The 72,089-nt window shown below is 35.7% G+C and overlaps 1 protein-coding gene across 6 annotated transcripts; it reads left to right on the plus strand.

Annotated features, from left to right (window-relative positions):
* Positions 1–15,669: 15,669 nt before the first annotated feature.
* Positions 15,670–51,172, plus strand: LOC136025367 (protein phosphatase 1 regulatory subunit 3B-like). Of its 6 annotated transcripts, XM_065701323.1 has the most exons (5): positions 27,362–27,480; positions 33,324–33,399; positions 40,811–41,029; positions 44,427–44,597; positions 48,949–51,172. In XM_065701323.1, the coding sequence occupies exons 2-5, from the start codon at positions 33,364–33,366 to the stop codon at positions 49,534–49,536; spliced, it is 1,014 nt and encodes a 337-aa protein (XP_065557395.1). In that variant the 5' UTR covers positions 27,362–27,480; positions 33,324–33,363; the 3' UTR covers positions 49,537–51,172. The 6 variants fall into 6 exon arrangements, with proteins under 6 accessions (XP_065557397.1, XP_065557398.1, XP_065557395.1 ...); XM_065701325.1 differs by lacking the exons at positions 27,362–27,480; positions 33,324–33,399 and adding an exon at positions 15,670–15,690; XM_065701326.1 differs by lacking the exon at positions 33,324–33,399 and having other exon boundaries at positions 27,325–27,480.
* The last annotated feature ends 20,917 nt before the right edge of the window (positions 51,173–72,089 follow it).

A 72,089-nucleotide genomic window follows, 5' to 3' on the forward strand; every position in this document is an offset into this window, starting at 1 on the left:
TCCGAGGAAGCAATTTTGAATGGTTGATTGTCTTATTAAATCCCTTCTAAAAGAAATGTATTAAAAGGTACTTAAATAGTCTATGAACTTGAACTTCAACGTTGTTTATTTATATTGTCGGCTCCATAGATTCAATGCCAAGAAACATTAGTTTAAATTAAACATAAAACATTAAACTGCCATAAAATTTTTATGTTAAAAGCTAAAATACGAAGCTGTAATATCTTTTTTGTATGCTATGGCATTCTTGTTGTACAGTTAAACATTGTATATTATTAATATTCATATCAGAATGCCAGGTATTTACAAAGCGGTAAAAATCCATAAGTTGCAATATTATATCTCGTAATATCGTAGTTTTCACGCTATCTCATAATCCCCTTTATTATGTGTTAAGATTTTTGTGTCATTCACCTTTTATCTGATGCTTTACGAATTTGGACAATAACCGAAATCACAGCGAATTTGCCTAGTGATATTTGGTTCGAATTGGGTTGAAGGTTCGACAGAGAAGGTCTTAGGAGAGGGACAGAGATACACTTACCCAGTACCCCAGGAATTTTAGGGTCGCAAAATTTAAATAAATGATCTAATGTTTATAATCATTTCGTAATTTATGAAATTTTATTTTATTAAAATAAAGTAGTGAGCGCGGTTAATAAATAAAAATAATTAATGCATTATTAACTAATTGATAAAATAAAAATAAGTTGAAAAATAAAAAAATGAAGAAATAGTAATAAATAAAATAATCACATTTAAATAATTAGAGATAACCAAACAAATAAAAATGAAACAAAAAATAAAAATATTAAAATAAATTATGAATTAATTAATTGGAAATAATTTCGGCGGTAAATCAAAATTTTTAGTACCTGGTATGTGTGTTACATAAGATTGATTATTTAATTGCTGTTAATTTTGGGTTTCATTTATTCTTTAATAGCAATATCTGGTCGTTTTGAAATTGAATTATATCAGTAATTTATATCTGCCGGTCTTAAGTTTTATTTCAATCTTTACTTTTATTTAAAAAAATTCAGTTTTCGAAAATTTTTAATTTTTTTTTTAAAGAGGAATTGGCGAAAGTTTAAAAATCTTTAGTTTTTTCCACGAAGAGTAATTTTTTCTCGACTATTAAAAGAGTTTTTTCCCTATATTTTTGCAATCCAAAAGTAATCTCTTTTAAAGTTTTGCTCCCAAATAAATTCCCCTCCCTCGTAGCTGTTTTTAATGCTTCAGCCCAAAATTGGATTCTTAAATAACAATCCTGAAAATTTTACGTTTTTACTACAATACAATAAAAAAAAAAACATGTTTACAACTGAAAGTAAGGTGCAAATATAAAACTTAGTACGAACAGAAATTATTCCGTATAAGAGGGGAGCTTCCCCCTCCTCGATACCTCGCTCTTTATGCAAAAATTTTACTTTTTGTCCCAATCCTTTCAACAGGACTCCTGAAACACAAGGGTCGTTTAACGAGAATAAGAAGCTTTTTTAAAGTGCTAAAAAACAGTACTGGTGAAAAACAAAGAACTAATAATTAGTAAAGAAAAATATAAAGTACTAATGAAAAATCAGAATCTTAATTCTTACAGTATTTCGTGGACTGACCCGTTGTTTCTTCTTATTTCAAGTTTGAGAGATCGAAAATGACATCAAAATTGAAAAATTTCATGATTAAATACCCCATTTTGACCCTAAAATGAGGTCAGAGATAGTCCGTTTTCTTACTATTGGCCTGCTTTTGGTTTTAACGGTGCCTAATTGCAATTCCACGTCCGTAAGCTCAAATATACACTACTATTAGATTTCTCTATTAGTCTCTATTTGATTTCAAAGGTCGGGAGGGGGGGGGGAATAATTTTACTTACTACGAATTTTTTTCCTGATTTTTTTTTTCAGGGCTAAAGAGCGCAAATCTGAATAAAAGATTTTCTTTAAATTTGAAAAAAAGTCTTTTTTTACTCTCTCACTCTTAATGGCAGAAAAAAAGTGTGAAATAAAAGTTGAGAGTCAAGGAAAATTTTAAATAAGTAGTATCGACATAATTATTTTAAACGCAGCCCTACCCTTGGCTTTAAACACTGCTCTATCTCACCATTCCCGTGACATCCAAATCTCGTCGTTCCATGACAGCCAGCTAGTGTATGTTCCGTAATGGGTTTTGTTTACTTTTAGTTGTTACGTCATTGGGAGTGTTTTCTAGGAGATGGAGGTGCATGTTAGGTCATTGGGAATGTTTTCTAAGTGGTGCAGGTGTCTTTTACGTATTTGGAGTTGAGGGTAAAGCAATCTTGTGTGACATTGCTTTAGTATTGAAAAAGAGTTCAGTGTGACAACATCAAAGATATTATTCTTTAGTAATGGATGTTTTTATACTACTGGATATTGAAGGCACTAACAATGGCGAAATGAAACACAGAGTGCCTATTGCTATAGTGGAAATTGTAAGGGACTGCCTGCTAACCCTAGAATGGGACGAGATGCTTGCGCGATATGTTATATCATTAAGCAAGTTCAAGTCGGAAGAACAGTCATGCTTTGCAGTAAAATTGAATATAATACATATAAAAGATTACAAGACGAGTTAAATGCATTAGTGAAATATATTGAAGAAAAAAATATGAATCAATCTGTAAAATGAGTAGATTTGTTATTAACAAGACCTATCGTTAGTATCTAATCGATAGTGAGAGTGTCAGGATTAAAATGAGTAGATTTGACGAACAAAAAAAAAACATGTGGAATCTAGTTAATTTGGAAAAACGTTTGATTCTAGATCATTATTTTCTAGAGCTATCTCTTCAAAGGAAAATATTTTCTAAAAAATGTTTAACGACATAATGAGAATTGAGTCTCAATCATTGAACTAGTGCATGAAACGTTTACGTCTTGGCCCAGATACATTTAGTCAATTTATTGATATATTAATTGAAATAAAAAAACTATATTGTGATTTTGCTTTTAACCACTATCTAGACGGCCATTTTGCTAGACAACAAGAAATAACTCGAAAAATCCTGTCTAAACATACTTTGTGACGTGCTCCTCCTAGAAGACTTTTAATTTCCCAAGTTAGTTCCTTTTCGGAAGTGAGACAGTCGGCATCGAAAAATATTTCAAATATTCCCATTATATTTTTATACATTGGGTAGTTGGTCATCCTGTGAGAATTGCACTTTTGTTGATGACTATAATGAAAATATAAATTTTATAAAGGATACACAGCATAAATTAAAGACAGTAATTACTGTCTTGAAGAGATTTGTGACTCTCATAATAGAGGTTTTCTATGCTCTAATTATCACTATGATAGATGTGATCATAGAAAACACCTACCCTGGCATGAATGCAAAAAAAAACCCTAAGCATCATTTCAGTTTATTTCTAGACACTGTGTATTGTAGGGGTTTTAAATTGTTTTGAGAAGAAAAACCTGGTCAACGCTTCAATTGCTGGAATAATAAGAGATTCTAATATTTAAAACATCGGTGTGAAGATACAGGCTGCTATGAATATAAACCTACAGACTTATATTTGGCTGTTACAACAAATGATTCTTGAAATGTTAATTTTGTGTTGAGACACTGCTTGAAATAAGCCCATTGAACATGTGAACACGTAAATTTCATAATATGATTCAGAATAGTATTATTGACTTAACAAAGAGTTATAATAAAAATAGAGTTACATTATCTTATAAAAATGAGACCCTGACTTTGCCTGCCAAGATAAATACAAGTTGAATCCTGGCGATCTGCTGCCACCTATCATTAACGATTATTACCTATACGTGAAAGAAGAAAACTAAATTCCACAGTGTTTTATACATACACGTTATATTAATAAACAAATTTGCAAAAAAATTAAGGCTTTTCATTCCTAGTGCACTAGGAAAGAGTAATTTCAACTAAAAAGTTGTTCAATCGACGACTGTCACCATAAACGCTAAGAAATTCACTTCAAGTATTTTCACAATATCGAAAAATAAAATATAATAGCGCATGAAAACCACAGATTTTGGTTGATAAATCTTGTACTTGCTTTCAATTTTGAGTAATAGATTTCCCACTTTGTTCAAGAAAGTTTTTAATGTGAGGAGCGTGGAAAGGATACAATAGGCAAAAAAATGAAAAAAAATCTATATTCTTCGCTATTTGAAAGATGCATAGCCAGTTGATGGCCTACTATTAACAATGCTAAGTATATTGTTAAGACTTTGAATATGATTGAGAGAATCCAAAGGTATGCAAGGGAATTTGTATTTGGAAATATAAGGATACAAATTAAATACTTTGATTATTTGATTTGTGTTCATAGAGCCAAGCCAGATAGAACACTGCCGTCAGGGGTGATTTCCCAATAGGTTTCTAATTAATTTAACGAGATTAATGTAATACTCTCCTCCAATGGTTCGGTAAAGGTATACTGTAAACGTGTTCCCAGGCGGACAATAGTCATATCTTGAGTACCGGAGAAATCCAATACACAGATACCATAAGCTTTTGCAAACATTTCTGCGGTTATACAATTTTCATATAAGTGTGAATCTCGATCTAGGGATTGTATTTTCAATTCATATAAGGTCCTGTAGGATTTATCGAAGGATAAATTGTAGAAAGGATTCTTATTTACTGGCACTTTTTATAGCACTTGATGTTAGCTAAGTGACATATAGCGATCGCAAATTCTGTCGGTCTATCGGTCTGTCTGTCTGTCCCGGTTTTGCTACTTCAGGTACTTCCAGGCAAGCTAGGACGGTGAAACATGGCGGGCGCATCAGGGACCAGACCAGATTAAATTAGAAATAATTTTCCCAATTTGCCGTCCGGGAGGTGTGGGGGGGGGTGCGGTTAATTCGGCAAAAATAGAAAAAATGAAGTATTTTTAACTTACGAACAGGTGATGGGATCTTAATGAAATTTGAAGTTTGGAAGGATATAGTGTCTCAGAGTTCTTATTTTGAATCCCGACTGGATGTGGTGACATTGGGGGGAATTGAGGCGTGAACCTAAAATCTTGGAAAACGCTTATAGTGGATGGATCGGGATGAAACTTGTTGGGAAAAATAAGCACAAGTCTTAGATACGTGATTGACATAATCGGAACGGATCCGCTCTCTCTGGGGGAGTTGGGGGGGCGTTAATTCTGAACAAATTAAAAAAACGAGGTATTTTTAAATTACGAAGGAGTGATCGGATCTTAATGAAATTTGAAGTTTGGAAGGATATCGTGTCTTAGTGATCTTATTTTAAATTCCGACTGGATCTGGGGACATTGGGGGGAATTGAGGGAGGAACCTAAAATCTTGGAAAACGCTTAGATTGGAGGGATCGGGATGAAACTTGGTGGAAAAATGAGCACAAGTCCTAGATACCTGATTGCTATAAACAAGATGGATCCGCTCTCTTTGGGGAGTGGGGTGTCAATTCTGAAAAATTAGAAAAATGAGGTATCTTTAACTCACGAAGGAGTGATCGGAGTGATCGGATCCATTTGATGTTTGGAAGGATATCATGTGTCACAGCTCATACATTAAACTTAAACCTTATCCGATGAAGGGATGTTGGGGGGATATTGGAAAATTGTTAGAGTGGAGGGATCAGGATGTATTTTGGTGAAAAATAAGCACAAGTCCTAGATACGGTATTGACATAACCGAAATGGATCTGCTCTCTTTTGGGGAGTTGAGGGGAAGGTTAATTCTAAAAAATTAGAAAAATCAGGTATTTTTAACTTGCGAAAGAGTGATCGAACCATTGAAAAGGTTCCTATAATGTACTAAAATTAATCCATTACTATCTAAAGATGGGGGTAGCATTAATATTCTTAATAGTTTCCATAAATTTTACTTTTTAGCGAAAAACTCTTTAAAGATAGGATTAGTTTTAGATCCAACAGGCTCCTACTTATTTCCTTCATGCTGTAAAAAGTTAAGTTTTTACCGCTAATAAATAAGCTTTACGAGAAATATCAACAAATTTACTTACGTTATGATCGACAGCTTGCATATTGGGCTTAGAAGATAGCTTGCATATTGGGCTTAGATAGGGTTTCAGAGCCGAAGGGCTTGCATTCTCCTCTTACATACAGGGGATAAAGCGCCCTGCATCATGACCGAAGTCTTTAGGGGGCAGCATTCTCCCCGCTTTGCGTAATCACAGTCCTCTTTTTGGGAGCAAAGTCAGAATTTTCCTTAAAATGCCTAGACGAGGGCAGCTGCATTTGGTCGGACTATGTTTGGTACCTGTCCTAAAGTAAGTATTTGCGATCTTTCTGAAGGGTCCTTTAATTTATCAAAGAACGGGATGCGTCACATCCTATTTAAAAGCAGCTGTCGGGCAGAACTTAGGCCTTTACATCACTAAGGGCTTAACACAGCTTGTGCCCTTTTTACCAGCTTGCTTGAAAGCAATTTTAATGAATTTGTGAGAAAAAAAGGTTGTTCTATCATTGTGAAAATTATGCAATAGCAGTAGAGATGGGTTTTTAGATGTCTGTCTAATATAGGGAATTATAGTAGCTCAAATTTAGGTATGCACACCCTATTGTTGAAGGAGGGGTGTAGAAAGAGGCTTACCTGTTGGTATCTTTGAGACATGTCCATTTTTTCAAACTTCAGTTGTGTCACTTTCAGAATCATATGCAAGATTTAAAAAAATCCGTTCTAATAGCCTTTTTTATTGTCCCCAGGGACAATGGAATTACTCAGTTTCCCGTTAGAATAGTAGCGGATGATATTTCTCTTTTCCTGGAAAAAAAACGGGAATCCTTTGTTCGATAAAATCAATAGTCTCTATAACGGTTCTCCATATAGAAAATGGCAGCAAGCTTGATGACACAAAATGGCGGATAAGCATAAATATATTAGGTTGATTTAAGGACTATGCCCTTACTTGAGGGGTAGCCCCCTGAAGTTTTTTTAAAGGAATGCTGATTTAGTGGACCTTGAAGGTTTTTAATCATAACAATCTTAGAAATCCTGAAGTGAAGAGGCAATTAAAGTTTATTTTTAAAAAGACTATATATTATGTATCAGCCAAAGAAATCTTGGGGTAAAGAAGTCCTGAAGGTTTTTTAAAAGACTCTCTATTATGCATCACCCAAAGAAATTCTTGGGTAAAGAAGTCCTGAAGGTTTTTTTTAAAGACTCTATTGTGTAACAACCTGGGGTAAAGAAGTCCCTGAAAGTTTTTTTTTAAGGAATTAAATAGACTATTATGTATCCTGCAAAGAAATCCTGATTTAGTTGGGGGCCCTGAAGGCTTTTTAAAGGACAACAACGATAATCCTGAAGTAAGGAAGCCCTGGCCCTCGTAGGTTTTTTTTTAAGGAAAATTATACGTAACAGGCACCTGCATTTCATAGAAAACATTCATTATGACGTAACAACCATAAGTAAAAAAACCCATTATAAGCATGCATCTGTCTGTGTAATCGTCCAGGGGTACTGGCCGCTTGTATAGACGGCCAGATGGGGACACTCGTTGGCCCGGAAAAAAAAACTTTCAGCAAAAAAAATGTCGTTGTATGCAAAATTACCTCCTCCCCCAACCTTTGAAGTCGAATTGAGATGACGCTTGAATTCAACTGAACTGTGCTTCATTTGAACTGAGCACGTTAAAACTTTTGCTAAAAGCAAAAAAGGCCGCTTTCACCCCTTCTGTCCTTGTGTAGGGTAATAATGGAGTACTAAATGATGGAATTTTTCAATTCTGATGTTATATTTGGTTATCCAGACTTGAATTAACAGAAAACGACCTAGTTTTAACGCTATTTTTCTAAATCAATGTGTACCTTACAGTATCTGAATAGATATGTTTACATATGATCTGGTCTGGAAATAATCCTTTCTAGGAGGTTTTTAACCTTACCTAACCTTGTCTTAATCTAAAATTACGTCTTCACTCACACGCTCAGTAGGGGGGGGGGGTACAGAAGTTGAGAAAATGGGTGTACAATATAGAAAACAAAGAAATTGTGTAACTAAATATTTAAATTAATATAATTCAGGGGAAAGGATTCAAAGGTCCCCACACTCTGTGGCGTGCATGTATCTTCATTTGAATTTCGCTGACAACAAAGACGAATTTATGTCAAAACCAAAGACCTGTTAAAGTGTCATCTGTGCTTTAATCAACCCCTCCCTCGGTATATACAGGGGCAGCAATTCATAAAAAATGTCCAAAGAACAATGCTGTCTTTCGATTTTTTACACAAAAAGGTATTTTTCAAAACCTAAGGGGGAGAGGGGGGGCAAACATAGGATGAAGAAATATTAAATCCCTTAATTGGTGCTCCTGTATAAATTTACATCGACTGGTTACACAGTTCAATGTTATTTGAACAGATTAACTTGGAAAAGAAACATTAAGAGGGTAAAAAAAAACTAATGCGCAGTATTAAGATGTCAACAAAGGTTCATATTTCAACCGTATTGGTATAGTATGGATTGTGTCAAAACATAGCCAAGGCTAGAAAGGCATCTGATCGTAATCTAGAAATTAAAGCCGTTCGAAGAATAATCGAGGGTTTAGTCGAAATGTATCCGGTTCTCTGTTCTCATTTATTAACAATATTTGTGAACTTGGATAAAAGTAAATATGAAATCTGGTAAGTAAAAATAAAAAATAAATGTATTTTTTTGTAATGATTGGGCAATCCTAATTGTATTTGTCACTTAGGCAATTGACTTTTAATAAATTGAATAAAAAACAAACGTTTTTAACTGAATTTAAGGAGCGACATTAAAACTTAAAACGAACAGAAATTACTCCGCATATGAAAGGGGATGTTCCCTCTTCAACACCACGCTCTTTACGCTAAAGTTTGACTCTTTCTCTCAGCTCTACTTTTTAAAACAGTAAAAAACTTTAGCGTAAAGAGCGGGGCGTTGAGAAGAGAACAGCCACTCCCTCATTGAATTCCCTTATTGGAAGGTATATTTGTAAAATTTTACCTGTAATATTTTTCTTCTGAATGACAAATATTTCAAAACTATTAGTTAATACATAACGATTGAAAATATTTAACTATTAAGTGATGACGGTGACGAAAGGGGTGTAAATAGGAATTATCCACACGGCAATACTGAATCGGATTTTGTTCAATTATGTTCCAACTTCATTTGTTGATATTATCACTGTTACACCAGAAGGACGTAATTGAATTTTTACACAACTACAATAGTTACCGAACAACAAGTTCGTTAAGCTGTCCTCAAAGAAGGGCCATGTAAGGGGAGGGTCTCAAAGGAGACAATGTAAATGAATAGGACCAAAGTATCCAGCAGACCATTGTGTCTTTACACTCAACATGGAAGCTGTGCAAGGTGGAGGGTAAACTTAACCCTAAAGAAACACTGACATGCAGATTATACGGCTCACCCTGATAATAGTGTCATTCCGATTATAGAATTATATATTTCTTGAAAAACTAAATTTGACCTAGGCGCACTAAAAAATTTAACCAGTATTTTTGAATAAAGAGCATTCTGACCCTACGTCTTTCTTGAGAAACTAAAATAAGACTTATATACATTATTATTTTTTTAAAAACAAATAATTCATTAGCTTTTGAATCCAAGAATTCAAAAGTTGCTATTTATGTCACATTTTATTTGTATCTGTAAACAAGGGTAAAACATTAATGATGAGGGTAGTTCTCTCCCCTTCAACTCTGTGCTCTTTTAACAAATATTGTATTAAAAAAAAAAAAATCAGTGCGTAGATTCTTTGTCACAACCTTATGAATGTTGTTTTTTTTTTAATCGAAAAAAATTAAAACAAGATTTTCAATGGAAATGAAAGAGACACATTAACATTGAGACGAGCAAAAAGTAATGTTTTGTAATAAATTCAAACTTAAAACAACCATAAAATAACAAATTACTAATAAAGAATAAATGAAACCCAAAAGCACTGATATAGATCAATGAATTTTTACTAAAGGAGTAAAAAATAAATTGAACACTCGATTTCAGCTTAAAACGAGAAAAAATTACTGCAAAAAGAATTTTGAATATTGTCCTGCCCCTTTCTCTAACCATCGAAGTTCTACAGCCAATTACGTCCTTTGCCTTTTATTAAAAGCTTTAATATGTGTTCTGAACACTATGCTTTAATTTTCAAAATATTGATGAAAACTTAAAACTAAATCACTATAATAATCAAGATGACTGAATAGAACCAGTGGAAATAAACTGAATATTTAATATATAACGGTATTGATTCCTAAGGGTCTCAGCAACACAAGACTTCATTTAATCGTAATTTTTCTTAATCATTGATGTTATAAATAAAAATGAAAAATTTTCTCTTAAATTAAAAATGAAAAATAAAAATTTTCTCTTAAATTTTCTTTTAATTAAAAATGAAAAAAATATACTTTGTTTTCAGTAAAGCTTTCTTATTAGGTGCATTGCTCACTGGCTTATGACCGATAAGCTGATTCATAGGGAATAGGGGTTAAGAGGGTGATTGCGACCCAATATTTGGTTCGCCTAATAGGATTTTTTATCAAAGCCACTGACCTTTGAAACTAAAGGTCATTGACTTACTTACTTAGACTTAGGTCCTCCCACGCCTGAGGGCGCATAAGGCAGCAACAGTGGTTCGCCACGACGACCTGTCCTGAGCCTTCGACCAAAGCTCCTCCATCGAAGACCTCACCAGCTTCGCCTCCTTCTCTAACATCCTGCCAACTGTCATTTTGGGTCTCCCTGACTTGCAGAGGCCGGGGGGTATCCAACACCATATGTCATGAGGTAGCCTTCCATCACCCATTCGCACCATGTGCCCCCAATACATCCATCGTCGCTTTCTAATGGTATCAAGGATGGGGGTATGATTTGTTATGGTATAAATCTCATCATTTCTTATTCTCTCAGCCCAATGACTGAGAATGATCAAAGGTCATTGACCTACATTTTAACCACGGCAACAGCTTTGCTGCACAATAGAATGCACACACATACACACACACACACACACGCACACGCAACAGACACACACACACACAGACGCACACGCAACCGAGACACACACGCACACGCAACAGACACACACACACAAAGAGCCTCCCATATATTTATTTATTTATTTTTCTGCCATGCCAGCTTATGTGGAAAAGTGGGTGTATAAACTCGGTAGGGAGCTCAGTCAATTTAAGAGCCGAAGTAAAAGGAGGGCTTTTCTTTCTTGGTACGTGTTCTCTTTCTTGGTACCATGTCCTCTCATATCCCCCCCTCCATGACATTGGACACGAAATTTTGAGATCGCTATTAGTTTTCAAAATTACCAAAAGGTTCAATAGCATGTTTTTGAGGATATGCCCCCCCCCCAGCTCCTGGAGCAATGGCTGTAAATTATGGGCATTTACAATAGATTAGTTTATGTTTCATTGTTGACAAAGGGGCGGATGTTTGATCTTGAGTTTCCAATTGGCTCAGTACTTTCAGGGATTGTTTCCTGGGCCATTATAAACCCATATTTTGTCGGGGAGGGTGTTAAAGGGTCAGAAACGGGAGAAATACCTTTTAATGCCTGATCATTTCAAATTTACAGCCGTAAATCATTAGGCCAAAAGAAATGTAATGCCCAGACAAAATTGTTTGGAGTACAGGATCCCCAAAATTCGGACTTAAAAGGGAATCAGTTTTCTTTTACTCATAGGTTTGTTTCATTTTGTCCTTGGGATAAGGAGACGCAAATGAGGAAATAAAATAAAAGAAAAATATTTGTTTTCCCAAAAACGAGGCCTGAAAAGGGACCAAAAAAGGACTAGCAGGTCTTGACTTTTCTGAACGGTTTGTAACGTAAACTCAAAAGTCCCTGTGATAAGATGACCTAATCTAAAAAATATTTTGGTGTATTGTACCCCACAATTGGGTGCCGTTACACAATACTTCAATCTACAAGAATTTGACAAAATTTAATTCTCCTGAAAATGGAACCACAAAAAGGACCAATAAGTAGTTTTAGTACCAAAGTATTAGGAAGGCTACAGGCCCCGTAAATATAGTGTCCAAAAATAATATAGAAACCCTTTTCCAACTAGGTTTGAAACTTTAAATATTTTTTACCTTAGCTAAGGTGAGCAAAAAAATTTTGGGAGAGAAGTGTTAGGGGGTCCAGGAATGGGCCAAAAAACTCGTATTTTCTTATCAGTTGCTGTGATTCCATGAGCCAAGGGAACTTGATCATGACAATTTAATTTAGGGCTACGTTACCCACATAAATAGGGCCCAAAAAGGTTCACAGACTTTTTTCTCGTAGGTTCAATGCTTGCATTCTTCGGTCTTTGGGTCAAGAGGTCCCCTGCGTATAGGAAAAGATAAACAAAGATCGCTTCCCCGAAAACCACCAAGTAACATTTTTCGCAGGGCTTCCACATTTTGGTTCCAATTTTCCCTATTTTTTTTATCAATTTTCCCTGAAATTTCTCGTCTTTAGATCTAATTTCTCCCTATTTTTCTCCCTAGAAAAAAGATATTTGGTCTTAGATTTCCATACAATCTACACGAAAAACATAACGTAGAATCAAAGTGTTATTTTTTACTTCAGATACTGATATACGTAAAATCTTTTACACTCTCGAGAACCCATATAAAAGTTCAAGCAAGTGTCATCTCCAGAACTCCATCGCACGTAGCGTTGGGAACAACAGCTTTCGGTATGCTGACAGTATTTGCTGAAGTTTTATCTTGATTTTTTAACCAGTAACTGACTCGAATAAGTAAGCCTAGTATGACGTTCTCGGAACTATTTCAAATATCTGTTCCGATTAATTTTAGGAGACTAAACAAACGCTCAGCTGGTATACTGCTAAAGGGTAACAATAACATCAGTAATATGCACTTCTGCAATTCTGGTTACTTGATTTAACTACTGCAAGTCTTCAGGCTAAGTATCTTCATCCAGTACTGCTCAACTAACAGTTCTTCACCTTAGACATCTTCCAAATGAAACTTAGTGACATCGGTTATTGCCTGAGATCTCCATTCTACGTCCGTTTTTTGGACACAACGCTTTTCTGTTAGAACAGTAAATCTCGCAAATAGTGGCCTTAGAGATTTTGGCTTCAAATTTCTTCATTCCTTGGTTCAACCAGTTCCAAAATGTCATAAATTTCGTCTTCAAACTTGAAACGGTCTTGAATCTGCTTGATTAGGACTATATAATAGTTTTGACAAGACTGGTAAAAGAGATCAATATTATCACTTGGCTCTTGAGCATCTACGAGTTCTTGCATTGAATCGGTTGCAGCTATTCCCACATGTGTCTGGTTTAAAGCAGGTACTCACATGAAAGGTAAGGATTCAGTTCGGTAAACAAACCAACACTGCGAATGTAGTCTTGTTCCATGAAGTTAGACACAACATCATTCACAAGTTTTCTGACACTTGCCGTTAGGGAATGAAGAAGTGGAAGCTCAGATTGAAAAACTGTGTCGAATTCATTAGAGAGGCCAAGAGAGTAGTCCATAGATTTAAGATATGGCTTTGTCAACTTGCTTTGTAATGTTGATAAGATAAGGTCATTGGTTGTAGTTGGGTCGTAAAACGTGGTTTCTATGAAATAATGAATAAGAGAAGCCCGGTGCTCAATAAGCCTCTTTATGCATGCCTGAAGGGACAACCAACGGGTCTGTCCTGGTGCAAGAATTGAGAGTGCTTTGTATTCAAAGAACTTCTGAAATTCGGCATACTTATCTCGCCTGGAAGCACTCCTGGAAAAGTGGGCATATATATTTCGTGACAAGTCTTCCAATGTCTTGGGAAATGACAAGCAGGCATAGGATGAACATAAGAGAATAAGACGGCACGAGCTTTTCGCATTCAAGATATTAGGCACCATGGCTTTCATTAGCTTTTAAGCAGATCTATTGGCTCCGAACATGACGTTAGTAGTATCTGCACAAAACCCAACAATATTTTGCCAGGGAATCGAGCTTTTTTCAATGACTTGTTTGATGCAGTTAGTCAGACCCTCAGCTGATCCATCACTACACTTAAACATGTCCAATGCTTCAACATGAAGTTTTAGATCTTTCTCACTAAAAAATATTACAATGTTGAACGCTTCAGGTTCTTGTTTGAAAAAATAAAACTTACACTGACAATCCTTACATTTATGCAAGATTGTCCTTTGTCCTTATATTTAAAATAATTGTCCCTAAATGAAGTGATTTCTCCCTAAAATAGGGTAATCTCCCTAAAAGTGGAAGCCCTGATTTTTCGTCAAGTGGCTTCTTGTCTGCGACTAATCCAGCGTTGTTTGTTGCCCCGACAATTTTATCTCTCCCCGCCCCCTTAAGACAAATTGATCCACTCCCGCAAATTAAATTCCTGGGTGCCAAATCCTAAACATTAAAAACCCGTTTTTTATTGGCAATTTCACTGAATTTACAAGGAAAGAGCGGGGAATTTAGTAATGATAATTTTGGCAACAAGAGTAAATATACTGAGCGAGGGACTAAGCACTAGAATTCACACTGTACATCTGGTGCATCCTTGCATCCAGGGCTACGCAGCCATAGAGACAGTCGTGCATTCACAAGTTGTTTTTAGGGGGGAGAGCATACCCCTGGATGCAGGGTCTAAACTCAGAAATCATAGAAACAGGCGAATAATATGGAAGTTAAAAGACACTAAGGAAATCGTGAGAAGGTTATGTACGTACCTGCACCGAATAAATTGCACTAACAGATTATTAAGAACATGATGATTTATTCTATATGATGAAAGCTACTTAGAAAAAGTAATCCTCTAAGCAAATGACCATACTGACCTCTCGTCTTCGGGACGTACCTAGGATTGCGTTCTGGTCCAAGGATTGATTTGTAGAGCTAACCTAAAATTTCGTATGACTTTAATATTACTTTTTTATTTGCTTTTTACATAATTGACATCCTACCTCCTGTATATGTTCTTATTTGACATTTTTTGGAAATTTTCAAAAAAATTTCATCTTCCTTTAATATTAAAGTGGTTGCAATGCTCTTAAATTGCTAAAAATGGCACGAATTCACAAAAATGAAGAGGGAGCAAGGATTATTTCAATTTTCCAATGCAGATAGAACAATCTATAGTTCAGAATCTAGGGGAACAGTTGACCTTCTACACCTCTCTGCCTCCTCCCCTTTTATTCGGTACTTCCGAGTGCTAATAAGCCGCCCGTTGTTTCTATTAAATACAGCTTAGATTCCAATATTGGTATCTAAGCTGTGCTATGAAACGAATGAATAATTTGAAGTCGCAGAGATTCTATTTGATTATATTGGATTCTAAACGTTTTGCCTAAAAAATTTTGAAATTCCAAATGGTCAGATCAAATGGTTCGGGAAGCCAGCTTGGCCTAAATACCCTAAAGACCACTTAATGCCCATGGACCGGTTCACTTGACATAATATAAAGTGCCGTTAAGCTACAGACCTTAATCATACAATGATCTTTTCATTATTGCACAATAAAAATACATATGCCAAGAATCTAGAATTCTTGCTTTGTGTTTATTTAACTTTTCTTGGAAAATATAAAAAAGTGGCTTCGTTTTATTTGTCTAACCGTACCAATCTTTAGAAACACTTCCATTGCAATCTGTAACAGGGTTGGTCCAGGAGTGCTTCTGTTATAACGAATGATATCGATAATAAAGACAATTATAATAAAATCCTGAATATGAAAGTAAGTTATTATTTGAAATTTAATGAAGTAACTTTTCAAGAGGGGAGTGGGTACTTTACACACAAGAGCAGTGAAGATTTTTCAGAAGTGGAGCGAGGAGCAAGTAAAAATACTTTACACAGGGGTAAAGCTGCAGATCGCAGATTACATTATGTACACCAGAGGTATGAAGCGAAAATTGATTATGGGCTCCAAGTATTAGCCGCGTGTGCATAAAGTTATTATTTTTGAAGGTGGAGGGAATTGAACTACCCTGAATATTAAAAATCAGGGTAAGGATATGAAAGATATAGGACATATTCTGGGAGATATTAAAGCTTAAAGCCACATACATCCACCATAGATGTTGCTTAGCCCCCTACTGTTCAAAAGTGATGCGGTCTAAAATAATAGAGTTCTGTAGCCAGTCACTTGAAATAGTAAATAAACCTTGGAGTGGTCTTCTCTTTTTAAGATTCAGATGACGAAGCCTATTTTGTGAGCATTTGGCAATTTTGTTATAGAATATGATGTGGCAACTGGACGAGATCAGAGGAAATTTTACTTATGAGACTCGGAAGAGGCATTAAAATGGAAAATTAATTCCCCAGAAAATGCAAAGAATCCTTGTAGAAGGTTGGGATGGGAGATATTTCTTAATGGAACGTGTCAATCTCAGATCGTTGCATTTAGCTTACCATCGTTCCCAAGATTCTGATGAAATAGTTAAATCAAACATACTAATGCTTGCAAGGACGTTTGCTAGAGTAGTGTCTCTGCACCCCAACCTTCTTAAAATTTTAAAACTTTCCGGATTTATTTCCACTTCTTATTCAAATTATCAAATAAAATTAGTTTTTTTTATTGTTGTGTCCTCCCCCGAAAATTCCTTCTTACATGCCTGATCGTGTGAGCACCACCGTATTATTAGGCAGGGATCTGCCTATTTATCTAGTCTATGGGGTGGAAGTTTAAGAAAGTGTTTTTAAAGCCCAATTCCCCATACAAAGCCTAGGTCAACCCATCGCCTAGGTCAACCCATAGCCTACCAGCCTATAGTCAACTCATAGCCTTGGTCAGACAACTACAGAGAAATTTATATTTTTCATTGGGAGGGGAGAGGTGATTGACATTCTGGAGGTGGCCTCTAATTAAATGATACTAAAAAAGAAGAATTATTTTAAAGATATAAGAAAAAAAGATTGAAATATTTAAGTGAGGATGTATTTGAGTCACTTCAAATACTTTAGTCAATGACTAAGACTAAAGTGACTAAAGGCACTTCTAGGGCTAAAGAGAAAGCAGACCGTCCGTGGTTGGGGTGGGAAGATGTCGCAAAGAAAGATTTAAGGGGAATTAGAACTTTCTCAGAGAGTATAAAGGGAGAGGCTTTGAATAGATTGGAATGGAGGAGGAGCGGGCTTAACTTTGTTGGCCTCAGGCCGCTTGGTGCTGCGGTGAATTGTTAGCAGTTAGCAGTATATAAATACGATTTAAGGCAGAAATTTTGAAAATATAAAGGTCAAAGCTTCGAGCAGCTTTTTATTCCTATTTGTAACAAGAATCTGGCAGGATATTTAAATACATAGTGTTAGTAAAGAATAATTAATCAGGAAAAAAAGATGGTATTTACACAAATTTTCAAATCGATTTCTTACTGACGTCATTTATGAATATTGGATTTATTATCTACAGGTGTGCCTTTGATGCGACTCAAGCAGTCAACTCATTGACTTTAACTTACAAAGTCCTGGAACGGATTATCGGGAAAGCCCACGGATTATCTAATTAAGGGGGTGACGATTCTCAGACAAGAATATATGTAATAAATACCCACACCGAAAATTTAAAAATGATTGATCAGGCGTTGGAATACATTAAAGGATATTTCTGGACGAGTTTCTATCGAATTTTTACCGATTTCAGTTTTTGAGGGATAGTCGTAATTAAATTTTCGTGTTAATTTAAGACACCTCTTAAGGTAAGTACACATGTTTGTTTCAGGGGGAGGGGCAAGTATTAAGAAATTGAAAGCATAAATTATGTGAAAATTGAAAGAAATTACAAAAATAATTTTTAGAGTTTGGGGGAGGTGTATGAGTTCAAAACCCTCTCCACTTCTTTGTATATCTATCCTTCTTATACACTAAAAATTGAAAGAAATTACAGAAAAAATTTTTAAAGTTTATACACTAAGTTAGTTTAAAAAAATAGCTCTTTCCATAAAAGAAGTTTCTCAAAGAAAATTAAAGAGCTACATAAAACCGAACAGCGAGCAGAAATAAATTTAAATAATAATTTTAAGCGAAAAGAAGCATAAATCACTATTAGTAAATAAATGAAAACCAAAACAAATAGAAATTGCTATAAATAGCCAGGTCAAACTTGAAACAAATAGAAATTGCAACAAAGAGGGGAAGGGCTAATAGCCCCTACGGCTTCTAAAGACTAGAACGTCATCTGCACTTCACTTAAAATCGTTTTTACTTCCAGCTATGTGTTTTAATTTCACATAAAACGATAAGAATACCATACTGATAAACAAAATTACTGAAAAGAACAAATGAATTTATATTGAAAGTTTAATATACTAATATTCATTCCTGACAGTCTCGATGATTTGGATTTGTTAACGTTCAAAAAGTTAAAATGTATTTTATTTTCAGTAAAGTGCATCTTGGTTTTTGGAAGGCGAAGGGGACGTTAGCCCTACCCCTGATTGGGGTAATACCTGTTCATTTAAGCTTGTCTTGGTTATTTATTGTAATCTTTATTGTTTTATGTTTCATTCTTATTCGTTTTATGATGTAGAACTGTCTTTTGATTTTGTCCTACATCCCACTCAACATGTCCTGAAAGTTTTAACCTAGTAACCTTAGCCGATATTGAATTATCGAAGACACGCTTTTTCAATAAACTTGGATGCATATAATGACTTGGCTTAGTTCAACACCCCCAATAGATTTTTCCTGGGAAATTAACAGACTCCCTTTTAACGACCTGGATACGCATTGTGTCTTTTGGTTTAGTTTTGCGTCTCCCAAATTTACCTTTAAGTTTCAGCTTAATACCCTTTTTTGTTTCTCATATATTAAACCTAAGCCATTTCAAAAACCTGGATGCACTTAAACTCTTTTGATTTAGTTCAAAAGTAGTAGTAGCAGTAGTAGTCCTAAGAGTTTCAACTTAATACCCTTAGCCGTTCCTGGGATATTTATGATTTACTTTTCACAGCCTGCATGTATACAGTTCCTTTTGGTTTAGTGGTACCCCATCAATTCCCTGAAAGCTGCAATTTAATACTGTATTCCATTCCTGAGAAATTCCGTCTAAGCCATTTTGACTACTTCAGTACAACTAAACTCTTTTTATTTAGTTCAATAGTAGTACTAGAAGTAGTAGCCTTGAGAGTTTCAACTTAATACCCCCAGCCGTTCTTCGGGTATTGGTGATACACCATTTTGACAACGGGTATTTACGTAGTGCCTTTTGGTTTAGCTATACACCCCCCCAACTTTCCCTGAAAGTTCCTACTTAATCTTCTGTTCCATTCCTGAGACATTGTGTCTGTGCGCTTTCGAGAACTTGCTAGCACTTAAACCATTTAAATCAGTTCATTTGTAGCAGTAGCGGTAGTAGCAGCAATAGTGGTATTAATAGTTGTAGTAGCAGTAGTCGTAACTCCGAGAGTTTCTGCTGATATGGCCTTTTCCAAACCTGTATGCTCATGCTGTATCTTGATCTGGTTGGACATTCCCTTCAAAATTCCCAATAATTTATTTACCTCCCATTTCAATTAAAAGTATACCTAGCATGAGACTTACCTCATATTTTAATTAAAAAGCCGTGTATGCAAACAATGGGCAGTTGCATAACTTCCAATACTTGGCGCAAGGGCTGTTGGGTGCGGGTGTCATCCCCGGAAGAATAGCTATTGGACCTTTTAACTATTTAGGACAAAATGGCTACCTCAAATTTTGATTGGATTTCTCCTGGGACAGGGGAAGCGGTCAGGTTTCTCTCCAATCACTTTTAACTCTTAACAAGAGCTAAGAGCTCATATGGCACTTGTCACGAGGTCGGAAGAGCCAAGAGCTCATATGGTATGAGCTCTAGCAAAATTCTAAGAATAATAGATTGCTTTAAAAGAAAAATCAGAGGCTTAATACCGGTTGGGATTTAAAATAAGAGCTCTGAGTCACGAGGTCCTTCTAAATATTAGAATTCATTAAGGTTCGATTACCCACTCGTAAGTTAAAAATACCTCGATTTTTTTTATTTTTCCTCTCCCTTCATCCCCCCAGATGGCCGAATCGGGGAAAACGACTTTATCAAGTCAATTTGTGCAGCTCCCTCACATGCCTACCAATTTTCATCGTCCTAGCACGTCCAGAAGCACCAAACTCGCCAAAGCACTAAACCACACCACCTAACTCCGCCAAAAAGAGCGGATCCAGTCCGGTTGCGTCAATCACGTATCTACGACATTTATAAGCGTTTCCCAAGATTTCCGGTTTTCCCCTTCCGACTCCCCGCAATGTCAAAAGATCTGGTCGGGATTTGAAATAAGAGCTCTGAGACATGAGTTCTTTCTAAATATCAAATTTTATTAAGATCCGGTTACCCGTTCTTAAGTTAAAAATACCTCAGTTATTCTGATTTTTCCAAATTAACAGCCCCCAGCTCCCTCAAAGAGAACGGATCCGTACCAATTATGTCAGTCTCGTATCTATAACTTGTGCTTATTCTTCCCATCACGTTTCATCCCGATCTCTCCACTCTAGGGTTCTCCAAGATTTTCGGTTTCCAAGATTTCTGTTTCCCCCCTCCAACCTTCTATGTCTCTGGATCCAATTCTGTTTAATTACCTTATTTTTATAATTTTTCCGAATTCCTCCGTAGAGGGAAAGGTCCTTTAGAAGGACCTTTCGGGGTCCTTCTAAATATGAAACTTCATTTAGATACAATTACTTTTTCGCAAGTCAAAAATACCTCGTTTTTTCTAATTTTTTGAATTAACCCTCCCCCCAACTCCCCCAAGGAGAGCAGATCCGTTCCAGTCATGTCATTCCCGTACCTAGGACTTGTGCTTATTTTTCCCGCCAAGTTTCATTCCGATCCCTCCACTCTAAGCGTTTTCCAAGATTTTAGGTTCCCCCCCCAACTTCCCCTTCACCGGATCTGGTCGGGATTTAAGATAAGAGCTCTGAGACACGATATCCTTCTAAACATCAAATTTCATTAAGATCCCTTTACTTCTTCGTAAGTTAAAGTACCTCATTTTTTTCTATTTTTCACAATTAACCCACCTCTCCCAACTCCCCCAAAGAGAGCGGATCCGTTCCGGTTATTTCAATTACGCATCTAGAACTTATGATTATTTTTACCACCAAGATTTTCCCGATCCCTCCACTCTAAGTGTTTTCCAGGATTTTAGGTCCCCCCGGACTCTCTCAGTGTCATCGGTTTCGGTCGGGATTTAAAATAAGAGCTCTGAGACACGATATCCTTCCAAAAGTCAAATTTCATTAAGATCCGATCACTCCTTCGTAAGTTAAAAATACCTAATTTTTCTAGTTTTTCAGAATTAACCCTAGCCCCCCCAACTCCCCCAAAGAGAGCGGATCCGTTCGGTTATGTCAATCACATATATATGACTTGAGCTTATTTTTCCTACCAAATTTAATCCCGATCCCTCCACTCTAAGTGTTTTCCAAGATTTTAGATCCCCCTTCAACCCCCTCCAATGTCACCGGACCCGGTCGGGATTTGAAAAAAAGAGCTCTGAGACCCGGTATCCTTCCAAACTTCATATTTCGTTAAGATCTGATGACTCCTTCGTAAGTTAAAAATACCTCATTTTTTCTAATTTTTCAGAATTAACCCTCCCCCCTCCAACCCCCAAACAGAGCAGATCTGTTCCGGTTATGTCAATCACATATCTAGGACTTCTGCTTATTTTTCCCACTAAGTTTCATCCCGATCCCTCCACTCTGAGCGTTCTCCAAGATTTTAGGTCCCTCCAACTCCCCCCAATGTCACCATATTTGGTCGGGGATTTAAAATAAGAGCTCTGAGACACGATATCATTCCAAACATCAAATTTCATTAAGATCCCATCACCCGTTCGTAAGTTAAAAATACTTCATTTGTTCTATTTTTTCCAAATTAACCGGCCCCCCACTCTCCCCCAGTTGGTCAAATCGGGAAAACGACTATTTGTAATTTAATCTGGTCCGGTCCCTGATATGTCTGCCAAATTTCATCGTCCTAGCTTACCTGGAAGTGCCTAACGTAGCAAAACCGGGACAGACAGACCGGCAGACCGACAGAAGTTGCGATCGCTATATGTCACTTGGTTAATACCAATTGCCATAAAAAGGGCACTAAAATTTTCAATTTCCCCTCTTAAGTCTCAATGACCATCGGTCCAATTTGACCCCCCTAGGGAAAAAAGAAACAAAAATAGTTAATACCAAGAGCCCACTTCAGTCTTTACTTAGGCTTTACACTTTACTTTTTTTTGCGCTACCTAAGTAAGCAATAGGCAGCGCTTGTGCTGCCTACGATTCGGTAACAAAAGTCAAACAGAAATTGGCGGCTTGATCTGCTCGTTTCGTAAATGCTCTAAATAACATCTTGGGTACCACACACAGAGTATCAGACAATCATATTAAATCGTGTGCCTTATTAGGAGGTATACAATGGCAGAATAATACCTTCTGGAAGATTACCAAAATTTTTTGATACACATTGACTAAGCGGTCATCCAAAATCAAGACACATTCCAGCTAAAAGAGCTTTGAATTAGGCGAACATATAGACCAATCAGTCCTAATTGCATCCATCGTCGGTTTCTTCAAGACTGCTACATATAACCATTATTTGTTTCACTTCTTTATTCTTACTAAATAAAATAATAATTTTATTTAACTGCAAGTAAGGAGCGACATTAAAACTTAAAACAAACAGAAATTATTTCGTATATGAAAGGGGTTGTCCACCCCTCAACGCCCCGCTCTTTACTCTAAAGTTTGACTCTTTGTCACAATTCTACTTTTTGCAAAAGCCAATTAGACTCCATTATATTATTTTAGCTATTTATTTGTTTTTAGTTACTAGCAGTGGCGTGAATTCACTATAATTAAAGTGGGGGGGGGGTAGTGTGTAAATTTGATCTTCATCAATTTTTTTAGTGAAAGTACTAATGTATTCTTCAATGAAAATACTGGTATTTTTTTTAAATCAAGAAGGCATGAGCCTCTCCCCCCTAAATAAGGTATTGGTTGCTAGATGTTGCTAAAACAATTCAAATAAAAATGTACATGTAGTTGTGTTTGTTTTTCTTTTTTTGACAAGGCCACTATCACCAAAGTTTTTGTTTTGTTTTTACTATTGTTTTTTAACCTTTAGTTCAATTGGTATTTAGATATAGGAGGTCCCAGCATAAAGAAGTGAAATTGCACCGATTGCGAAATTCAATACAGCAAACTTTTTATCAGGGGACAACGTTCTGGCAGTAGTTTCGTTTTTGATTTTGGCATTGTTTTGGTTTCTTTTTGGCTGAAATTCTTGATAGATATTTGCTTTCGTGGTATTTCATAAGGATTATCAAATAAAAAAACTTTTTAAAATCAAATGAATCTGCAGCAGTAGTATTCGAACCAAAGTAAAATTTTAGGCCCCCTTCTGTGCCCCGTTAAAAAATTTTGTGTAATACAACAACAGGATAGTTTAGCTAATCGTTTAATCGTTAAGTTATCCAAGTTATTTATTTTATTACTCAAATTCATTTATCTCTTTTGTGGCTTCAATCGGGAGCTCTCCTAGATTATTTGTCTCCCCTCAAGATTTCAAGAAATGCTTTTTTCGGTATTTTAATGAAAAAATATTCTTTTTGGATTTTATTTATTGAAAAAATACCCCTTCTCCCTAAATTCTTATAAATATCTTCTCCCAATATTTTAATGAATTGGTGCTACTGTACTCCTTTTATTGCTCTAACAGAAAAATGCAAAAACTTGGTAATTCAATAAACCAAAAGTGTGATTTTTTTCGAGCTTTTTATTGGGGTAGTCTGTATTCAGCTCATTCTTTGGTTTGAACTTATTTTGTATTTTTCAATTTATTCTTGTAGAACTCACCCTATAAATTTGATTTTATTCATGTTTGCACTATATTATTATTCATTTTTCCCTTTTTTAAACTTCATTTGTTGAATTTGTTTAAAAGCGGCTAAGAAAATTATCAACATAATAATTTTAATTAGATTAATTAGCAACGTCGAAACTTAAAATTAAAAAGAAATTATCCTATATATTATAGGGATAACGTTAGAATATGATCAGTTGTTTCCTGAAAGCATTTAGAATGCAACAAATGTTCAAAGATAATTAAGATTGTTTTGTTCAAAAACTGCCTTCCGTAACATTTGAATAGACTTTAAGGATTTGAAAGAAAAATGTTAATAAATGAGCCATTTTACTACCAAAACTTCATGAAAAACATTTTTCAACTTTTTATTACATTGTTCTGGGATTAGAGCATTGATTCTCAAGGATTGAAGTTTTTGATAAGTAACTTAAAATCTAATCTTTTACATATTTGAAATCCCCTTTCGAATGCCAAATCTTTTCATATTGTTATAAACAAAAAAACAAACAAGTTTTTTAAATGAAAGTAAGGAGCGACATTAAAACTTAAAACGAACAGAAATTACTCCGTATATGAAAGGGGCTTTTCCTCCAATGTGCCCCGCTCTTTACGCCAAAGTTTGACTCTTTCTCTTAACTCTATTTTTAAAACAGTAAAAAACTTTAGCGTAAAGAGAGGGCCGCATTGGAGGAAAAGCCCCTTTCATATACGGAGTAATTTCTGTTCGTTTTAAGTTTTAATGTCGCTCCTTACTTTCATTTAAAAAAATGTGTTTTTTTTAATTCCTGGACGTTTTTGAATTATTGCATGTTTTGATCTCGGCTCTCCATAAATAATATAAACGAAATAATTAAATATATATATATATAATTAATAATTAAAACGAAAATTGCATATTAATATTTTTGAGCTAAATGGCTTTTTCATAGTTTTAATCGGAAGACTTTTAGAAAAAAGGAGCGAGGGAGGATGCCTAGTTGCCCTCCGATTTTTTGATTACTTAAAAAGGCAACTATAACTTATGATTTTTTACGAACGTTTTCATAAGTAAAAATTATCCGTAACTTACGAATTAAATTACGTAGCGAACTTCTATATTCGTATGTTTTTATTGCGTATATGAGGGGGCTCACCCCTCGTCGATACCTTGCTCTTTACATTAAAGCTTAAATTTTGTCCAAATTCCTTAAGAATGACCCCTGAATCAGAAAGGCCGTAGAATATATAGTTGAGATTACTAAAGAGACTTTAGCGTAAAGAGCCAGGTATTACGAGGAGGTAAACCCCTCATATGCGTAATAGTTTCTGTTCGTTTTAATTTTTGATGCTGCTTCTCACTTTCAGTAGAAAAAACTTCTCATATTTATTTTTTCATTGTTTTTTAAATAATGCTAGAAAATCCTGCGCCCCTCCATTGAAAGTTTCTTCCCCCATGAAATGCTCCTCCATGGAAAGATCCTCCCACGTAACCCCTCCCCCTCAACTCTCCACCCCAAACCAAAAAAAATCCCCCTGTGACTTTCGCTAAGATCGTATGACTTTTAGGGGGTGTTTCCCCTATTTTCTGAAATGAGGCAAATTTTCTCAGGCTCGTAACTTTTGATGGGTAAGACTAATCTTGATGAAACTTATATATTTAAAATCAGCATTAAAATGCGATTCTTTTGATGTAACCATTGGTAGAAAATTCCATTTTTAGTGTTTCGGTTACTATTGAGCCGGGTCGCTCCTTACTACAGTTCCTTACCACGAACTGTTTGATCTCATTTACTTTTATAACGCTTCGTTTACCATTAGCACGTATTGCTATCTGCATTTGGTTTATTGTTACTATGAACTGTTGGATTGTAGAATATTTTTAGGGTTGCCATCATGTATTCTATTTTGAATCTAACATTATATGAAGAGAAAGAAAAGTTATTTGTCCCCATCCTCCCACCACCAAAAAATCTACTTCTTACGAAAATAACAGGCCAAGGAACAAACTCAATTCCCATGTCCTAATCTATCCTTGATTCTGACTATCATGATTTTGGGAGGTTTTACTGCAGCATTTTTACTTTTTTTTTTAATCCCCACTGATTACGTTGCACCTAAACTAAACATGTAGCCTATGTATATTGTTTTTTAAGGGGGAGGGGGTTCGATAAAACATAAAATTGAGCGAGCAGTGTCATGAGACTGTAGAACAAATCGTCGAAGAAAATTTTATTAATAAATAGAGGGTGCAGTTAATAAAGGAAAATAAACAAAAAATTAAAAGATTTTAAAAAAATGAATAATAATTATTAAATTAAAATAATTTATAATAATTGAATAATTTAAATAGTAAATTGAAAATTATTTTTAAAAAAATATTAATTAACAAATCAAAAATAGAATTGTTAATTAATGAAAATTTTGTTAAAATTTGGCCTGCAAATTTTGTGGGAGACATGGGGCTGTGGGGGCTGATCAATATTTTGCCCTGGGGGCAAGGGAGGTCAGAACTCCCACGAGGGGCGTTTTTTATCTCTAAACATCGATGAAAGAAAATGATAATTCAGATAGGGAATTTTTCCAAGTAAAAAATGATGCTTATAAAATGGTCTCAATGAAGCTCTGTACACAAGAGCTCGAGTTTATTTTTAAGCATAACTCCTTCCTCTTTTTTCCAAGGATTGATTGCTTTTTTGTGCAGTATGTGCACATATTTTCGCGGTATTTTCTGTTCCTATTTGTTTCAAATTTGGATAGAAGCCTATAGTTACAGTTAGGGGTATTGAGAGGGAAACATATTACGGAAACAAGTCTTATTTAGTCATGTGCAGAAAAACAGTAGTTAACAAATTTTGAAAGCGGTACTTTACCCCCAATCCCCCTAATGTGCAAACATATGTTCAAATTATAGCCTACATTTCCCAAGCATTTTGCCAAGCGTCACTCTTGTTTCAACCCATTTACCCGTAAATTCAACCAGCGTTGACAACATCAAGAAACGGAACGGGAAATGAACAATTTAGGCAACATATTTGCAAAGTCGGGGGTGGGGTGTAAAGTATATTGGAATAGCGTTCAAACTTTGTTAACATCAATTTTTCTGCATATTCTGAAGTAAAAATAACTTTATTAACATGTTTCCTTCTCAATAGCCCCGATTCTAGGCTTATGCTCATTTTTGTTACCCCTTGATTTATGAGGCAAAATATATAAAGGTTTTTAGCGCAAGCCACCGTAATTTTCATGCAATTGAAACTTAGACTATTTCCCACCGAGTACTTACGAAGGATGTTTTAGATGAATCTCAGATGAAGGGACCCCTCCCCCCGTTCAACCCAAATACGGATATTTCCATGAATATTTGCAATCACTATTAACCAGCTTATGAAAATTTCATATGCATCTGTAAAAAATTGAACTGCTTACATTTGATTGCCCCCTATTAAAAATGTTTCTTTTCAAGGTCATTCTCCCTCTCCTCCCTGCTCCTTGACTAAATGCTGCAATGCTATTGGTTGTTTGCACAAACAACAGGCCGGTGAATTGTGAAATATGCTCCTGCTTGGTGAATTTTAAAACAGTTCCTTTGCACAAATCACACTATCAACTTGTGTGCTCTAAAGAAAAAATCAGGTGACAGACTAGACTATTGGATACGAAGGCATTTTTCTTCAAAAGGTACATTTATTTTACTATAAAGACAAGGGTATATGTATCACAGTTCATATAATTGACTTACCAATAAAGTGAACATACCGCTCGATGCCTTTTTTATGCTCTTTACAAATAGGCCTATAATAACCGCTTTTATCGCAAATTTAAGTACTTTATTAGCTCTTAAAAATGACAAATTTTCAATCAAAGTATGAGTTATTGGTCGTTTTCGACAAAATAATACTACATTTTCTCAGTGCCAAAATTATTTATAGTTATGTTAGGTCAAAAAGTGCTTAAGTTTGAATTTGTGATATAAGTGATTATTAAATTCGTAAACAGCATATACAAGGCATCGAGTGGTACGTTCACTTTATTGGTAAGTCAATTATATGAACTGTGATATATTTACCAAGACAAGGATGTAATTTTAAAATACCTTCTTAGGCCTTATGGGGGATTTTAGATCCATCCATGAAAGTTTTGACTGCTACTTTAAGGACAAAAATCAGATAGGGTAAATAGCCTACCATTAGATTATTCATAGTAAAATTCTAATTTAGCTACATTTTGCTATCTTCGATAGCAAAGGAGGTTAAGAAAATGAAACGGTAAAATTCTAGTTAATTGACTTCTTGCTATCTCAGAAAGGGCTTAGGTTAGGAAAATGAAACTTTCAGGGATTCTGGTTAATTGGCTATACCTATTACAGTAAAATTCTAGTTAATTGACTTCTTGCTATCTTGGAAAGGGTTTAGGTTAGGAAAATGAAACTTTCAGGGATGGGTCTACAGGCTAAAGTATGTCCCGGGAAGGTATTTTAAAGTACCCACCTCCACTCCTTCTCCCTCTAGAGGGCCCTGAAATTTGCCAACATGACAGGTTTATACCTATTGAAATTTTACAAAACAACATTATAGCTTAAATTTCAGTTACTAGTTGCTTTTTCTCTGCCTTTAGTTCTGAAAATGCAATTAATGTTATTTGAGTAGAATTCAGAGCCATATCAATGTCTTTTTTTCAAAATTTAGAAAATGTATTTGCATATCTTTAAAACCTTACAAAATGGAATTGAGCAAAGTTATGAAGCTGAAAACAATTTTGTTTTACTTCAATTAAGCAGAAGATCTATGCAAGGTTTCACTTTTATAACACACTTTTAAAGGTCATCAAAGGTCAGGGCCCTCTAGAGGGAGAAGGAGTGGAGGTAGTTGCTTCAAAATACCTTCCCGGGACATACTTTAGTCTGTAGATTCATCCCTGAAAGTTTCGTTTCTCTAACCTAAACCCTTTATGTGATAGCAAGAAGTCAATTAACTAGAATTTTACTGCAAATCCTATTAGCAAATTAATAAAAATCTATGATAGAGTTAATCTATCAATAAAAATTGATAGATTAATTCGGAATTTTAGGTATTTTCAGCAGATACCGGAGAGGGGTCACTCCTTCTTGAGGAAGAAGGAATGGAGGTTGGTAGGCCTACTTCAAAATACATTCCCATGAAATAGCCTGGTCTAATATGTGTAGGCCCTCAATTTTTAAAATATTGTTTGCAATGAAATAATAAGTTTGGAACTAACGTAGGCTAATGTCACTTGACTGAAATGTATTTTTGAAACTGATATACATACTTAAATTTGGAACCAGTGTGAGTGCCAGTGGAGGAGAAGAGAGGGGCAATTGTTCCCCCTAGGTTTAAAAAACTAGTATTATATTTAAAAAAAAAATATGATAAGAACACCCCAGTTAAATCGAAAAAAAGCAAAAATTACCTTCCCCAGATTTAGGTTTTTTAAATCCCTAACTATAAAAGGTTGAGATGGCTAGGACAAGTTGTGCGGCTGAAGGATGAAAGATTGCAGAAGATTGTCCTTTTCGGCCAACGATCTAGGGCTGAACGGAAAGCGGGTCGTCCTCGTCTGGGGTGGGAGGACGTCATAGACCTAAAGAAAGATAAATAAAATGGGAACTTCCCGGGAGGGTGTATGAAGAGAAACTTAGAATATATTGGGATGAAGGAAGAGCGTGTGTAGCAGTGTTGGCCTCAGGCGGCTTGGTGCTGTAATTTTCTTTTCAAATTAAAATATGCCATCTGTTTCTATTTGCGATGATGAAATGCTAGAGGTTTCCGACTTACTGTTTCTTATCTGTGACTTTTCTTCCTCGAATGTAACCTTATTTAAATCGGAATGCTGATTAAAGAAAGAACACGCAAAATCTTCCTGAACTTTTGAACCCTGAAATTATTGTGCAACAAATTTTATCTAGGTCATATTTTATTTTTAAAAACAAAATACCGGTTACTTTTCAAGATATTAAAAATGAATAAAATTTTAGTCTAGTGGCTTCTTACTTTCTCGAAAAGTAGTTGCTAGCTGAGTAAAACTCAGGAATGAATACCTCTTTACGCTAAAGTTTGACTCTTAGCCACAATTCTACTTTTTAAAACAATTAAAAGCTTTAGCGTAAAGAGCGAGGGATTGCGGAGGGGAAAACCCATTTCATATACGGAGTAATTTCTGTTCGTTTTAAGTTTTAATATCGCTCCTTACTTTCAGTTAAAAAACTAGTATTTTATTTAATTTCTGAACGTTTTTGAATTAATGCATGTTTGATTTTGGCTCTCCGTACATAAATTATTCAAATGAAATTGACATGCTAATTCTTTTTTGGCTAAATGGCTTTCTCTTAATTTTGATCAGACGATTTTGAGAAATAAGGGGTGGGGAAGGAGGCGTAGTTGTCCTCCAATTTTTCGGTTACTTAAAAAGGTAACTAGAACTTTTAATTTTTAACGAACGTTTTTATTAGTAAAAAATATACGTAACTTAAGAATTAACTTACCTAACAAACTTTTATATTCTTATATTTTTATTATGTATATGAGAGGGTTTGTCCCCTTGTTAACACCTCGCTCTTTATATTAAATCTTAAGTTTTGTCCCAATTCTTTAAGAATGACCCCCGAATCAGAAAGGCCATAGAATAAGTAGTTGAAATTACTAAAAATACTTTAGCATAAAGAGCGATGTATTTATCTCCTCCTAAAATACTTCGCTCTTTATGCTAAAGTATTTTTAGAACCCCTCATATGCTTAATAATCTCTGTTCGTTCTAAGTTTTAATGCTACTCCTTACTTTCAATTGAAAAAACTTTTTCATTTTTTTTTATAGTAATGCTAGAAAATCCTGCGCCTTTTTCATTGAGTTTCTCTTCCCCATGACATATTCCTCCAAGGAAAGATCCTCCGACATAGCCCCCTCCCCTCAACCAAACCCCCCAAACCAAAAGAATCCCCCTGAAAACGTTTGTACACTTCCCAATAACCATTTCTGTATGTAAACACTGGTCAAAGTTTGTAACTTGCAGCCCCTCCCCCAGGGTCTGTGGGGGAGTAAGTCATCCCCAAAGACATAGTTATTATGGTTTTTGACTATGCGGAACAAAATGGCTATCTCAAAATTTTTATCCGTTGACTTTGGGAAAAAAATGAGCGTGGGAGGGGGCCTAGGTGCCCTCCAGTTTTTTTTGGTCACTTAAAAAGGGCACTAGAACCTTTCATTTCTATTAGAATGAGCCCTCTTACGACATTCTAGGACCACTTGGTCGATACGATGACCCCTGAGAAAAAACAAACAGATAAACACGCACCCGTGATCTGTCTTGTGGCAATAAATACGAAATTCCACATTTTCGTAGATAGAAGCTTGAAATTTTTGCTATAAGGTTCTCAATACGCTGAATGCGATGGTGTAATTTTCGTTAAGATTCTATGACTTTTAGGGGGTGTTTCCTCCTATTTTCCGAAATAAGGTAAATTTTCTCAGGCTCGTAACTTTTGATGACAAAGACTAAATTTGATGAAACTTATATGTTTAAAATCAGCATAAAAATCTGATTCTTTTGATGTATCTTTTATCATCAAAATTTCGATTTTTAGAGTTTCGTTTACTATTGAGCCGGGTCGCTCCTTACTACAGTTCGTTACCACGAAATGTTTGATCAAGGATTTTATCCTAAAGTAGGAAATAGATTTATTCGTATTTTAAATTAAGATTCAGTGAAGGTATGAGGAGGCTCAAACACTTTTCTTGTCTCATTTGAGCAGAGCTTTCGATTAAGGTTTCACAAGGTTATAACACAAATATTATTAAAGGTTTTCAAAGTATTCAAAATAGCTTCCCAGGGGATCACCAAGACTATGGATATATTCCTGAGATTCATTTAACTCAACTGATTTGTAAGATAGTAGAACTCTCGTAAACTAGAATTTTACCACGGAAACTAGCTACTATCATACCAAAAATAAAAGGATCAAAAATTGCTTCATTGAAGAAATAAATCATGAAACTGAATACACAAGAAGTGGCCCTTCAAAAATCCTAGAGATTAAATAGATTGCTTGAATTGTAAGTTTTTTAGCCAGCTGTTTTTGCAATGTATTCGACAGGAACAGATTTAAAAAGAAGAAAATAGTTACAAATAATAAAAAGATGTATTTTCTCAAGTCGGCTGTGATTATTAAAAGGGCGACATACGACACTTCTGTAATTTTCCAGGACGGCCGAAAAACGGGAAAAAGTTACTCGGTTATAGTTACTCTGTAGGATGGGGGCTAATTGAGATAAAGGCAACATAGGTAAAATTCTAGTTAATTCACTTCTTGCTATCTCGGAAAGGGTTTAGGTTAGGAAAATGAAACTTTCAGGGATGGGTCTACAGGCTAAAGTGTGTCCCGGGAAGGTATTTTAAAGTACCCACCTCCACTCCTTCTCCCTCTAGAGGGCCCTGAATCAAAGGTCAGGTCCCTCTAGAGGGAGAAGTAGTGGAGGTAGCTGCTTCAAAATACCTTCCCGGGACATACTTTAGTCGGTAAATTAATCCCTGAAAGTTTAATTTTCCTAACCTAAACCCTTTCTGAGATAGCAAGAAGTCAATTAACTAGAATTTTACCGTAACATATTATAACCAAGTGTTTATGCTCTTATCAATTGTATAAATTAAATTCAAGTATTCCGGATAAATTCAAAATTATTCCATTTTATGGCGTATGTCTCCAGGACATGGAGTCTCCTGATTTCCATAGAGACCAGGAGACAAATCACCGGTCTCCATGTTAAACCTCCAGGAGAGTCATTCTAAATTGCAACAAAACCTGCTAAAAAAGATTCGGATGTCACCTAGCGGCGCATGTCTTCGTGACTGTATAGGATCGAACAATTTTGATTGTTTCAGAGGGGGGGGGACGTTGTCCCCCCTCCCCTCTCCAACTAGTCAAATGGACTTTTCGCCTTGCTGAAAAATAAATGCACAGTTCAAATTGGGCAGTTGATTTTCTGTGAATAAAAAAAAAAAGAATTGAAGTGTAGGCTACTGACGAAATTGCAAGACACATTAATATAATGAACTATACCGATTGTTATGAATATACCTTAAAAACTCCTGGAATTTCGACAGTAGAATATTTGATATTTTAACATTATAGTGAGCAAAGAAAAAGGTAAAAACGTTTTGTTTTCGATAAAAGGCCGATTAAGCTCGACCATTTTCGCGTTGAGAGGTAGTGACACGACATAATCTTACTCCATACATCTGAAAATACTCTTTCTGATATACTCTTCAATAACCTTTGGTTATATAAATATTTCTCGGACTTTTTTCTCGCTTTGCTTTTTGTTCGTTTTGAGCTACATTTCATTCGCGATAATTTCCGACTGTTACTGATTTGAGATCTAACATAAGCCAAATTCTGCTTGGTTTGGAAAATTAACCAAGTGACTCCTCGTATTTAGGCGGAGGGATCTAAGCCCCTTGATCCCTTCTGAATCTGTTCCTACTGTTATGGTAAATCCTATTTTGATTTCAGGAGTCCCATCGTCGTAGTGTGATCCCAACGCTGAAATTCCATGGCCGTTTTTGTAGGGACAGATACCGTGTTACCAGTATGTGCTAACTTACCATTAAATTTAACTAAGTATAGAATAACCTAAACCCAATTTACAGGGAGAAATATGCTAAGATGACTATGCTCTAAGCTCCCAGCTCTATCTGGTACTATTTTCGGTATTTATATAAACGTGCTACCTTGTTAAAATGAATTAAGGTCACACCTTACCACATAATTGATATGCCCTAATCACTTACTCTTAATAATCTACCGGAACAATTTGTTTTAGCCTATATTTCCTTTTTTTATATTCCTAAGAAGTTTGATTGTTAACCTTAGATCTCGGTATTTTTATACGTTCTAGCTTAAGCCTACTTGTTTTAATGCTTTCAACATGGCTCACCTTGTCTAATCTCAGTAATGTGTTTCTTTATCCCCTCCCAAGGTCGTTTGCAGGGGGGCTAAGGGGTCGGAACCCTTATCCCCGAAATTTTTGTCCAACTCAAAAAACGTGGTAAAAATGAATATAAACAAATTTTGATGTTTTTTGTACAACCCTTCCCCAAAAAAATACTGGATACGGCTCTGCCCCCTTCCCATTAAAAGCATAAAATCAGGGGGTTTCAATTTAGTGGAGCCAATCTGTATTTTTAAAATCTTTCGAAGGGAGAGGCATTTTTTCTATTGTTCATTGAAAACATTAATTCTATTGAAGAATGCTTTTTTCGGTATTTTATTGAAAATAAAGTTCTTTGGTATTTTCATTGATAAAATAATAAAATTACCCACTATATTCTGAAAAATACACCCCTTTTTACGTTTTTGTGAATTGAATCCACTATTCTTTGTGTAACTGCTGCTCTTGACAATCACTAATTCCCTACAAGGTCGCTGTTTAGTTTTTTTTTCGGAAGTTATGAAGCACTCTCTGAAATCCCATGTCTTGTTCTTGGAAACTAAGATTTGTTTACAAGCAGGCTCATATTTATTTAGGCCTCTGAATTTTATCTTTCAAGGCTTAGTGTATGTTCAAACAGGTTTTCGGCTCTACCCTTTAATGATCTTATTTTGGCAGAAATATCGCACATGTTCCAGCTTTATTGATCCTAGAGGGGTGCCAATGCCAAATTCTAAACATAGTTCACCCCTCTATCTCTCATTCTTAGAATTTATAATATATCAGGGTTATATTCGGGATTTTGGTTATGGGAGGATTTTTTTTTACCTGCATTTTATGACTAATTTGAGGGGTAAAATATTTACGGGGGAAGGGATTTATACCCGGTCTATGCATTGCCATTATTAAGTTATTCCGATGTTTTTTGCTGTCTTGACGAAGTAGGCCCCCATCCACAAAATGAACCCCTGCGTATTTGAACATGTCGTATTTTTGCATAATGTATGCAAGCTTTTCCTTCCAATTTTTAATGTCGGGCTTGAATATGTTGAGCTTTGTCATTTTGTGACGATTTTACGTAGGATGTCACCATATTTTCTATTTTCTCGCTTGGTTACGCAACTCCGTTTTTATTACATCATCTTTGGTTCCGCTCACATAATATTGTTTTAGGATTCTCCGGTGTTGCTTAACGCTTGAGGGTTAGGTAATGCGTAAACTCTGGAATTTCTAGCTAAGTTCTTCTTTTGAATTCCTGCCTTTTCTTATTTACTATCTGTTCATATATTCATACGCAGTATATTGTTGTTATAAAGTATAAAAATTAAATGATTTATCATTATGTAAGGCCTTAAGTCTACAACCCGTGTTCTGGCATGCATGCATAATTTGGGAGAGGAAGGGATTAATTTCAAAAACGCTAAAATTATGAATTATGTTGAACTTTTTTCTTGCTTGAAAATAGGAGACATTGATCTGGCTTTAAAAGGGAGGATTGAGTTATCAACCTTCAGTAAAACCTTAGAGTATCTGTGGCAGACATGCATATATGATTCCCCCCCAGAAGTAGCAATAAAAACAGTTGTTGATAGTTTGAATAAGAAATACCTAGAAAAAGGGGACCGTTTAGAATTTGGGGGTGGGTCCAAATCCCCCTACGTTACGTCTCTTGGCTGTGACTCTGCTCTTCCCCACTTTATTTAAACTCTTATAATGTCTAGATAGTACTGAAAAAATATGTATTGTTTACTTGTGGATCAGGGAGCGTACCTGTACACATTAAAAAAATACAAAAGTTTATATGAAAACAGATAAAAATAAGTTAATTGGCCTACAGCTGGGCTCACATCAACCCAGAAAAAGAATTACAGCCCTGAAAAGAACTTGGGCTTACATATAAGATACGATACTCATGTGAATAGACAATGAGAAAGCTTTGACTTAAACATTAAAAGACGGAGATACGCTAAAAGATATTTCAAAGGAGTTGTGGCAAAATCACTATTAGTGGCAGTCTTGGTAAAAAGCCTTAGGCATTCTTGGTAATCGTCGATATACACGCTAAGGCCAAAACTCCTTGTAATTTAGTTATTACCTTCCCCGTTCGAATATCAAATACTTCACCTTTCCTGTGGTATGATGATCGAAGTTTGAATAATGGGATAACCAAATTCACACTATTTATCTGAAGACTTACCCCGTTGGCAACCAACCTAAGGAAAATCTCCAGGTTACCCCCCCCCCAGTACACAGACTCGACATCTCTGTTAATTTGATGAAATAATTTATACATTTGGCCAGCTCAATTTCACGGGGAAAATATAAGGAATTATAGGTAATACTAAGATAAGCAAAGCAGTACATAGGAGAAGGAACCTCCCATTTTGAACCTCTTTCCCCATCAAATTTGTTTCACAATGAAATCAGTATAAAAATAGACAAGATTTTGTGGGCAAATATTATTGGCCCCTTTCTTCAAACAAAAGTCTTGGGTATGGCCCTGGGTGAGAATGCTTGAATTATGCTGGCTTATCTTAGTTTTGACAAAATTTTTGAAGAAACTAAATTTCAGCTGGAACCAAACTGGTGTATGGGGCAGATCAAGGTCTGGGGGGGGGGCAGTTTCCTCCCTGCCCATTGCATATTACGCCCCTTTTCTGAAATTGTCTTATATCTTGTTATGAAAAAATATGTTTTTGAAGCCTCTTCCACCATTATTTATACCCTTCTTGGCGTTTTTTCAGATAATTTTCATACCCCGAAGTAGTTTAAATCCTTTCTTCTCGCTTAAGCAGTCATTGATAGGGCTTTTGGCACGAGAAGGTTTTCTTCACCCTAAACGAAATATTTACTTGTTGTAGTTCCAGTGCTTGCAAGTTAAATTATTTTGTTTTTGGCTTTAGAGCACGCGGGGGGTCTGTACTGAACAGCCCAATATTATTTGAATTTTCAAAAACTGTTTTTTTCATTGATACTTCTCTCGATGAGTGGGGTAATTTTATCAAAATTCTGGGGGAGGGGCAAAGTTGGAGCCGATTTTTCGAAATAAATTAAAAATGACAATAAAAACTAAAAATTAAGCCATTTGGTACCATTTAGTACTATAAAGGTGTTATGTAGTACTATAAAGATAATGTACTAAGAACCTGATCTGTTAGAGATGCTTGAATTATGCAGGTTTATCCTAGTATTGGCAACATTTTTGAAGAAACCGAATTTCAGCTGGGGGGCAAACCAAGGTCTGGGAAAAGTAGTTGCCTCCCCCTGCCCCATAGCAAATTACGCTTCTGCTCCCAACGCCCAAGGTAAATTGTAGCCACATGAAAGCAACTTTAAAAATACTAAACCAGAAGTGAACTGATGTAAATTGTTTGACCCAATAATGCCAATTCGCGTTAATTCCCCCTGGACTTGTGCTCCAATTTATATTTTATATTTAGTAATACCCTTATAATTATGTATCAGCTCTCCTAAAATAAATTAGTTCAATTGACGGATTGCAAAATAAATGAGCTATATGGCTATGTTCCAAGTGACGCTGTCCAAATATTAAACTGGCTTTCAAGTATTTTTGTATTTCTTGTTGTTAGTTAGATTTTGGGCTTGGTGCTGAAGACACGCTGAGCAATTGGATGAATATATTTTAACTTAAACTGTGTAATAGTTCAATTTTTTTTATTAGAAGAAGGTTAATAGCAATTGTTACATTTGTGGAAGTATGGATCAGTTCGACTTTACTTATTTTATTGATTGGAAGTTAGTTATTTTTTGGATATTCTGTTGATGGCATGTTGAAAAAGTGGATGTATATTTTGAATTCAACTTGTGTAATTATTGGATTTTTTCTATTTGAATAGAGTATTATTTTTAGGGTAAACTTGTTGTGGTTGATCATATATAATCATCTTAATCCATTTGATAGCTTTAAGGTCCTCCAGACCTGTAGTGGTAGACTAGAAGCATGATAAGAAAAGGTTAAAACTCTAGTTTAGCTACTTTTTGCTGCCTTGGAAAGAGGTCAGGTTAGGAAAATGAAACTTTTAGGGACGGGTTTACAGGCTGAAGTATGTCCTGGGAATGTATTTTGAAGTACCTACCTCCGTTCCTCCTTCCTCTAGTGGACCCTGACCTTTGATGACCTTTAAAAAATTGGGTAATATTCTAGTTGATTGACTTCTTGCTATCTTGGAAAGGGGTTAGGTTAGGAAAATGAAACTTTCAGGGATGGGTCTACAGGCTAAAGAACGTCCCGGGAGGGTATTTTGAAATACCTACCTTCATTCCTCCTTCCTCTAGTGGACACTGACCTTTGATGACCTTTAAAATATTGGGTAAAATTCGAGTTGTGACTTCTTGCTATCTCAGAAAGGGGCTAGGTTAGGAAAATGAAACTTTCAGGGGGGTCTACAGGCTAAAGAAGGTCCCGGGAAGGTATTTTGAAGTACCTACCTCCACTCCTTCTCCCTCTAGAGGGCCCTAACATTTGATGACCTTCAAAAATATGTGTGTTATAAAAGTGATCTTCTCCTTGAATGAAGTATAACAAAATTGTTTTCAGCTTCACAACTTTACTCAATCCCAATTTATAAGGTTTTGAAGATATGCAAATACATTTCCTAAATTTTAAAAAAATACATCGATATGGCTCAGAATTCTACTGAAATAACAGGAATTGCATTTTCAGAACTAAAGGCAGAGAAAAGCAACTGGTAACTGAAAATTAAAGTAAAATGTTGTTTCGTCAAAAGTTCAATAGGTATAGACCTGTCATGTAGGCAAATTGCAGGGCTCTCTAGAGGGAGAAGGAATGGAGGTAGGTACTTTAAAATACCTTCCAGGGATATACTTTAGCCTGTAGACCATCCCTGAAAGTTTCATTTTCCTAACCTAACCCCTTTCCGAGATAGCAACAAGTCACTCAACTAGAATTTTACCAAAAATTGTGTTATAAAAGTGAAACCTTGAAAAAAATCTTCTCCTTCAATGAAGTATAAGAAAACTGTTTTCCGCTTCCTAGCTTTGAAGTACGTTTAATGGGTGCATTTTTATGCCAAAACATCCCCTCTCATTGGGCCATCAAATAAATGTATAATCAGTTCTAAGGGAGAGACGAGAAGGAGGTGGAGATAGAAATTAATATATAATCCCAAGGCCCGTAACCAGGAATTTTTGTTGAGAGGGGGGGGGGTACTAAAGAAACCTTAAATTGTGTCAAAGCTGCGAAATTGATATCTTCTCCCTTATGATTTTTGGGAATATTTATGTTCTGCGCTGTTATTATGAAATTAAAGAGTTAATCAGATCAAAGTTGAAATTACTTCACTACTTATCCTAGCTTAGGTAAATTTGACGTACGGAAAGTGAATACACGCAAGATCAACGGCCATAAACTGCTACTATTCTGTAAGTGCAATAGTCTAGTTATGATCCAATATAATGTTGGATCATAAAACGACCAATCAATCATGTTGATTTTATGTTAAATATATGACTGACTCGATATAGGACACTAGGTAAAGCCAGAGTACCATTATTGCGGATAAACGACAAGTGCGCCATCTGGCAGCTATGCTACCACTACTAATGTGGAAATAATATATTTTAATGCCAAAAAGGAGTAGAGCTATAGATGGAAAATTCTAGACCGAAGGCCGTGACCGAGTCCGTTGATTTTGAATGAAGATCAAATAATTGGGGGCATCAAGCCATGGTGGGAAAATGGAAGTAAAGTAAAAGGTCTAATACAAGGATTGAAAGTAATAAGTCGGTAAAAAATTATGAAATCTGTTTATTATCATTTAATTTATTATTTGAAGTTCATTTATTTATTTATTTATTATAAATTAATTACTGAAGATTACGAAAATGATTTTTGAAAAGGGGGAAGTACTTGTAAGAATGGAAACCTATAATTAGTTGTTTAATTTATGAAACCATGAAAGGAAAGCATATAATATATAAAAAATAAAATCAAATAGGCGAGAAAACGGGGATTTTGTCAATCAGTAGTAAAATGTGAAGCCGAAAACAATTTTTCGACAATGACCCCGCCAAGTCCTCAGTACTCATAAAAAGAACAACAACAAAAACACCTTACTTGTTTTTCGTCTTTATATTTTGCTACTGGCTGACAAAATCATTGTTTTCTTGACTTTTTAATTTTAATTTATTATATACTTTTCTTTCTTGGTTTCATACGTCATGTATAACCAGTGTGGTCTTAGGATGTATTTAGTGTTGTATTATAGAGGCACTAGCTTGGTTTCTGTAGGAAATAAATTACTTAATATCAGGGATGTCGTTAGGGGGGCAGTTGCCCCCTCAAAGCGGAAAAAGTATTATATATCTCATGCCCCTTGACTATCCAGATATGGACTCCTCTTGCCCCCTCCCATTAAAAATGCTGAAGATTCACCCCTGATTAGTATAATGATAACTTATAGACTTGAAGATGGTATAGGTAAAGTTTGAAGAAATAAACAGTTTATTTGAAAAGGGGGAGAGGATACATCTACCGAATATAAATTTTTAAATCAATAATTATTATTGAGAACATATCGAATTGAAAGTGTCTTAATCATCTGATCTGTTTTGTTTTCAGTTTTATAGTTTATGGACATCCATTTGAATCAACTGAGTAGTGGGTTAATCCTTAGACCGTCTTAGTCTATTTATTAGATTTTATTGTCAGTGTACTCAGGCCTTTATCAGGAATTTTTTCCAGTGAATATATGTAATGATAATAAAGTCAAGCACATTAAAGCGGGGCCAAAAGGATTCACATCCAGAGGGTCAAGGAGCATGGACGATATGATAATTTTTTCTCCAAATCATCACACTTGGTTGTCTCTAACTATTTACATTCATAAATATGTTCCACAACAATAAGGAAGAACACCATATGTATTTGATTAATATAATACCTCAATTTTCAGGCTTAATTGCACCCCCACCCCACTCTTGGTGCCTCTGCTTTTACAGGGGGTGTAACTATAAATTTTCTTACCCATGTCTTAATTGATTTATTTTTAGCAAATATCAAGTTACTAATTTTTCTTTCTTTTTTTAGGCGAATTTTCCCATGACTTGCTCAGTGGCTATGCCAATGGACGCCGGGATGCTTCAAATAGCATCAAGTCCCCCTCTGTTTGGGCATTCATTTTTGTCACAACACTATATGTCCTCAAATCGCCATCCAAGACCCCCTTCATTGCGCTTTGAAAGTAAAATGACTTCAGCGCCAATACCCAACAAATGCCTTCGACCATGTCTAGTCAACAAATCAGAGGTACGTATCAGTTACTAATTGAATGGCTTAGCAGGACATGAGGAATAAGAGTGTGTATGCGAAAATTTCATTTCAAAGGGGATTAGTATTTGCTTCAGTAGAATAACAAAAAAGGAACTATGGCAGTGTCATTAGATTTCTGTATTTGAGCTTACAATAATGTTTTGTAAAATAAAACATTGCCATCACCAAAATTTCCACTCTATGAATTTCCTTAATATTACACACAAGATCGGAACCATGGAGAGGTGTTACCGGTTTAACCCTCTCCCCCTCCAAAGTTTTTTCTGACTCGTAAAAAAATAACAAAAATACATATGAACAATTTTTGGCACTTGTCGGTTATTAGAAACACCCAAAAAGTGAAGCTAGGTTAATCCTAATGAAAAATAACAAAACATGATGTTAAAATAAATACTTTAGAAACAAAATCATGGAAACTTAACGTAACCTAACCCCCACCCCTAATGTGCAAATATATAGCCCACATTATAAAAGTCCAATGCATTGTATCATCTATCACTTGTTTTTTATAGCTACGAAACCGGAATTCTGTCATGAAACCTAAGTGTAATTCTTAAATGTGTTTCCAATACCCGGCAAGTACCAAATTTTTATGTCTTTTTAGTTTCTTTTGTTAAGAATCCCCCCCCCGCACCTCCCTGACAAAAATCGTGGTTACGGCTATATGGCTCTCACCCTACGTATATACCTGTCCCTCAACAAAAAGAATGATTAGGGGGGTCCTTTGGGTAAATTCCAAATTATCCTCCCTCTCAATACACGTGTTTCCAGCTATGACTATCCGATTTACGAATCCAAATTAGGATGGAAAAATAAGATAAAGCGTATTTTTGTCATGTTTAAATGATCACAGCGTCATGTTTAATGGGATAACTCTTGTCCTTTGGACTATTTATCTGATGTCACAATAGTTCACGAGATGCTCACATGCATTCTGATTTTATTTAACATCACCGTTACAGCTTGGCTCCGCCTACATAATCTTCTGAGCCTACTTCATGGCTGTTTAGATATTACTTAGGCATAAGACTTGCACTACCTGAAGTCGGATATGGCGTTCATTATTTTTGAGGTATTTTAATGTGAATATGTCATGGATTTAATTTTTAATATTAAAGATATTAAACAAGTTTTTCTTTTTATGTTAATGATCTTTTATTTGCACTCAAATTGAGCTTAAAGGTACCTACATTCAAGTCGAGAACATGCAGGTGAATTTACTTGAATTGATCATTTTTTGGGGAGGAGGGTATATCAAACTAGACAGACTTTACAAATGTATAGTTTGAAAGGCACATATTTGAAGCCTCCCTGAAGTGTCTAACTAAATCCTGCCTCGGGAAATTTGGATGGGGAAGGGCTGTTAACATTTGAAGGGCAGCATTGTGAAACAGAGCTTTTACCAGGACTAGGAGGTTGTTATTGTACAGTACGCATTTTAAGGGTGAACACTTTTCAGATGTACTGAAGGTTGTTCAGGCTGTGAAGAAGTCCATTCCATGCATATTTTTGTAAGTGAGAAGAGAGTATAATACGGAGGGTATCGAGAAAAGATGGGGAAATGCTAAAACTATTATACTGACAGCCAAATGACATACCAGATGGGCAGAGACGGGATATAGATTGAACGGTTTTAACAAGAACATATTTCTTAGCTAATTGACGATATAAGTAAGCTTAACGAAACCAGTGTGCTTATTTGTCCAAAAAGCCGGGTATAAAGTAGTATAGCGGTAGAAGTGAAAATGTGCCATGGGTATAATTTTTTAGGCGAAAATACGCCAGAAATATCTCTTCAAACAAAATTTGCTTTGAAATTTGTGCTGATTTGAACTGTTCAATACGGAACCATCCCTGAAAGGGGCAAAAAATACCTTTATTTGGCAACACTGCTTTAGAATATCTTAAAAGGCGATTTGGATGGGCTTAACTAAAATAAAGAATTTAGAATTCTTATTTTTGGACTTTTTTTAGTGTTTTTATAAAAAAAAGTTAGAAGCCACCGACTCGTTTTTTCTGAATTTGTTCCCTGACTGGGTTTACTGACTGACTGGTAGGGACATATCTAGGTGATCAAAATATCTTAGACTAAAGGATAAAGGGAGATAACGAAGTGCATAAAAAACTTTGTGAGGGATTCAGGGACTACTAGACTTTTTAACAAAGGGACCAGTGTGAAAAAATACATTTGGGCTTTGTACATGTATTCAACTGATTTTCCTGATGGACATGGGCTGACCCTTGGTGGAATTGTATGACCCTTTTAATTACAAGAAATGATGCTTAAGGATATTAAAGCTATTTAGCATTAGTGGTTCTAAGATTAGTTTGATTTCAGTTAGGAGGGGGTCTTTAATTAAGGCATGGATAAGGTGCCCGAATTTGGGACTATGGATTAGTGGCTAGATTGCCTGAGTAGGGGAAGGTGTTCTATATTCCCTCTGCTGAATATGCCTTACGCACAATAGGCGCAAAAATTATTTTTGAAATTATTAATCAAGTTGGAATTCTTTCGGAACCTTTGTTCATGTGAACTGAGTTCAGAATATGCTTTCGAAATCAGAACATAATAAAGCTGTAACCTGAGATGCCTGATTCGTCAATTGTCTTTAAGACAAAGGTTTGTGTTAGGACAAAGCCCTTAGCTACATTTTTTCATCAAAGGTGCTCATGCGTGGATTATGGGCTCAGGAATTGTAATAAATTTCGTGTGTTTCGGTAATTTTTTAAATGTTTCTATTTTAGAGGATATAGATTTGTTGAATATATTGAAGGAAGAATCTCCGGATAAGGTTTATATTAAGGGACTACTCAGGTAGATAAGAAATAAACTTACCTCTCCAGTCAGAATTGCATCCTGAATCCAAATTTAACATGCATTTGCATCGGAAATGAACTTTACCTCCACCACTGTAAGGTCATTTGAATATTAAAGGTCATTTGACACAAATGAATATTAAATTGGAATTCAGAATGCAGTTCTAACTATAAAGGTAAGTTTGAACTTTATCCCCACCCCCTAATGTGCAAGTATATACTTTTAATTGGTATGTATAGGATAAAGTTCATTTCCGACGAAAATGCGTGTTAAATTTGGATTCAGCGTGTAATTCTGACTATAGAGGTAAGTTTATTTCATACCTACTTGAATAATCCGCTAATATAAAACTTACCCGAATCGCTTTCCCTGTGTGTAATACTCTTTGCCTGATAATGGTTGCAGAGGTAGCTACAAGGTACAACCTAGTAATGGATATATATCATCATTGAACATAATACGTTTTCATTAATCTTTTAACTATTTGTTTATGCTACTGGAATATCAATGTAATTGGCAATAATTTGCTACTTACACTTTTACTTTTTCTTACAGATCACGAGTCCTATAGAGTCGCCACCTATGTCACCTGGACCACTAAGCCCAACGAAATTGAAGAAAAAAGTTATTTTCGCCGACGATAAGGGCAAACCACTGGCACAAATTAGGGTAATGACAGAGCCATCTGATTGTCCCCCCAAATGGAACTCCGCATTTTTAGCACAGGTTAGTCGGGTTCATGCTTTTATGACTAGGAAAAACAAAATTTGCCTCTTCCCTTTCTAATTCCCTAAAAGACTTGAATGTTTTCTTAACTGAAAACGCTATTTCTAGCAGAATGCTTAGGAAATGTCGGACTAAATCAAAAGGCAATCTGTGCATCCGGGTTGTCAAAAAGATGTATCTGCAATATATCATGAGTTGTTAAAGACACTAGCTGGAAACGTTCAGGGAATGTTGAGAAAGATGTTGAACTAAATCAAAAGACACTATGTGTGTCCTGGTTGTCAAAAGGGTAGATTTGCAACTCGACATCACCACTTGCCCACATTGGATATTTTCGTCTTCAGTCAACATCTTTTTTCAGGATAGGTTTGTTTGGAATATGCTTTTATGACTAGGAAAAAAAGTAGTTATATTTTGGGACCATGCTCTAGGGGACCCTCCAAAAATTATTGGAGAAAACAGAAGTTTGTATCTAAAATGCACAATAGAAATTAGGGTTTTGGAGTAGTTTTTTGTTAAGTGTAGGCTTCGATTATCAGAATAAGACAGATTTTCTTATTTGGGGCATTTTTTTAAATAAAAATATTTTGGCGATTAACTCATCATAGAGGAGGATAATGGGGAGAGTTTCCAAATTCTGAGAAATTCTAAAGCCACCCCCCTCGTTTAAAGTGAAATAAATATAGTTTTCCCTTTTGACCTTCTCTTCCAAGTAAAAGTCCTCCGAAGTTGACATAATTCGATTTTGTAATCACACGTTTTATGGCTTAGTCTAGCCTAGTAGTTTCTAGCTTGAGTTTTGATGTTTTTAAGTCATCAAGAGATCAGTAAGATATAAGAAAGCCGATTGGGCCGATTGATAGGACTAGTTATTTCGGGCGGGTGGACTTCAAATCTAATTTTACTCTACGCTGTTGTACTACCCACGCTGCCTATGTTATGAACTTTTACCCTTTTAATTCAAATTTATAAGGGTCTTCTGTCCATATTGACTGTAATCTTTTTTCCGTATTTAGCGGATGGCTGACAAGAATTTCTGATAAGATGATGAAGTTTTCATGAAAGCGTACACGTGACATCGGCATGTGAATTTCTGCTGATGCGTCTGAAAGCAAAATTCTCCACAATCTTCTAGGAGTTTTCTGAAAAAAAGACTGTTGAATATGTATTTCCAAAATGTATTTAAATGAACAAAATGACAAATCGAAAACTGAAAAATGAGCCATATAGTAACAAAAAAGGTAAAGATGTACTAAAGAAAACTGACCCATTTCTGTGGATGCTTAAATTATTCATGCTTTTCTTAGTTTTGACAAGATTTTTCAAGAAACTAAATTTCAGCTGGGGGCAAACTGGGGTCTGGAAGGGGACAAACTGAGGGTTAGGAGGGGCAATTGCCTTCCCCCATGCTCCGTAGCAAATGAAGTCACTGGAGGAGGTGAAAATTTCGTTGATTTGTTACAATGCATAAATAAAAGAAAGGCAAAGACATTTTTTCTGTGACATTACTACCGAAAAGGTTATTGTTCAATATATACGGGGGTGGGGAGAATTTTACTCCAATTAGTTGAGTCGTGTTAGAATGCCAAATTTTTGACCTAGACTAGTGCTTTTATGTTCAGAAAGTCGACCGGCTGATTAGTACAGGTGCTTTATCGCCTTTTCGGTTTGGCCTGGAAAAATCGCTGGAATGCACTTGAACTGCCAGTTTAATTAAGGATCCAGATTTTATGTTTACGCATGTAATGCATTCTCTTTAACCGAGCTCAACGTTTAATTTATTATGCTAAAGGTTTATAAATTAAATTTCCTTTAAATACACAGATGACTCTCCATACATGGAGACGATAGGAGCAATCCCTGTATAAAAGATCGACCCTCATTCTGGAATCTTCGAGATAACCCAGCTTAATCGCTAGTCCACATTTCTTGCTTGCATATATAAATTTGAAACTAAAACAAATACCATTGTTCAAGTTCAGCGCACTCCAGTTAGAAATTACTTCTACACATAGGTTCTGTATTGAAGGGTGGGATTGAGAGGGGGCTCAAAAACGTGAAAAAGTTAGATTTTAAAGGGGCAATCCCCTCTAATACCTCCTGTGTACAAGTATCTTTTGACACCGAATCAGGACATGGGAACGGACGTCATCTGCGTTTGTAAGGGTAGGGGTTACGCCAAGAAATTTCCTGGGTGAGACCCAAAACCCTAATACCCTATTTTCTCCATTTCTGAGTGACTCACCTTTTTGTGGTATGCACTTACAAACTGAACACGAAGGACTCTTCTCTGAAGTCCTTCCGGGCTTCTATGACCTTTCTGCTCTTTCTTATAACTTCGATCAAACTTGATCGTAAATAAGCCTTGAATGACGCCGTTCTCTCTTTTTTTTGTCTATACTACGGTGAGTCACTATTTTGAAATTTGAGAATCAGTTGCCATTTCACTACTTGTTTTAATTTGATATGTCTGTAGCTAAATGTAATTCAATGTTTGAATCGAAAAGAACTTGGAAGAATTTCAGAAAATAATGCCTTTTAGTATTCGTTAGCGTGATAATACATAACTAAATTTGAGAAATTACTTTTCCGAAACGTTGGTTAGGACACACTTTTCTACCTGCGGGGAGGCGGGTATTTTAACTACTTTTGATAATATCTACGAGCATATTCAAAGAATTGTCCGATTTGGCATGGATCAATGCAGGTATTTGATTCTTAACAGATGACTAAGGTTTTTCAAAGTTGCATGCCGGTTCAATTTTTAGCGGAATCATAAATTTTTTCTGGGTGGCTGATCCCTTGGAGTTTACGATTTTACACCCAAATTCAATTAGATATTGAATTTCCAGGTTAAGATTCAAAACTGATTTCTGAATCAGAATAACATTTCAGCTGTATCTTTTTTATTGAACAAGCGATTATTTTGTATGTGTATAGGCGTTTTTTTGTCAAAACAGCACATATTTTGTTTTGTTTTGAAAATTGTCAACGCGAATATTTTTAGATGTGAAAAACGATCTAGATAAGTCAAAATTTTGGAAATATATTTTAGGAAAATATTTCCCCCATAAATGAGTTCACATTCATATGCGTTTCTTGCCATTCTGTTTCCTTTATTAATGTTTACAAGTCTACTTAATGAATGGTATTAAGTAGGCTTGTAAATTATGTGTTTTTTTTAGTGCAGATTTTTGCTCTTCCCGCTTACGAGTGTTTTTTTTTTGGGGGGGGGGGATTGAATCAAACTGTTCCAATTTTTGTTCATTTAGGAAACGCCATCTCTCCCAATCTTGGTTAGTATAATCATTAGCTTAACCACCTACGATTAGACGGCGCAAATCTTACCATCACGTACTATGTCATTCATTTAAAATACTAGAGTATTAATCTTATTTAATGTGATGTTGATCTTTATTCGGAGATTTGTTGCTCAATATCCTTGTTGTCAAGTCATAAAAAAAAAGAAATTGCTTAAGGCCTTTGGTTTTAAAATGTTTAGCCAACAGTTGAGATTGGCTCGGCAAGATTGGAATATATGACACATGATTACTGACACGTGAATGGCTAGTCACAAGAAACTTGCTCGACGTCCAGCATTTTTTGATTGCGCAAAGTTTGCTCGATTTTTAAATGTCATGGGTAGTTTCTATTCTTAGTGGAAACTCGTTTTTTTTTTGGTTCGATCTAGTTCAGTTCATTATGTATTTAAATGTATCTGTCTTTGAATCTACTAGATGCAACATTCAGAAGGCATGAAATATAACAGGACAAATATTTAAAAGTGTAGATATTTTGGGCTATTAGACAATTATGTTTGAAATTGTTGAACGTGGTAAATAGAGCGACCTCTATCCAGTGCGGCAAGGTGGTATCTTCTGAATCCCAAGAAAACAAGAATCTCATAAATAATAAAATTGGTTTTATTTATAAAATTTCAGTGGTCCAAATGCACCCACCTGTAGGGATGCTAGTTACGGGGGAATTTGCTCCCCTAAATTTCAGCCCACCACTGTATTTAGAAAAATACATTTTTTTCCTCGTATTTTCAATGAATATTGTCTTCTTATGGTCACTCACGGAGTCTCAGTTCAGATACCACCTGACCCCTCCCTTGATTTTGAAATAAAAAAAAAAAAGATTTTGAAAGTTAGTATTTGCTTTCAAATTAGTTGTTGTTTTTTTTTGAGGATTCAGTTTCATCAGTTTACAAATTGAGCCATTCAGAGGCCATTTCGATAGTTCACCAAAGAAATATTTAACAATTTCGGCTCCTTTGGGCCGGTATTTGCTTTTATACGTAATTTTCATGATTTTAATACACAAAATCACATATTCTGTTCTCTTTCAGGTCACGCACGGAGTCTCAGTTCAGGCATCATCAGACCGTTGGGAACTTGAATTTGTCCAACCTGCCGCAGACTATTTTGGGTTCAAAAAGAGACTGGAATCGCTAAACGTCTGTTTAGAAAATGTATTTGTCAACGACACCGCGTCCAAGGTTAGCGGGACTGTAAAAGTGAAAAATTTGTCCTTCCACAAGGAGGTGAATATCCGTGTCACATTTGATAATTGGAAGTCATACAGGGACTGTCAAGCAGCATATGTGCCAGTTCAAGCTTTCCCAGATATTCCTCACTTCCTTGACACGTTCAGTTTCAGTTTTGACATTTCTAAGGATGCTACTGTAGATAAATTGGAATTTTGCGTTCAGTTCAAATCTGAAGGAATGGAATTCTGGGATAATAATCAAGGGAAGAATTATACAATAAGGAAAGTGCTGCAAAGGAGACGGAAACCCCCGCCTATTGTTAATGTTAAGAAACAAGAAAGACCTAACAATCACGTAACCTGTAATGATCCCCTCTTGATGAACTTAGAGTCATGGTCCGAGTTTGCTAGCTGGAGTCATCTTGATATTGCTGGTCCATACTGGTGAATAAGTACTCCTAATAAAGATAAATACAACGAACGATTGTAATAAAACATGTTAAATGCGAGTGTATCAATCACGTGACTGTTCAAAGAAAGTGTTGAACTTTTCAGCTTTTCCAGCTACACATACATCACTTGTGATGAATTATAATATTTGGATATGATGGTTTTCAGTTATTCAGGTTTGGAGTGTAGTCATGTTTTAGAATTGTGATAAAAACTTAGTTGCGTCGTACTTGCCTTCCTGTGTGTTTTTAGTGTTTAGTCCGTTTTTATAAATAGTGCCACATAGGCTAGTCTGATCTTGAAGATATAGATCTAGCAAGGCCATAAATTTTAGCTCAAAATTAGTTTTTGTACCTGTCTTCGAAATGTGCCAGATAACAGTCATAATTGAGGCCTTTTTTAATTGAAGGGTTGTGGACGCGATAAGCGAACTTCGCATTTTCTATTAAACTATCCTAATTAGCATTATGCAGGGGAAACTTTTCTATATCTGGAAACTAGGTGTGGATCAACTTAGCTTTGTTTGGGCATTTTACATATTGCCCGCATGATCCTCCCTTTGAACATAGCTCAACCAACGGTGTTTCAAAAGTCTAAAAATGTCATTTACAAACTTAAGACGTAGCAGCGACAATATTGTGTATATCGACGGCGTTTGTGTTTGAAGTAATTTCGAAGCATTGTATTAAAAAAAAATGAACATTTAGGTTTTTTACTCCAGGTATAAGAAAATATTCCACAGCAATGAGTCCTTTTTCTTCGAAATTGCTAGGGCTTCCGCTAATTTGAAAAATCAGTGTCTTCTTTCACAATCTTAGTTGATTTGAGCAATTTAATTATGCAAAAAAAACTAAATTGATGTCCAAGTCAACTCAGATTGTGAGAGATTGTCATACATATCAATTTCTTTTTATTGTAGAAAATAAAAATTTTAATGCCACATTACTGAAATCTAATTTGTGTAAAAAAATCCGTATGAGCATGAGCTGTATATGCTATTTTTATTTGCATTTCTTTAAGCAAGATCTCTCTTTTTAGGCCAGGAAAAGCTTTAAATAGCTTAAAATAAAGCCTGTCTGTGATTTTAAAAGGAAAGGATAATTTTAAATCAGGATCATATCCAGGGCTTTTCTAAACCTTTTAGGGGGACTGCGAAAATTCAAATTCTGTTGAAGAATAAGATCTCGGGGATATTACAACTCGTTGGTTTCTTGGATGAGGTCTTGATTTATGCTGAAGTCCTTACGTCACTTCAAATCCATAACATAAATAGCAAATGTGACCACAGTTTGCTAAGTCTTTTAGGAACATCTGTTTTTGTGTCTGGAGCACACCTTTTTTTCTAAGTTTAGTGCTTCACACCCAAAAATACTTGGAAGCCACTTAAGTTTTCACCCTGTGTATTTATTTTAGAAATAAAAAGTGGGATAAAATTAGTTTTGCTTTTCGTTTCCACAATCGTCAAAACAGTAGCTACATTGTTATAATTGTTGCGAGCTTTTTTTGCAATTTTGTTTGAATCTATTATTTTTGTATCTGAGCTTATTTGTTGATGTGTTTATATCTTGAGATTTTGACTTGTATATACTTTGCTATAATAGTTGTATTATTATATATTTATTTTGGAACAAGAACTGTGTTGACCTTGGAAAGTTTTGGATGGTAAAAAGATTTTGAGATGTTTGATTAAAAAAATGAAAAGTAGTAGTCTAGTTTAGGACAATGAAGGTCTTATCCGCTTATCGCAAGGTTCTTCCCAAAGTGAATTGGATCCTTATGAGGCTTATATCAACGCCCATTTAACAAGGCAAGATATGGATTAAAAACTACCAATACCAATTACTATAAAGCGTCAGGTGACTCAAATTAAGACTATGTGGTACTTTAATGAATCGCCATATCTCGTTTATTATAACTTTAGCTTATGGTCCATCTATTTAGAAATTATTGGATGGTCATGCCATACCTTTTAGAACTTGGGCAAGATAATCTGAATGAACGGCAGAAATCTGAAGGCGAGTACTTCCTTTCCAAGAAATCTTAGAAACACCTTGGAACTTCCTCCTGTTTTGTACCCTTGTAATTTCTTTTTTATACCAGGGGTGGAAATATTCAGATTCAATGAAACTTTATCATTAGAAAGTGTCAAAATTTTCTTTAAGTTCAGAAAAAGGTAGTTCTTAAAAATGTTCTAGCATACCTGCTTTGAAAACGCTAAAAATCAGCTCGAAGGAGATATGGACAGCTTTGGAGTTCTTGTGGTGTTACCTGCTATGATTGAAAACTTTGCCGACACAGGGGACTTATGGTTTATGCTGCAGGTACATGTATAAACAGCACTTGGTAACATAATATATTTTTCCGTATTTTAAACTAGCTTCTCGTTAGCTTTTGGATGTTGAAATATTAAACATCCCTCGTCTGTTTTTACCACAATTTTAAAGAAACATCATTGGAATAATTTGGTAGCTTTGAAAATTCCATGTGTTGTTTGGAAAATTCACTAATGGACCCATTTGCCTTTGAGAGAGTCAACTGATACTGAGTCTTGCAAAAATACTTTTATGGTTTTGAATAGCCTAAAATAAGTGAAAAATTTCAAAAAAAAACGTTACATATGATAAAGTCAGAATGCAATAGGATTAAAGTTGAAATTTCTCTGTAATTGATTAAGCTGTTAGACCTACTGGGGACATAGTTCTGCTTTCTTAACCATTCCCTGAATTTTGATGTCGGTGAAAAGATAAGAATGCAGTGATATTGGGTTTAATGGCTGCTCAACTTTCGATTGCGATGATAATTTTTCTTTTCGAAATGTGCCATTTTCTACACTCCCAAGTTTCCCATACTCCTTGTCTTTCTAAACACACCTGATGACGCTGGTGTTAGATGCCACTCTAGCTTTAGTCTTATTGGAAAGCCTAATGGCAAATTTCCCATGGTAAAACAACCGAGCGACCTTGCTTTATGAATTTGAATTCCATATGTGATTATAACTAACATTTTTGAAGTTTTCCTGGGAAATGTCTAGTAACATTCTTTTGAACGCTCGCCTGAAAGAATTTTTGTGGATATTTTTACTACTGTGTCAAGTTTTTTTTTACCATTAGCGGATATCCCTAGAATCAGTAATAAAATTAGCCAAAAAAATTACAGAAAACCTGTTTTTCCAGTAGGGAACTATCTGAAGAAGAAGTGAATAAATTGGACGATCTAAAATACGGCTCATGAAGCGAAATTTGGCCAGTGAGAACCTGGAATTCAAAATTTGAACCAGTCAACACCTAGGGGCATCACCTTGTGAAGTTGGGCTTCATGTTTGTTTGAAACCATGTTTTTCTGAAGCCTAATCGAGCACATTTTCGCGAGTGCGTTGGCACAAAGTTTTTAATTTTTAAATACAATTGTCCAATGAAGTGTTTTAAATCTTGATTCGAAAAAAATTAGTCTTGTCAGATTTCAAAGAGATAGCATTATAAATTAAATAATTAGTCTCTTGCCGTTTTCAAAACTTTGTTTTCGCGACAAGATTGGCGCTTTCTAATACTTGTTTTTCCCTTTTGGTAATCCTAGTTCAGAGAGCCCTTCACAGACATCTGTGAGGTTTGACAGAGAAATATATTTCTTAGGGGGGCCCTAGACCCACTGGAAAAATCGTCGATTCCCCTCCCCCTGAAAAGGGTGGTTTACATACACATACTCTTCTAAAGCTTTAAATAGATATCACAAGTTTATTCTGCTAAAAAATCTGAACGAGGTTTTCATACTTAACACGGCACATCCAAGTGCATTCCAGCTACAGCCTAGGGACCCATGAATGGGAGAGGATAAGTTTTTTTAATTTTGTAAACTTACGAAAATAGGGAAAATGTGATAGTCTCAGAATTTGAAATAAAAAAATTCGTCATTCAGTCTAATAGTCAACTCAGAAAACATAAACTACGTCGCAGAAGATAAATGATTTCAACAGCATCTTATATTAGTAGTTTTTAGATTAACCAATGCATAATACCATTATATAGGTTTTTTTGTATAAACATGTAAGTAATTATTAAACATAATTTGACTCTACAGAAAAAAACAATATTTTATTGAGTAAGAGAACTAGTGTGGTAAACATGGCTTATTAGGAATTTCAGAAACTTGTATCCCAGCAGTAGGAAACATAAAATTAGGTGATAAGAAATTTATACAATCAGGCAGGTTGTAGAGGCAGGGAGTAGGGTTCATGGTGAATAAGCAAGCTGCCAAGTCTTGTTTAGAAAGGGAAGGTATTAATGATAGAATTCTAGTTGTTAATCTCAAGTCCTGGATACGTGATTGACATAACCGTAACTGATCCGCTCTCTTTGGGGGAGTGGGGGGGAGGGTTAATCTTATGACTAAAAACTACAGGGTATCAGTCACAGTAGTGAATGCTCCTGTAGAACCGACTGACAAAGATAGTATTGACTCAGATGGATTTTACTTACAGCCAAAGGGAGAAATAGACACGGTCCCAGGAAGAAATATGAAAATTTTATTTAGGGGATTTTAATGCCCTGTTCGGTAGAAATAGGGATAGATGGTATCCTATCCTAAGTAAATTTGGTGTAGGAATACAGTAACGGTTCCATACTGTTGCAATTTTGTATTTATACCAATATAGTTTAAAGCAATACAGTGTTTGGTCATAAAATTGCCCATGAGTTAACATGATGTTAAGACAGCTAAGCTTGTTAATTATGGTATTGTAAACGGAGAACTTGCAAGATCAATACAAGATACTTGGGTGTATAGAAGTGCTGTTTTCGGATAGTGCGGTTTAACCAACTGTAAGTAAGGAGCGACTCGGCTCAATAGTAACCGAAACTAAAAAGCAGAATTTTGATATCAATAGATACATCAAAATAATTAGCTTGTTTTGCTGACTCCAAATATACAAGATTCATTAAGTTTAGTAATAGCCATCAAGAGTTACGAGCCTAAGAATATTTATCTGATTTCGAAATAGGTGGGAAACACCCTAAAATTCAATTAATCTCAATGAAAATCACGCCATCAGATTCAAATTGTTTATGTAGAGTATTTGTTACTGGGAAGTATACATACATTTTAGGGGAGTATTTTGTGCTTGGGGTGTATTTCCAGATGGAGAATCTTCCTTAGGGAGGGAGGTTTCCGGGGGTGAATTTTCCAAGGAAATCTTACACTGGGAGGATTTGACAGATTCTTATACAAAACTCTTTTTAATTGTCTTACATTCTCTTTGTCAACTCAATTTTGCAGGTGAAGATGTTCTGGGGGAATTATCTGGGGGCTATTTTCTGCGTGTTTTAATTTCTACGGAAGGGAAATTAAACACGGAAGGTAACCGAGAAACTAATTAGAAATTAGTCTTTTTCAGATAAAAGTATGCTAAGGAGAGTTTTTCAGGTTGAATCGTCCACAAGAAATTTCCGACGGGGGATTTTCAGCGAGGATGGAACAGTTACATGGAATGAGGTTTCGTCGAAGAAGTCTTTTATGAACGGTTGGGGGGTATATTTCAAGGGGGGTGAGCCAGATTTACTGGTATAGTCGGTAAAATGATCAGAAATTAAATAAGAAAAGGAAGCTTTTTAGCTGAAAGTAAGGAGCAACATTAAAACTCAAAACGAACAGAAATTATTTCGTGTATGAAAGGTTGCCCCCTCCTTAATACCTTGCTCTTGACGGCATTAAATAAAAAAACTAGTTTTTTTTAACTGAAAGTAAGGAACGACATTAAAACTTAAAATGAACAGAAATTACTCCGTATATGAAATGGGTTGTCCCCTCCGCAATCCCTCGCTCTTTACGCTAAAGTTTGACTCTTTGCCACAATTCTACTTTTTAGAACAATTAAAAGCTTTAGCGTAAAGAGTGAGGGATTGCGGAGGGGACAACCCATTTCATATACGGAGTAATTTCTGTTCGTTTTATGTTTTAATGTCGCTCCTTACTTTCAGTTAAAAAAACTAGTTTTTTTTTATTTAATTTCTGAACGTTTTTGTATTAATGCATGTTTGATTTTGGCTCTCCGCACATAAATTATTGAAATGAAATTTGTATATTAATTTTTTTTTTGGCTAAATGGCTTTCTCTTAGTTTTGATCAAACGATTTTGAGAAATAAGGGGTGGGGAAGGAGGCCTAGCTGCCCTCCAATTTTTCGGTTACTTAAAAAGACTACTAGAACTTTTAATTTTTAATGAACGTTTTTATTAGTAAAAAATATGCGTAACTTAAGAATTGACTTACTTAACAAACTTTTATATTCTTATATTTTTATTATGTGTACGAGGGGGTTTGTACGCTCGTTAATACCTCGCTCTTTACACTAAATCGTAAGTTTTGTCCCAATTCTTTAAGAATGACCCCTGAATCAAAAAGGCCGTAGAATAAATAGTTGAAATTACTTAAAATACTTTAGCATAAAGAGCGAGGTATTTGTCTCCTGCTAAATACCTCGCTCTTTATGCTAAAGTATTTTTAGAACCCCTCATATGCGTAATAATCGCTGTTCGTTTTAAATTTCAATGCTATTCCTTACTTTCAATTGAAAAAACGTTTTCATGTTTATTTTTTCGTTGTTTTTTATAGTAATGCTAAAAAATCCTGCGCCCTTTTCATTGAATTTTTCTTCCCCCATGACATATTCCTCCAAGGAAATATCCTCCCACATAGCCCCCTCCCATCAACCCCACCCCCCAAACCGAAAAAATCCCCTTGAAAACGTCTGTACACTTCCCAATAACTATTACTATATGTAAACACTGGTCAAAGTTTGTAACTTGCAGCCCCTCCCCCAGGGATTTTGGGGGAGTAAGTCATTGCCAAAGACATACTTATTATGGTTTTCGACTATGCGGAACAAAATGGCTATCTCAAAATTTTAATCCGTTGACTTTTGGAAAAAATGAGAGTGGGAGGGGGCCTAGGTGCCCTCCAATTTTTTGATCACTTAAAAAGGGCACTAGAACTTTTCATTTCCGTAAGAATGAGCCCTCTTGTGACACTTCAGGACCTCTTTGTCGATACGATAACCCCTGGGAAAAAGAAAAACAAACAAACACGCACCCGTGATTTGTCTTCTGGCAAAAATACGAAATTCCACATTTTTTTAGATAGGAGCTTGAAAGTTTTGCTATAGGGTTCTCTGATACGCCGAATGCGATGTTGTGATTTTTGTTAAGATTCTATGACTTTTAGGGGATATTTCCCCCCTATTTTCCAAAATAAGGCAAATTTTCTCTGGCTCGTAACTTTTGACGAAAAAGACTAAATTAATTGAAACTTATATATTTAGAATCAGCGTGAAAATTCGATTCTTTTGATGTATCTTTTAGCATCCGTTTTTTAGAGTTTTGTTTACTATTGAGCCGGGTCGCTCCTTACTACAGTTCGTTACCACGAACTGTTTGAAAGTTGGATTGTTTGTCCCAATTTTTTAAAAACTGCTACTGAAACACAGGGGCCGTATAATTGGAATAGGAAGCTTTTTTTATAAGTGCTAACAGCTTTAGCGTGAAGATCAAGGTATTGAGGAGAGGGCAACCCTTCTTGTACTGAATAATTTCTGTTCGTTTTGAGTTTTCATGCTGCTCCTTGCCTTCGGCTAAAGGAAACCTTGTTTTCTTTAATTTAATTGATACTAAAACTAGAGGGAAGCAGTATCTAGGATTATCTACATCTGAAATTTAGGAAGGGTTATTACCTTCTGGGAAGCTATGACGCTGATAGACTCCAGGAGGAGAATTTGAGATAAATTTTCCAGGAACGCTTCAATACTAAATTGAAGAGTCAAAAATTTGACAATTTTTAAGATGGATGGAATAATTTTAGGAAAATAGTTTGTGAAGTCGCTGGTGGTACCTTAGGGAAGAGAATTGGAAATGCAGCTATGCATATTATTGAAAAAGTGAAAAATATTTGTGAAAAAGCCTTATGTTAAAATGCTTCATGTTTATGTTTTATTTGTATTCATGTTTAATAAAGAATAGGAGGGGCTTATGCAAGAATTATTTAAGTGATAGATGATATTTATTACGCTTGATTAAGTGTTAGGAAATTATTAATGATGTAGAGAGCACTAAAATATGAATTAAAGAGGTGTGAAATAGTCTTGCCTCAGTTAAAGATTAGTGGAAGTGTAATATGGTCTTGTACTAGTTAAAGATTACCAATAAGGAAAGAGTTAAAGAAAAATGGGCGAAACATTTTGAGGATGTGCTAAGTAGTAACAGAGTTAGATGCAATGAAAATCTTTGTGGCACTTTGAATCAATGGCGAATCCGGATGGATTTGGTTGGTAAAAAAACCGGCAAGGGTAAATGAATAAATAGAAATCCGTTAGTATCCGAAGTGTATTATAAGTGTTAGACATGCCTGTTGTAGTATTACGAACAAAAAAAGTGATATTGTGTTTTTATGCCTTCAAATTAACTGATCAAGGCAATGTTGTGCTAGTCTTTTTTTCGTGATTAGGAGAACAAAAAATTTAAACTGGATTGACCATCGCATTTTGTTACTTGTGCCTTGTTAAATTGCATAGTTTTTTCATCTTATTTTTTAATCCTTCAAAATTATGTCAAATATAAGTTTGTGAAAATGCTATATTTATGTACTGTTTATATCCTTACTATGTATGAATGGAAGTATGAATTTATATCCTGGCAGTTTTGTTTCATAGCTAGTATTTGAGGCTAATTTGATACAGGGCGTCAGATTTGAAAATTTATTTTTTTGAGTTTATTTTTTTAGTATAGAAATGTGAGGTATTTTCTTTTAATTGAAGGGTGGTTTAACACAGTTAAAAAACAAAGTTTGGGAGAAGAGGAAGATCTGTCTGCAAGCTAATATTTAGAGTATTGGGAGCTACAGTGATGACAGTAGTCAAATATGGTTCTGGAGATGGAGCGCTCCGAAAAGCGGATGAAGAAATTATTTTGTGAGAAGAATTAGTGAGAGTGCTAAAAGAATTAAAAAATAACAAGGCCCCAGATGCTGATAGTGTGATAAGTGAGTTTTTCTTTAATATGAGGGTTATGAAGCTAGAGATAAATTGCTAAAGATTAGGATTTTTAAAGAAGGGGAAGTACTTAGTGATTTTAGAAAAGCGTTAATTAAGCCCCTAATGAGACAGATGATAAAAGTGAGTTTGGTAATTATAGAGGCATTATGGTGATACCTTTCAGACTTAGAGATGCCGTAGATAAAGTTTTAAGAGCAGAATGGTTTAGTTTTATGAAGGAAAGAGGACGTATCAACCAAATTTTAACTCTTACATCAGTTATTGAGAAGTGCTTAAGTCATCCAACCTTTTTAGTCCTTGATTTTATAGATTAATAGCAAGCGTTCGATTCTGTTGATAGATGAGCTTTAGCAAATGGTATAGAAGATAAAACCATCAAAGTGATTAGCGCTATATGCGAGAGTAACATTGCTGCGGTTAAGGTCGGGAATGAGGTTAACAGTTAGTTTCGTATTAAATCAGGAATTCAGCAGGGTTTAGTTTTATCTCCATTTATACGAATCATTTTGGTGAACTTTATCTTAAGGAGATCTTTGTTTTAACCAGGCAATGGGAGACCACGGAATCAAATGGGGAGGACAAACTCTCCTGGACTTAGATTATGCTGATGATTAAGCATCATAGATGAAAGTGTTAGCAAAATGAATGAATTTTTAGAGGTTTTAAGAGTTCAGGGTGCAAGAATAGGTTTTGAAAATAAATTTTAAGGAGACTAAATCGCAAAAACTAGCAGTAAGTGACGGTGAAGAGATGATGTTGGGTAGTGAGAAGATCAATCAAGTGGACAGCTTTACTTACTTAGGATTACTAGCATTGCTAACAAAGACGGTGGGTTTAGTAAGGATGTTAACAGTAGAATAGCCATGGCCCAGGTTTGTTTGTCACAGTTGAAAAAAGTTTGGAAGAATAAGATGATAGGATTTTAATTAAACGACCTCTATGATTCAGGGTTCATTCTTAAAGAATTGGAACAAAATGCGAACCCCCTCATACACGTAATAATTTCTGTTCGTTTTAGGTTTTAATGTTGCTCCTTACTTTCAGTTGAAAAAGCTTGTTATTTTTATTTAATATCTGTTATAGATTACATAGAATAAGCTTCCGTCGCAGTAGATAACCTTTATATGGTTCAAGTAGTATAGATAGTAGTATAAATATAGTAGTATAGGTAATCTAGTGAAAATTAACTGAAGTCAAGCAGATTTTTTCCCTTTGAACTGCGTGCCAAATCGGGAAGGCCAACTGGAATGGTTAACTTCAGTTTTAATTAAAATCAAGTTGCCATCAAGTCATTGGCCAATTGGAGACAAAGCCAAGACAGATAGTCTAAGTGAGAGGCAAAGCTGGTATAAGCCTTTTTCAAGATTGTACAAAAATGATATCATTTTCACTTGTTGATAGATAGTCTATCATCCATCCATCCATGGTTAAAGTACCATGTATGTTTGAAGGAGTTAACCTGCAGAAAACTAGCATCAGCATACAGAGTTTTTTCCTTTGAATTCTGTGCCAAATCCGAAGGCCCGATTGGTCAAATCTGGTTTCTAGACAATGCTCCTATGAACGAAAATTGGCTTAGCTTTGGGAGACACTCCGTGCTAACAGAGTCCAGAGCATAGCCGTGACTACGACCAAGACCGAGCACAATGTGAACGCCATCTAGCAGAAGTATAAGTATCACTATGTTGATTCCAAAAGATTGCAGTATTCAGAACGGTTCTTTTCCCTACCGAAAAAAAATTCTCTTTTTGAGATCTGACACCCGAAAAAATGTACCTTGCTTGTCGCCTTGAATCTGATAAAGGGCAATAGCATCGAGGTTTTAATAATAATATCGTCGCATTAAGTCCACATCTTTGTTTCAAAGTCATTACCATAAAACAGATGTTTCTAAGAGACAACGACAGTCTTAGGAATACTTTGACCTTCAGACAAGGCACCTGTCCATCTTCGAAAAACAAAAATGCAGATATTGCAAAAACCTTTAATAGTTTGAAAATTATATATATATTTATTAGGGCCCAACCGATGTATCGGCCGACAGATATTATCGGGCTGATTTGAGTGTCAGTTTCATTGGATGTCGGATATCAGGAAAGAAGCAAAAAAGGTAAAGGATGCGGCACTAGACCCTTAAGGTCCGAGCTGGCGGTGTTGATCTCCGTCTCAAGGCCCTTCAGCCAAGAAGTGCAATGGGAGGATGAGGGCCAGCCATCCTGTGCTTTTGTACACCCTTCCCGTTTACCTTCCTCAGATTTCTCCAGGTACCCATTCAAAGCTGGGTTGACTCTGGCTGAGCTTACAGTGTCACGGCACTGACCCCTGTCCCAAACCAAATAATTGGGTACGCTAGGATTCGAACCCTCCCTATCGGGAAAGAAATATCGGTGATTGGCCGATGTATTTTTTCCTTTATGTGCAACTTGTCCAAATGAGGGCACCAGATTTCTTCAGGTAATTCCGCTTGTCTAGTCGTTGGGGATGGAGCCACCAGCTAAGTCTGACCCTAGTGGAGAGAGCAGGAGAGATGAGTCATATTTGTTGTCAACACTTGTCAACACACACCTGGTGCAGCAATGTTATAAATGTATGGTGGCTTCAAGAACGTACATATCCCACCAAAACAACTCAAAAGAATACAATAAAGCAAACGGTTTCTGTTTAATGAATATTTACTTGCGCGGGTGAAAGATTCAATCGGCTAAAGCCATAATACCCAGTCAAGGGCGCAGCTAAGGCGGAGAGGGGATATTGTAAGGAGAGGAGGGGGATGTTCCATGGTGTCACGGCCGAGTGTCAATACTTCGAAAATTTACCTATTTGGCTTGAACAATTAGCAAATGTGTGCGCATTTGTCGGCACACTGGACGATTTTGTAGACACATTCTTTAAATCCCTCCTCCAAACCTAAAAATCTAGCTGCACTTCTGTATCCAGTGTGTCTAGTATGGATTATATATATATATATATATATACATATATATATATATATATATATATATATATATATATATATATATATATATATATATATATACGCGGCATGCTTCTATAAATGGATTAAATAAAAAAACTAGTTTTTTTAACTGAAAGTAAGGAGCGACATTAAAACTTAAAACGAACAGAAATTACTCCGGGTATGAAAGGGTCCGTTCCCTTCACAACGCCCTTCTCTTTACACTAAAGTTTGACTCTTTCTCTCAATTCTACTTTATTAAACAGTAAAAAACTTTAGCGTAAAGAGTGGGGCGTTGAGAAAGGAACAGCCCCTTTTACACACGGAGTAATTTCTGTTCGTTTTAAGTTTTAATGTCGCTCCTTACTTTCAGTTAAAAAAAAAACTAGTTTTTTTATTTAATTTCTGAACGATTTTGAATTAATGCATGTTTGATTTTGGCTCTCCGCACATAAATTATTAAATGAAATTTGCATATTAATTCTTTTTTTGGCTAAATGGCTTTCTCTTAGTTTTGATTAGACGATTTTGAGGAAAAAGGGGTGGGGGAGGAGGCCTAGTTGCCCTCCAATTTTTCGACCAATTTTAATGAACGTTTTTATTAGTAAAAAATATACGTAACTTAAGAATTAACTTACGTAACAAACTTGTATATTCTTTTATTTTTATTATGTATATGAGGGGGTTTGTCCCCTCGTTAATACCTCACTCTTTACACCAAAGCTTAGATTTTGTCCCAACTCTTTAAGAATGACCCCTGAATCAGAAAGGCCGTAGAATAAATAGTTGAAATTACTAAAAATACTTTAGCGTAAAGAGCGAGGTATTTAGGAGGAGATGAACCCCTCATATGCGTAATAATCTCTGATTGTTTTAGGTTTTAATGCTGCTCCTTACTTTCAGTTGAAAAAACTTTTTCATATTTATTTTTTCATTTTTTTTTATATTAATGCTGGAAAATCCTGCACCCCCCTCATTGAATTTCTCTTCCCCCATGATATATTCCTCCAAGAAAAGATCCTCCCGCAGAGCCCCTTCCCCTCAACCCCCCCCCCAAACCAAAATAATCCCTCTGAAAAACGTCTGTACACTTCCCAATAATCATTACTGTAGGTAAACACTGGTCAAAGTTTGTAACTTGAAGTCCCTCCTCCGGGGACTGTAGGGGAGTAAGTCATCCCAAAGAAATAGTTCTTATGATTTTCGACTATTTTGAAAAAAATAGCAACCTCAAAATTTTGATCCGTTGACTTTCGGAAAAAATGAGCGTGGGAGGGGGCCTAGGTGCCCTCCAATTTTTTGGTCACTTAAAAAAAGAACTAGAACTTTTCATTTCCGTTTCAATGAGCCCTCTTGCGACATTCTAGGATCACTTGGTCGATACTATGACCCCTGAAAAAAAAAAAAAAAAAAAAAAAAGCACCCGCGATCGGTCTTATAGGAGCTTGAAACATTTACAATAGGGTTTTCTGATACGCTGAATGCGATGGTGTGATTTTCGTCAAGATTCTATGACTTTTATGGGATGTTTTCCCCTCTTTTCCAAAACAAGTCATATCTTCTCAGGCTACTAACTCTTGATGACAAAGACTAAATTTAATGGAACTTATATATTTAAAATCAGCATAAAAATCCAATTCTTTTGATGTATCTTTTAGTATCAAAATTCCGTTTTTTAGAGTTTTGTTTACTGTTGGGCCAGGTCGCTCCTTACTACAGTTCATTACCACGAAACGATTTCTACTAAACTTTAAACTTTTGGTTTTCTTTTTTTAAGGTTTTGAACTGTTTTAATCCCTTGCTAAAATATATACAGATTTCTTTTGCAATTACTAGTTTTGCTCTTTACGCAATTTAATGTCTTTTCATACTAATGACTATTCAAAGATATTTAATTATTACCGCAAGTCAAATTTCCAACAAGGATTTCTACTAGTCTTCAAACTTTTCGTTTTCTTATTTAAGGTTTTTGAATTGTTGTAAACCCTTTTCAAAGTATATGCGAATATTTTTCAAATTACCAGTTTTTGCTCTTTAGACAATTTGGTGTCTTTGCATATTGAGGTATTTTCACAGATATTTGATTGTTAAAGCAAGTCCGATTTCTAACCACGATATCTACTAAATTTCAAACTTTAGGTTTTCTTTTTTAAGGTTATTGAATTGTTGTAATCCCTTGTTAAAACATATACAAATATTTTTGCTTGCTCAGGCGGCAGATCAGGCTTATAATTCTTTGAATTTGAATAGATGGGTGTCTCTGATAGGTCTGCCCATTTTTTGTCATTTTTTTTCAACCGACCTATCGCCTCTCGAGTCTACTTTTCGCGATGTGCTTTACTTTTAAGCTCTGGCCTTTACTTGGTTCTGGCTTTTATGTGGTTCTGGCCTTTTACTTTACTTGGTTCTGGCCTTTTACTTAAGTTCTGGCCTTTATGTGCTTTACTTTTTAAGTTCTGGGTAAGAATCTCACTAATATTCTATCTTAAATTTTTAGCTACACAAATTCGATTGCGGCAAACAGAAAAAAAAACTCTCGGTCTGGCACACAGATCGAGCATGTTAAGTATGGCACTGCTTACCTTTTAGGTCATCTGTCTATTATGTCCCAGGAAATTGTGTCTCAGTTATGTGTGCCAAAGCCCTTTGTGAAGGTGTTGTAACTTATATTAGAAAAATAATAAACTTCCTTTAATTTTTAGTTCTTACTGGCCAATTACTAATTGTTCAATAATTAGTAAACTTCATGAAGTAGCTGTCTTCCCTCTTATGACTTAGTGATGTGAATTTGTTGTTAATCAGATAGGAATTGAAGATGTACATGCTGTTTTTGTATTCGTACCCTATCCTTTGGCTTATAAAAGTCTGTACGCATATGCATACAGGATTTGGAAAGTAGGGGTTCTTAAAACGAGTTCATTTTCTTATACAGTGCGAGCCATTTATATCTCTTTTTTGAGTTATGGCATCCAAAAAACGTACGTCATTTATGACCTTGAGTAGGATAAAGGACAATAGTTTTTAGTTATTACTATCGTCGTCAAAGAGTATGGGCAACTTATAAGAGTAGAAACTGCCGCTAGTATGAAAACCATTCATCATCGCCATCTAACATCTGGAATATCTTGGCATTTTTAAGTGGAAAAATCAACTGGGAATCATCTAATTAGTGTAATTAGAAAAAGTATTTTGTAATTAGTACAAAATTCCGATCATGAAAAAAAAAATGCCACGAAACACCAATGTTGGATAGCGTTATTGTTTTTCCGTTTGGATACTAGCGCCAATTTCCACCCTTACAAGCTGCCAATACTCTTTAATCGTCCGCGTATTTGTTTCTAATTCGTTAGCATAAAATAAATGTTTCCAAGAGACGGTGACAGTTTTAGGAATGCGTGAACTTCAGACTGGGGATCCGGGGTCCAAAAAAAAAAAAATTAGAAACTGCAAACTTTTTAATATTTGGAAAAACACGAATCTTTTCTAGTCTTTTTGTAGTCCTGAATAGAACCTTATTCTGTATGCTCCTTTGAGTATGATGAAGGACACTAGCCTCAAGGTTTTAAGTATTAGCATCGTCATATTAACTTAACATTTTTGTTACCATATATCGGACGTTCTAATAGGCAACGGCAGTTTTTGGAATGCACTCATTTTAAGATTAAGCACCAGTCCATCTTAGAAAAGTTAAAATCAAGAAACTGCAAATATTTTCTATATCTGAAAAAAAATATGAGTAATTTCTTCTATTAAACTCTTTTTTTTATATAATCCTCCTCCCTATTGAACAGAAAAACTTATGTCACTCAGGGTATTATGATACTATCACTCAAGATATTATAAGGACATTTAACTTCGACATATTAATATTGCTTTCATCGCATGAAGTCCTCATTTTGTTTCAAATTCGTCACTATAAAACGGAAGTTTTTCAAAAGACGACGAAAGCCTTAGGAATCCGTTGACCTCCAGAACGGGCATCTGTCCATTTTGTTTCAAATTCGTCACTATAAAACGGAAGTTTTTCAAAAGACGACGAAAGCCTTAGGAATCCGTTGACCTCCAGAACGGGCATCTGTCCATCTTCGAAAAAAAAAATGCAGAAAATGCATTATTAGATGAATATTTTCTTTTATCAAGCTTGGTCTTTTAATCCCCTACCAAATAAAAAGCAGAAGATCATGTTGCCCTATGCCCCCATGGATATGATAAAGGGTATTAACCTACGGGGTTTAATATCAGTGTTGTCGCATTAAATTACCAAGGACAGTGCAAAGGATATATATTGCCTCCCATACCCACCTTATCCTCTGGCTTTCTTCTACACACACACTTGTACTGTTTACTTTCTTGAATAAGAAGAATATTTAAAAAAGGTATACATTTGGGACTTTCTACATATAATGCAAACTGCCATCTATATTTATACAATCTTGACATATGTTCGAATCGGAAGGTGTTTGTATGGCTCCAATAGCCAGTCTCTCACCTGGTATGGAAAAATTATTTGGCAAGTTCAAAGTTTTGAAACAGTTTTGAAAGGCATATTCAAATGCACAATGACACTATGAAGCTTTTACAAAATAGAACCCTACTTTACCGATGTTCTCGCTCCAAAGAGTTACCACGAGCCTTGCAAAAATAAGGTTACAAAACCAGGTAAAAAAAGCTATTTTTTCTTTTGTTTAACCATATGGCCTAAAACCAAACTGCCCAGGTAGATCATTTTTCTACTGAATTTCAAAATACAACCAGACTTTTTAGATTACTCTCAATTGTGGGGAGTAACAATTTGCTTGACTTTGTGTTTCGTGAAACTTTAGTTTTAAGAATCGTTAAGAAAGGTTTTACTAATGTCAAAAAATACCATCAGAATTTTAATAGTGCTCTTGATTATTCTTATTATAATGAGTGAACTCAAGAAGTTGAGGCTCAGGCTACAAAGGCCAATTGCCACTGATCTGCCCTACCCCCTCCAAACAAGTAATACAGCACCAGTGGGTGCTCGGCTATTGGTGCCCCAAAGTATTTCTTTTATTTTTTTCAGAACCATTTTGATTATAAGAATATTAAGTATGTAATTTATGAGCCTAACTGCACAAAGAGGGGGTTGGGGGCAGCCTCCTATAATTGGGGAACGGAGTGAGGAATGCTGGTTCTCAAAATTGGACCATGGGATAGTTTTTCTTTGGAGGTTGTCGAAGCAGAGATTGTCCGAACTTCTAAGAGTGCATTAGTAAATACGCCTTTTTATTTAGATGCTTTTGTTGTGTAGTTTCGTGTTATTTAGAAGCTTTTGTTGTTTAGTTTGTCATTGCCAGTTTACTTTAGATTAGTATTATGATTTTGTGTTTTTGCGACAAGCATTAATGCTTACCGCTATTAGTAATAATAAATAAATAAATAAAGTAGTTATGCAATAATGGAGAAACCATTATATATAATAATATACTTCATTCATTATGTACAGCATTGCATCGTTAGATATTGTCGTTTATAAATAAGGGAATAAAAAAATTTTGCATTGAGGTGGGAGGGGAACTAAAGGTAAAAAAAAAACAGGCTTTTTGTCCTATATACTAGATGTCAATACTTGGGTGTAAAATGCGAGCTTGAATTCATATGTTTGCCTGCACAGGACTAGCAGATATGGACTATGTTCTATCAAAGATATTTTTCAAAATAGCGTCTTCATTTTATAAAATTTATCATCATGATGAGAAAATTTATTTCTGTCCATATACGCATGCCTTCCCGTATATTATTTTTAGAGGTACATAATTTCGTTTTTGATTATGATTCCTCAAGCGTAGAAAGAAGGGTTGAGGGGATTGTAGCCTCCTTCATGCTTACTTAGAATAACCATGAGAGCAATATGAAAAACGACATAAAACAATATATAAAAAGACAAGACGAGATTATCGAACAACATTTAAACAAAACAGAAAGAAATCATCTTTTATCTGAAGGGTGCTGCCAGGCTCTCTATCTTTAGGGATAAAGGAGGATAGCCTCCTTTATGCCAAATTGGGATAGCCGTGAATGTCATATGAAGAATGAAATCAAATAATATACAAAAACGAGTTTTAAGAAATGAAATTAAAGAACAACATTTGAAAAAAATAGAAATAAATTATCTTGTGTGCTATGGGGGGGGGGGGGGCTGCCGGGCTCGTTATTTTTAACGAAGTGATCTTTATGCTGAAGTTTCAACATGTTGTAGATATGAATCCTATTAATTCCAAAGTACATGGTTTTTAAGCCACAATTTTTTTTTGCTAAAATTTTGAACACGAACCATTTTAGGAGGCATTCAACCATAAAGTAGCTCCTTTAGTTACCATACAAATATATAGCCTTGAGTACACACTTAGATTTAAGTTTTCAAATTTTGTATTGGGGGGGGGGATGTGAAATTCAAACACAAACCAATGACGGCGTAATTGCCCCTGAACGGCTCAATTTTCAAAATATCTATTTAAATTAAACCCAATGTTCCCTCATCATCACGTGTACTCCCAACGATGGCCTCGAAGGGTCGATCTAATTCGTGGCAGGGTTTCAGTTGTTTAGTTTTGAGCATAGTATTTCCCTTTTGTCTGGGACTCCCCGCATGCGTTGCTATTCTCGTTTGCATTCGAAAATATTGCGAAACATTATTGCAAATGAAAAACAAATGAAATTTGTCGTTACGCAACCGTTTACTGTCTAGTAGCCAAAGGATCGGTCAATAAATACTTTCATGTAGACTAGGAGGTACGAGGTAAGGAGGCACAAAGAAAATTGGTCGTCAATACTTGATATCATTTTTATATAAACTAAGATCAACGGACTCGGTCCGTTGATTCTGAATTAAAATCGAATAGTTGTGGGCATCAAGCCATGGCTAATTGTAGAAAAGGCCAAGACAGATAGTATCATTAAGAGAGAGGCAAATCTGGCATTAACCCCCCTTATTAAGATAGATTAAAAATGGTGTTAGTTCAAAGTTTTGATTTTGGTATCATTCAAACCGGAAAAAAATTCTCTATAACATATAAGAAATCGGACGTGGCGAAATTGACTGTTTTTCGTCTTTTCTTCTAGAATGACGACTTTTTAAAAACAACTTAATTGGCACGTATTGAAAATCAGTAATATGTAAATCTGGTAAGTAGATCACGAATATTTACTTTGTTTATGTTTTGAAAGCTCATGTTCAGTCCCCCCTCCCGCTCATAAATCAAGCGTCGATATAGGTCTGAGAACAACATTACGCGAAGTTGAATCCATACAGAAAAAATGGACTTCTAAGGCAGAGAAGAAGTCGTGAACGTCAATTTATCCCCCCCCCCACACACACACTCCACCATAAACGTGACCACCCCAAGTTCTTAGAATCCAATAAGCAACTTCTCACAACTAGGTAAATCATTGATTTTAATTTGAACAAAAAACACGGGTAATTTGAAATTGCAAAGGGATTAGAGATTCATCACATTTATTTAATTAATCACATGTCTTCTTCATCTTCTATTAGGACTTGAGCATTAAAGCAACTAGTTCCTTTGCAAGATTTGCAAGCAATGTTGCATTCGATGCCATTTCGATGACAGCTGTCCCGGTCACTATCACAGGATTCTTTACAGCAACAATTCACGACTGTGAGAATTTTCTTTGGTGTCGCTGGAAGGTCCATGAGGATAGGGCACAGCATGCCCTTCTGGGGTTTCCATCCCAATTCTCAGAGTCAAGGGCAGGGCTCTGAAGCCCGATCCAATTTTGTACTTGAAGATAGGTTCGTAAACAGTGAATTTTTGCTGCTGCTGAAGTAGGATGTAGATCTTGGGGATGGTCGAAAGTTGTCGACGTTGCTACTTTCTGCTGAAATACTTGATGCCAGTAGCTGTCAAGATTGTCAGTAAATTTTCCGCCATACAATATAGGAAGAGCAGCCTCTCCCGCTGCTTTAATCTCTTCTTTCGAAAAATCAATTTGAGAAAACATTGAAACATTTTCCCTAAGCTGTTCGTTGTCTCTCGGCTGTTTAAGCGCAATCCTTTTGCCAAGTTCATGTGGACGGGAAGCTGTGTTCGCAGCCAAGAATTGCGTGAGCAAAAGTAAGCAATTTGCAGGTCTCCGTCCCATTCTTCTTAATAATGGCTTCGATGTCCCAAGTTGGGCCTAAAGTGGTTGCCTTAGGCTCACTTTGAAGGTAGACCTTGTGATGCTCAGGACCACAATGACAAAGTAACAACACCAACAAGTCGGTATCGTCACTGATAACAACAGTATCCCAATTCTTCGAACACTCAACCACTGTAAGCACAATAAGCAAGTCAGCATCAGCTTTAGCTTGGATGGTTCTCAGACCTTTGTCTCGTAAATATTCAGAGTGTACATTGACCAAACAGGATTTATCCTTTTTGCATTCCTCTCTTTTTGGTGGTCAGTCGATTTCTGGGCTAAACAGTACTTCCCGTCCAGTGACACGGTTTCACTTAAGATGAGGCATATCGTTTGTCGAAGCAGCGATATCGTAGCCATAAAAGACAATAATGACGTCTGGATATTTGGCCGAAACGTAGTTCTAGCATCGGTCTAAAATCTCCGAAAATGTTTCTTTCTTCACCCAGAGAATCCTGTGAACCAAAGTCTAAGATGTAGGTGCAAGTCAGACTAAGATTTTCCCCAATAATATCAATTTCTGAGAGTCACTTGATATCTTTTGATAGCTCTGGTTTATTTGGCTTTCGGAACGTGTCAGAATCGTGAAAAAGCGACGCAGGATAGGAGTAAAGCTCATATTTAACTGAAGATTCCTCGTCCATATTCCGTCTTTTTGATACTGTTAGAAGACGTTGAAACAGCAATGAAGGGCTTAAACGAGGGATTTCTCTAACATTTTTCTGCTTCGCCGTCATAAGGACTGCCTGATCCTTCTGTTTGAAGGAATGCTCATTCAGCAATGTCCCTACCATTCCATCAAGAATCTTCTCCCGAATTCTACTACTTTGTCGGCATTCACGTTTTATACAGCAGTCATGCCAGAAGCAAGGCTTTCGAGTGGTAGCAGATCACTCTCGAAAGGAGAAGACTGCTCGACAAAGTCAATAACTATTTATGTGTCTTTGCAGTCCCTCTGCTGCCTTGAAAGACCTGAATCTTTGTGCTAGTCGCTTGTGTGATACGAAAAATCTGTCAGTTCTTGCATCAGAAGATTAACGTGAGTATATGCTGGACGTCCTATTACCCACTGAAGTCTCTGTACTTCCGTCATTCCTCTAGCTCTAATAAATCCGGTTGCTGTTTTCAGAATTCCCACCAATCCTTGTTCTATGACTAAATCTGTAGATAAACTAGCCCGAAATATGTCCGATCTTCTCATTACATGCAAGCCATTTTCGAAAGACTGGAAAATTGTTGGGCTTGTTTGTTCAAGTCTGTTCATCTGCTGCAGGTACAGCCTCGCCGACTTCGTTTAGTTGTTGTGACCAGCTGCTGGGAGGTAAAGGAGCATATCGGAAACTGTTTGCAAATGAAGTTTCCATTAACCTGTACGTTCAGCTCTGATTAAATTTCAAAGAATAGCACCCATCTTCGTTTACTGGATCCACAGTTTTCCTGTTCAAGTCTCGTGATTCGAACACGTTCCTGTACATGTTCTTTTGATCTCGAATGTCGACAAAATGAGTCAGCTTGTTCTTGCGCATCACCGTATCTATTGAATAATTTCTCACCAAAAGCGTCGAAGGTCATTGCAGATGCCGGACAATTTTGAGATGTAGGCAAAACCATTTTTTTGATAGGTTGTACGAAAGGGGAGGGGGGAAATATGCAAGATACTTGGACACGACTTTTTCTTGTTATTTCGTTATAGGAAGTGTAAATTTTCTCTGCGTGGATCCAATTTGATGCAATATCCAACTTATATTTATGCACGCTTTATGTCGCGCGTGTGTGTGTAAGGGGGGGGGGGTGGCTCAAGGATGATAAAAAAACAGAACCGAGTCCATGTTCCTGATTTTCGTACCTGATTTTCTTGTCACCGACTTTTTAAAAGTGCAAGTCATGTTTTTTAGAAGTCGTTATTTTAGAACAAAAGACCAAAAATGTCAATCTGGCCTTGACCGATTTTGGCTGGTTTTGTATGTTGTAGAGAATTTTTTTTCGGTTCGAATGATACCAGAAACAAAACTTTTGCAATTTGTTTGAGTTAACCCCTAAAATTATTTAGATTGACTGTACTACTTATGAATGGTGTCTTATTTCTGCAAACTACTGCATGATCCTCCAGCTCCTAGAAAAAAAAATACTTTGGCGTAGATTTTGTGTTTTCAATAAAACACTAGTTTTTACATAGCATTACAAATAAGAAAAATATCAGTAGTTCGGTTTATCTGCACCAGTGGTTCTTTCTAGAAAAAAACATCTTTTCTTCTTCTTAATTCTCTTCCCAGCTTGGTGCCTGAACCGAGATATCAGACTGTCGCGGACGAATCTTCAGGTCTTATTCCTGCTTTGTTTATGAAATAATGTAGACCCTTCTTGAACAACAACTGTGTTAATTTTCACTCAGCTGC

Source organism: Artemia franciscana, chromosome 3 (genome assembly GCF_032884065.1).
Source record: "Artemia franciscana chromosome 3, ASM3288406v1, whole genome shotgun sequence".
Classification (NCBI taxonomy): Eukaryota; Metazoa; Arthropoda; class Branchiopoda; order Anostraca; family Artemiidae; genus Artemia; species Artemia franciscana.

Bases quoted from the DNA above. Each gene is read 5' to 3' on its own strand.
- LOC136025367 (XM_065701322.1), top strand. From the start codon at position 37,530: ATGTTGAAAAAGTGGATGTATATTTTGAATTCAACTTGT. The intron at 37,569-40,810 runs GTAATTATTGGA...TTCTTTTTTTAG, and splicing joins ATATTTTGAATTCAACTTGT to GCGAATTTTCCCATGACTTG. The intron at 44,598-48,948 runs GTTAGTCGGGTT...GTTCTCTTTCAG, and splicing joins ACTCCGCATTTTTAGCACAG to GTCACGCACGGAGTCTCAGT.